This window comes from Bos grunniens, chromosome 7, assembly GCF_055505025.1.
Source record: "Bos grunniens cultivar Pamir isolate PY7600 chromosome 7, Bosgru_T2T1.0, whole genome shotgun sequence".
In the NCBI taxonomy this organism is placed as follows: Eukaryota; Metazoa; Chordata; class Mammalia; order Artiodactyla; family Bovidae; genus Bos; species Bos grunniens.
The window spans coordinates 13,639,293-13,711,381 of record NC_141171.1 but is presented as its reverse complement, the minus strand read 5'-3'; the positions used below and the strand labels follow the sequence as shown (position 1 = coordinate 13,711,381).

General features: G+C 42.2%; 4 protein-coding genes and 1 pseudogene across 8 annotated transcripts in view; 3 read left to right on the top strand and 2 right to left on the bottom strand.

Moving 5' to 3' along the window:
* Window positions 1–10,716: 10,716 nt before the first annotated feature.
* LOC147368501 (olfactory receptor 7D2) lies at window positions 10,717–11,730 on the top strand. Its single transcript, XM_086409194.1, has one exon. The coding sequence runs from the start codon at window positions 10,792–10,794 to the stop codon at window positions 11,728–11,730; it is 939 nt and encodes a 312-aa protein (XP_086265320.1). The 5' UTR covers window positions 10,717–10,791.
* Window positions 11,731–23,704: 11,974 nt separating this feature from the next.
* Window positions 23,705–26,892, top strand: LOC147368500 (olfactory receptor 7D4-like). The gene has a single exon (XM_086409165.1). The coding sequence runs from the start codon at window positions 24,110–24,112 to the stop codon at window positions 25,139–25,141; it is 1,032 nt and encodes a 343-aa protein (XP_086265291.1). The 5' UTR covers window positions 23,705–24,109; the 3' UTR covers window positions 25,142–26,892.
* A 9,566-nt stretch (window positions 26,893–36,458) lies between these two features.
* ZNF317 (zinc finger protein 317) lies at window positions 36,459–50,556 on the bottom strand. Of its 2 annotated transcripts, XM_086409099.1 has the most exons (7): window positions 50,387–50,556; window positions 42,646–42,765; window positions 41,884–42,026; window positions 41,328–41,454; window positions 40,779–40,874; window positions 40,211–40,293; window positions 36,459–39,705 (listed from the first exon to the last, which is right to left on the bottom strand). In XM_086409099.1, exons 2-7 carry the CDS (start codon window positions 42,743–42,745, stop codon window positions 38,386–38,388), a joined length of 1,869 nt encoding a protein of 622 aa, XP_086265225.1. In that variant the 5' UTR covers window positions 42,746–42,765; window positions 50,387–50,556; the 3' UTR covers window positions 36,459–38,385. The 2 variants fall into 2 exon arrangements, with proteins under 2 accessions (XP_086265225.1, XP_086265226.1); XM_086409100.1 differs by lacking the exon at window positions 42,646–42,765.
* Window positions 50,557–62,004: 11,448 nt separating this feature from the next.
* On the bottom strand, window positions 62,005–62,948 carry LOC147368498 (olfactory receptor 7A10-like; annotated as a pseudogene).
* An 8,409-nt stretch (window positions 62,949–71,357) lies between these two features.
* LOC147368497 (uncharacterized) overlaps window positions 71,358–72,089 on the top strand; it is a 22,080-nt gene continuing 21,348 nt past the window's right edge. The window contains exon 1 of one of the 4 annotated variants that reach the window (XM_086409108.1): window positions 71,358–71,478. The gene's annotated coding sequence lies outside the window, so the exon portion shown is untranslated. Of the gene's footprint in view, window positions 71,479–71,727 lie in introns of those variants that run through there. The other 3 variants (XM_086409106.1, XM_086409105.1, XM_086409110.1) reach the window with 3 other exon arrangements.

The window sequence follows — 72,089 nt, the reverse complement described above, 5'->3', positions numbered from 1 at the left end:
ATTCTGGCCTGGAGAATTCCATGGACTTATAGTCCATTGGGTCTAATAAAGATATGAAGAAAGGAAATAAAGGTAGTTCAAAATACTCCATTCTCCATGGGCTAAGCCAAGCTTTTAACAGTCATTACTTTCTCATGTAAGAATTGATTCACATGTTTTATCATTTGCTTCATATCGCCAGAAGATGCATATCACCATAGTGAAGCCATTTACAGATTTATAACTGCTTCATGCTTTTCCCTCTTTTAGAAAATGGTCCAAGCTTAGAACATTTCTATTCAGCCAAACCCTCCTCTGTTCAAAAAATGTGTTTCAACAAACTTTCAAATTTTTACGTGCTCTAGGTGATAAACTGTTCAAATCCAAAGTGATTTCAAGTAGTGAAATGCTTTTATTGTTTTCTCTTCACCTCTTTTTATTAGTTTGCTGTCACTGACCAATATAATATTAAATATTATATGCTATATGGTAAAATCTTTTTTTTTTTTTCAAATAATACAGAAACTTTAAAGTAAAAGTCAAGGGAATTCCCTGGCAATCCCGTGACTAGGACTCGGTGCTTTAACTGTTACGCAAGCTTGTGCACTAAGTCACTTCAGTCATGTCCAACTCTTTGCAGCCCAGAGGACCCAGCAGGCTCCTCTGTTCATTCATGGGATTCATGGGATTCTCCAGGCAAGAATACTGGAGTGGGTTTCCATTTCCTTCTCCAGGGGATCTTCCAGACCCAGGGATTGACCACGCATCTCTTATGTCTTCTGCACTGGGAGGTGGGTTCTTTACCACTAGTGCCACCTGGGAAGCCCGTTAACTGCCAGGGATCATGTACAGTCCCTGCTTGGGAAACTAAGATCCTGCAAGTCACATTTTTAAAAAAGTCAAGTGTCCACCTCATCTTTTCCTCTCATTTCTATTTGGTAAATAGTGTTAACATTTTGGTGAGTTTATTTCTAGATTATTCTTTCTAACTAGGCATTTCGTGCCATAAGGGATTAGAAACAAACAAACCTGAGTGACATTCATCTGGTGTGGAAAAGCGCAGCGTCCCTGTGCACCATAACACTTCCGTATCTTTGGCAGATAGCAGCTGCCTGATGTACCCCATGTATTCCCAATGATCCAGAAACTAGAGGATTATTACCTGCAGCCTTCAGATCTTGGGTAAGCCTATGTCCATGCCGCATTGTTAACTAGTTGAATATCATACCTTCTCTTAGTTTGGCACTTTGCTTTCTTGCACTCCTCAGTGTAAATCCCAAATCACCACCAGCATGTTGAATGCCTCAAAGTCCTGCTTCTCAGGTTCTGCCTTAATAGAGAGTATTTGGCAGGTCTAAGCAGAGTGGTGGCCATAGATCCCAAAAGGAGAAGCACTTTCTCACTGAGTGCTTCTGCCTCCCTCACCACCCTGTGGTGAGTGGAGAGATGGAAGGAAAAGGGAAGCTTGGAGGCTACACTTCCAGGGCCACCTCTATGTGGCCAGGAAACAGCTCCTGAGGCTTCCTCTTGGCTGTATCCCCTCAGGGATGCTCTAAGATGCTTTTTTCCCCTGTTCCAACCCCCTACCACAGTACCCTTGGCATTTCAGCACTTCTGGTCTCTAAATAATGGACAACTTGCTTCTTGACTGACAACAACGATGGCTATTGAATATATAATAGTATCAGGCACTCTTATTCACTTTCCTGATAGTACCTCATTTAATCCTTACCACAGCTCTAGGCAGCAGGTACCACTTTATCCTCTACTTTAATTGAGGTACAAGAAGGTCAGATGAATTCTCTAAGGTCACACACCTGGTATGATACAGACTGGGGATCTGATGCCCAGCACCCTGGCTTGCACCTCCCATCAGTGGACATTCCAAAGTTCCACAAGTATTAAAACTTGAGCAGTTTTACTAAAAATAATGGTGAATACATGGGCTTCCCAGATGATTCAATGATAAAGAATCCACCTGCCAAGCAGGAGATGTGGGTTCTATCACTGTTTTGGGAAGATCCCCTGAGAAGGCAATGGCAACCCACTCCAGTACTCTCGCCTGGAAAATCCCATGGACGGAGGAGCCTGGAAGGCTGCAGTCCATGGGGTCTCTGAGAGTCGGACACGACTGAGTGACTTCACTTTCACTTTTCACTTTCATGCATTGGAGAAGGAAATGGCAACCCACTCCAGTGTTCTTGCCTGGAGAATCCCAGGGACGGGGGAGCCTGGTGGGCTGCCATCTATGGGGTCGCACAGAGTCGGACATGACTAAAGTGACTTAGCAGCAGCAAGAAATAAGCTGAAGAAATAAGCCAGGAGAAAATTTCCAGCCATAGGTTAAAATACATTCCATTGTTCATAATGTTTCATTTGAAGTGATTTTGTCCTTAGGGATACAACATTAGCTAGAAGAAAGGAAGTCCTGGCCTTTGGAAACAATAACCCTTTTAGGTTATTCAAAACTACCAATGCATTTGATTAAAAGCATTACTTGTCACACTTCTTGGGAGCACCTACCACCACCTGACAGGTGTTTTCTGGCTGGTTATTTCACTCACTAGTAGTGAAGGGCTACACACTCCATGAATGATCTTTTAATGCAATAATGTAACATTATAATGTTTTTACATGAATATAAAGTACAAGTTACAGTGATACCATGTACACTGCAGTTGGTAATTACACTGAAATTATTATTTTAATTATAGTACAATTATTTTTCTAGTTTAGAAAATAAGTATGGGACTTCCCTGGTGGTCCAGTGGTTAAGAATTTGCCTGCTTAAAAAAATAAAAAATAAAATAAAATAATTTTTTAAAGTAAAAAAAAATTTGCCTGCTAATGTGGGGGGTACTAGTTCAATCTCCAATCCAGGAAGGTCCCACATGCCTTGGGGCAACAAAGCCTGTATGCCACAACCACTGAAGCCCACGTGCCCTAGAGTCCATGTTCTGCAACAAGAGAAGCCACCTCACTGAGAAGCCTGAGCACGACTGAAACTAGAGAGTGGCCTGCTCACCAAAGCAACAAAGACCCAGCAGAACCAAAAACAAAATAAATAAATTTTAAAACAAAACAAAAAAATACAGAGTGATGGCAAGGATATTTTTGAATCTTGCCATAATGGAATTGCTGCTGTCTAAGACTATTTACTGAAAGGAATGAAGAGATTCCCTACACAATATTGACATCTTGTATTTCTAGTTCCAGTGGCTCTTGGGTTATACCATTGAGTTTACATATCTTTGTCAAGTGATATATATTGGGTTGGCCAATACGTTCATTCATGTTCTTCCATTAAAATCTTACAAAATAAAGATCCTAAAACCCAATACATAGTAGAAAACTGATAATTTTATGATGTTATTCTTGGTGATGGGAGGTTACTTTAACCCATGAAACTTGTGATAACACCACATCCTTGATTTCACTGTTCTAGTTCTGTGATCAACTAATTAAAGATGACCGATTACTTAAAACTAAGAATAATTTATAAAATAAATGATTCATTCATTTAGAAATATATCAGATATCATTTTCATTAAATGACACAGTACCAATTTAATTTGCTACAGCCTAGTGAAGCATTCCTTTTGCCATCTAAATATTTTCTCATGTCTGAAATGGAAAAAAAAGAAAAAAAAACACCATAGAAATAATTGTCTCTTTCTTTCCCTTCACCAACAAAATTCTTGGCAGAATGTTTTAAACTCACAGGGTCAAATTCCTCATTGCCACATCACTCCCAAGCTCTGCAAATAGACCCCTCCCCAGCACTCTACCAAAATTGCTCTTGCCACTGTTTCCATGTCACTAAATCATTCAGCCTTTGTTCCTCGACCTCATAGCATCATTTAACACAGTTGATGACCCTCTCTTGAAACAAGACTCTTGTCTACATAACAAATATCCAGTGTCATGAGGAATTCACTGAGACAGATGTGTCTCTTTTCTTCTGTATTACTTTGTGACCCTAAGTGGTGTGTCTACAGGGAGATGAGTCTTTACATCAGAGACACATTCCTGAGGGGTAACTTCTTTACCTCGAAACCAAATCAAAAATGATGAAAGCTTTTCCAGGAAGGAAGAGGGTGGTAATGGGAGAGAGATCCATCTAGCCCCAAAGCTGCCTTCCTAAAGCACACACCATTCTGTTCTGCCATTTCCTCTCCACCCAAAGGGAGCTGAATAACTTGAAGAGCAGAGCACCAAAGGAACAATGTATTTAATGATGAGTGGTGAGAATTCTTCCCCCAGGAGCTGGAGAAACTGTAAATACCTCCCTACCAGCCTCACCCTAGTTCAGTGATGCCTGACCAGGAGACCACATGGGTAACTCCCACAGTCATGGCTTTGTGACAGGTTCCATCTCCCTGGGAGAATCTGTCTTCAGCATCCAAGAGACAGAGGTGAAGAGGCTGCACAAGCATTTTGTTGAGCAATCCCAGCCAAGAAGATCTTGCTGTATGAGTGAGTGCTGTGTATAAAAAGGAGAATCAAAACAGTGATGGTTCCCAGAAGGAGGTAACATAATAGATAATAACCCAAGATGGTTTCCTGTTAAATTTCTAGAATTTATTTTCCTAGCTATTTATGTCTTATTTTATTCCATTACAATTGTTTTCTGTCTGCCTCAGCCCCTCTAAAAACTAGTGACTTTCTCAGTATCAAGAATTGCCACTCTCTCAGATGTAATAAATGTTTTCAATCCACCTGCTAATACCTTTCTTATTCTTCTCTAGTACAGTACCTCTCAGGCTTCCCTAATAGCTCAGTTGGTAAAGAATCTGCCTGCAATGCAGAAGACCCCGGTTTGACCCCTGGGTCGGGAAGATCTGCTGGAGAAGGGATAGGCTACCTATTCCAGTATTCTTGGGCTTCCCTTGTGGCTTAAAGTGAAGTTGCTCAGTCGTGTCTGACTCTTTGCAACCCCATGGACTGTAGCCCACGGCTCCTCCATCCATGGAATTTTCCAGGCAAGAGTACTGGAGTGGGTTGTCATTTCCTTCTCCAGGGCATCTTCCTGACCCCGGGATCAAACCCAGGTCTCCTGCATTGCAGGCAGACACTTTACCGTCTGAGCCACCAGGGAAGCCCTTGTGGCTTAGCTGGTAAAAAATCCACCTACAATGCAGGAGACCTAGGTTCAATCCCTGGGTTCTATCCCTGGGTTACAAAGATCCCCTGGAGAAGGGAAAGGCTACCCACTCCAGAATTCTGGCCTGGAGAATTCCATGACCGTATAGTCCATGGGGTTGTGACTTTCACTCACAGTAGTTCTGAAAGTGGGGCTCCTAGAGGAGCAGAATATCCCCAGGAATATGACAGAAATGCACTCTCAGATCCTGCTCAATCATAACGACAGGAACTCATGGGAAGGGACCCAACAGTCCATTTTAACAAGGCCTCCAGGTGATTCTGATGTAGGCTCTCATTGAAGAATCTCTGCTTCAGCAAATATCTGCTTCTCTACCTCACCCCCATGGTCACTTGCTTTCTACTAGGTTGTGTACACTCTTTAGGGCTTCCCAGGTAGCTCAGTGGTAAAGAATCCCAATGCAGGAGACACAGGAGACCTACATTCATTCTCTGGGTTGGGAAGATCCCCTGGAGAAGGGAATGGTAACCCACTCCAGTATTCTTGCCTGGGAAATTCCATGGGCAGAGGAGCCTGGTGGGTTACTGTCCAAGGGGTCACAAAGAGTCGGACACGACTGAGCGACTAAACAGCAGCAGCAGCATACACTCTTTGGTTCAACAAATATGCATCAAACCCCCTTTCTGTGCCAGGTGTGCCTATATGTCACTGCAATTATGAACAGTCCCTCTTTTTCTCTTATCTTTTGTAATGATTATTTGAAAATCCGAGAAAGCTGATGACACTGATTAGTTCAAATTCTATTTAAATTAACCTTCTTTGGTGTCTCATATCATATCAGCAACTGATAGTGACCAATTTTGTTTTCATTTCCTAATATTAAACCTTGTTTACTTTTTTATGGTGTTTCTTTTGAATTAATAGAAACAATGTTAAATAGTTATAACAGCTGGCACAGTTTCCCCTTTCTGCATTTTATTGGTTGGTTTTGGTTTTTTTAAGTTTTAATGATGACTCTCAGACTTCCATGGTGGCCCAAACAGTAAAGAATCTGCCTGCAATACAAGAGACCCAGTTTCGATCCCTGGGTCAGGAAGATCCTCTGGAGAAGGGATGGCAACTCACTCCAGTATTCCTGCCTGGAGAATTCCAAGGACAGAGGAGCTTGGCTGGCTATGATCCATGGGGTCGCAAAGAGTCAGACGTGACTGAGCGACTAACACTTTCACTTTCTTTCACACTCGGTTAACATAGCTGTACTTTATCATCTGTGGGCAGTACTCTTCTGTTCTTAGGTGACTGAAGTTTTGCTCTGTTCCCTTCCCATCAATGACTTAAATTTTGTTAAATGAAACTTGGTTTGAAACTTATCATTATTTTGTGCATTGATCTATTGACATAAATATGTTGTTATCTGACTTACTAATATTAAATATTTTTTGCACTTGTCAGATTGATATTAATTCATAATGGGCTATGTTGGATTTTTTCAGATTAATTTTTAATGTATTTATTTTAATTGGAGGATAATTACAATATTGTTGTGGTTTTATCAGATAACTTCATACTACTCCTTTTTTTAATTTAAATTTATTTACTTTAACTGGAGACCAATCACTTTACAATATTGTATTTGTTTTGCCATACATCAACATGAATCTGCCACAGGTGTACACGTGCTCCCCATCCTGAACCCCCCTCGGACCTCCCTCCCCATACCATCCCTCTGGGTCGTCCCAGTGCACCAGCCCCAAGCAACCAGTATCCTGCATCGAACCCGGACTGGCGATTCATTTCTTATATGATATTATACATGTTTCAATGCCATTCTCCCAAATCATCCCACCCTCTCCCTCTCTCACAGAGTCCAAAAGACTGTTCTATACATCTGTGTCTCTTTTGCTGTCTCCCATACAGGGTTATTGTTACCATCTTTCTAAATTCCATATATATGTGTTAGCATACTGTATTGGTGTTTTTCCTTCTGGCTTACTTCACTCTGTATAATAGGCTCCAGTTTCATCCACCTCATTAGAACTGATTCAAATGTATTCTTTTTAATGGCTGAGTAATACTCCATTGTGTATATGTACCACAGCTTTCTTATCCATTCGTCTGCTGATGGACATCTAGATTGCTTCCATGTCCTGGCTATTATAAACAGTGCTGCGATGAACATTGGGGTACACGTGTCTCTTTCAATTCTGATTTCTTCAGTGTATGCCCAGAAGTGGGATTGCTGGGTCATATGGCAGTTCTCGGAGAAGGCAATGGCACCCCACTCCAGTACTCTTGCCTGGAAAATCCATGGACACAGGAGCCTGGTAGACTGCAGTCCATGGGGTCGCTAAGAGTCGGACACGACTGAGCGACTTCACTTTCACTTTTCTCTTTCATATATTGGAGAAGGAAATGGCAACCCATTCCAGTATTCTTGCCTGGAGAATCCCAGGGACAGCAGAGCCTGGTGGGCTGCCGTCTATGGGGTCACACAGAGTCAGGCACGACTGAAGTGACTTAGCATTAGCATGGAAGTTCTATTTCCAGTTTTTTAAGGAATCTCCACACTGTTCTCCATAGTGGCTGTACTAGTTTGCATTCCCACCAACAGTGTAAGAGGGTTCCCTTTTCTCCACACCCTCTCCAGCATTTATTGCTTGTAGGCTTTTGGATCACAGCCATTCTGACTGGCATGAAATGGTACCTCATTGTGGTTTTGATTTGCATTTCTCTGATAATGAGTGATGTTGAGCATCTTTTCATGTGTTTGTTAGCCATCTGTATGTCTTTTTTGGAGAAATGTCTAGTTCTTTGGCCCATTTTTTGATTGGGTCATTTATTTTTCTGGAATTGAGCTGTAGGAGTTGCTTATATATTTTTGAGATTAGTTGTTTGTCAGTTGCTTCATTTGCTATTATTTTCTCCCATTCTGAAGGCTGTCTTTTCACCTTGCTTATAGTTTCCTTTGTTGTGCAGAAGCTTTTAAGTTTAATTAGGTCCCATTTGTTTATTTTTGCTTTTATTTCCAATATTCTGGGAGGTGGGTCATAGAGGATCTTGCTGTGATGTATGTCAGAGAGTGTTTTGCCTATGTTCTCCTCTAGGAGTTTTATAGTTTCTGGTCTTACGTTGAGATCTTTAATCCATTTTGAGTTTATTTTTGTGTATGGTGTTAGAAAGTGTTCTAGTTTCATTCTTTTATAAGTGGTTGACCAGTTTTCCCAGCACCACTTGTTAAAGAGACTGTCTTTTCTCCATTGCATATTCTTGCCTCCTTTGTCAAAGGTAAGGTGTCCACTACTCCTTTCTTACCTTGGTGCAGCTACAGTCAGTGTGAGGTTAACTTGTAGATTTCCCATTTCTGTTACATTTAATGATATCTGTTTTCAACCTTCATTCAGCTTTCCATATTCTTTGATAACACAGCCCTGGGGATACAAAGGTGAGTAATGTGTTATCTGAACTTGCGTGATTTATGATTCAGTAAGAGGGACAGCTCAATTAATTCCATAAGTAAATGCAAAAACATAACTATGATTTGTTTAGTGGAGAAAAGTAGAAAGGGTTCTAAAGGCATGGATTAGTGAACTGCAGTTGGTGGGCAGGGAGGGTTCATCTTAGAGATGAGGACAGGAGTCACCACAAGATGACCAAAGCAGGGAGGAGGATTTCATCAGAGAGGGCAGCACTTCCACAGGCATGGTTGGGGGAAGAATCCTAGCGTTTTTAGGACTCCTAAAGGCAAACATGTTGGGGGCTTTGAGAGTGAAAGGCTGGTATGATGCTAAATAAGACTGGGAGGTTGGGAGGAGCAACGTGTACAGGAAAACCTGGAAAGAGTGTTAAAAGAAAGAAAAACTGCAGACCTTCTCCCTTCTGGATACTGCAAAACTGTCTCCCTTCTGGACATTGAGGAGAAGATCCTGGGATGAAAGCACCTTCCAGAGATGTGTTTGCTTCTGCTTGGGACCTAGGGTACTGTTCATCGGGGACCATTTTAGACTAAGTTCCTCAGGCTGAGGTTTCTAGGACAGTGTGACTGTGGGCTCCAAAATCTGTGAGTGGTGACCCCAGCTGCAGTGTTCTTTGAAAAGTGAAAGTGTTAGTTGCTCAGTTGTGTCTGACTGTTTTCAACCCCTTGGACTATAGCCTGACAGGCTCCTCTGTCCATGAAATTCTCCAGGCAAGAATACTGGAGTGGGTTGCCATTCCATTCCCTTCTCTAGGGGATCTTCCCCACCCAGAGATTGAAGCCTAGTCTCCTGCATTGCAGGCAGATTCTTTACCATCTGAGCTACCAGGGAGTCTAACTCTTTTCTGACAGCATCTCACAAAGGGTTTTCTTCTTGTTTTTCTGCCCTGTACTACTGGGCATAATGTGAAGGGGATACTTTTTAACTTTTGATTTTAACCTCATTTCAGATTTACAGAAAGGTTAAAAGAACAAATAGTTCTTATGTATATCTTCTATTAGATCTCCCCAATTTTAACACTTTAACATCTTTACTTTTTTTAATCCACTTTTCCTTCTTCCTTTTGTAAGTGTGTGTGTGTGCCTGTGTCTCTTGGTGAAAATTTTCAGAACCACTTAAGAGAAAATAGAACTGTACATATGGGATCTCTTTATCTCTAAGTCTTCAAAATTCACTAGAAACAAGGGCATTGCCTCACACAGCCATAGTCCAATTATCAAAATAATAAAATTAAAATTTATATACTATTATTAAATTTACAGAACTCATGTCTATGTTGACAGTTATCCTGATAATTCCATCTGCAGCAAAAGAACATCTATGATTACATTCAGCTGACATGTCTTTTTAATCTCCTTTAATCCAGAACAATTGCTAGAATTTATTTGAATTTGTTGGCATTTACATTTTTGAAAGGGGCAGGTCAGGCATGGTGTAAAATGTCCTTCGACTTGAGTTTGTCTGATGTTCCCTAGTCTTTATATTTTTATTTCTGGTTGTGCTGGGTCTTTGCTGCTATGTGCAGGCTTTTCTGTTATGGTGAGCTGGGGCTACTCTCTAGTTGCAGTGCATGGGCTTCTCCTTGCAGTGGCTTCTCTTGTTGCAGAGCATGGGCTCTAGGATACCCAGGTCTCAGTAGTTGCAGCTCCTGGGCTCTAGAGCACAGGCTCAGTAGTTGCGGTGCTGGAGCTTAGTTGCTCTGTGGCATGTGGGATCTTCCCAGACCAGGAATCAAACCCATGTCTCCTGTGTTGGCAGGTGGATTCTTTACCACTGAGCCACAGGGAAGCCCTGATGCTCCCTAGTCTTTAGACTGAAGTCCTGCACTTTTGGCAGGATCCCAAATGTGCAGGATTTCAATCCCACAGAAGCAACATTATTTCTATCGTGTTGATTTGTCCCCATTGTGAAATCCATAACCGTCTGACAGGGTTGTTATAAAACAGATCCGTCAGAGAAGTGGTCAGGAATGCCAGATTCCATTTTATAGGATTCTATTTTCATTTTGTTGTCATAAAATGGATACTTAATACAAGAAATTAGGATAAGCTATAAGATAAAAACAGGTTTTCACTTTTGAGTGAACAAAGCTCCAATGCTTAGACAAAATGGCAAACTTCATAAACATTAAAACTTGAGTGAAAGTCATGATCAATATTTCTAATATGTGGAGGATGCCAGTTTGCTGCTAATTCCTGCTGCTCTTGTCTCTTCCTTCATAGATATATCAGCTACATGGAAGCAGGAAACAGAACAGGAGTTTCAGAGTTTATTCTCCTTGGGTTCTCTGAGGACCCAGAACTGCAGCCCCTCATATTTGGGCTGTTCCTGTCCATGTACTTGGTCACTGTGCTTGGCAACCTGCTCATCATCTTGGCCATCATTTTTGACTCCCACCTCCACACCCCCATGTACTTCTTCCTCTCAAACCTGTCCTTGGTTGACATCTGTTTCAGCACCAGCATAGTCCCCAAGATGCTACTGAGCATCCACACAGAGAACAAAGCCATCTCCTACATGGACTGCCTCACTCAGGTGTATTTTTCCATGCTTTTTCCTATCCTGGACACTCTGCTCCTGACTTCCATGGCCTATGACCGATTTGTGGCCATCTGTCACCCTCTGCATTACACGGTCATCATGAACCCACACCTCTGTGGTTGGCTGGTTTTTATTACCTGGCTCATTGGTGTCCTGACATCCCTCCTTCACATTTGTCTGATGAAGCACCTGACCTTCTGTAGAGATCCTGAAATTCCACATTTCTTCTGTGAACTGACACATATTCTTGAATTGGCCTGCTCTGATACCTTCCTGAACTGGACTTTGATATATTTTATGACTGGTGTTCTGGGTGTTTTCCCCCTCATTGGGATTCTTTTCTCCTACTCACAAATTGCTGCATCCATAAGGAAGATGTCCTCATCTGGGGGAAAGCAAAAAGCATTTTCCACCTGTGGGTCTCACCTCTCAGTCGTTTCTTTATTTTATGGGACAGGTGTGGGGGTCCATTTCACTTCTGCAGTGACTCACTCCCCCCAGAAAGTCTCAGTGGCCTCCGTGATGTACAGCGTGGTGACCCCCATGTTGAACCCCTTCATCTACAGCCTGAGGAACAAGGATGTGAAGGGAGCCTTCAGAAGGCTCCTCAACAGAACAACCTCTTGTTTGTGATAATTCCAATGGCTTCAGGACTAAGAGGTTCTGTGGGTTGTTGTTGTTCAGTCATCAAGTCCTATCTGACTCTTTGCGACCTCATGAACTGCAGCACACCAGGCTTCCCTGTCCTCCACTATCTCCCAGAGTTTGCTCAAACTCATGTCCATTGAGTCGGTGATGACATTCTTACTCTTGGAACTTCCCTGGTGGACCAGTGGTTAAGAATCCACCTTGCAATGCAGGGGACATGGGTTTAATTTCTGGCCCAGGAACTAAGATCCCACAAGCCATGGGGCAACTCAGCCCATGCATCATTACTACTTTCAAGCCCAGATGCCCTAGAGCCTGTGCTCCAAAACAAAAGAAGCCTGAGCACTGCAACTAGAGAGTAGCCTCCGCTTGCTGCAACTAGAGAAAAGCTCACGTGCAGCAAAAAAGACCAAGCCCAGCCAACAAAAAAGGAAAGAATTACTCTTGCATATCTCAAATCATCTTGTTTTTTTCACCCAATCTTGTAAGATCTGTGATTTTTTTTTCCTCTCTTAGTTTTTTTTGTTTGTTTGCTTGCTTGTTTGTTTTTTTGGCTGTGTCTCATGGCTTGCAGGATCTTAGTTCCCTGACCAGGGATTGAACCTGAGCCATGGCAGTGAAAGTGATGAGTCCCAACCACTGGACCACCAGGGAATTCCCTCTTCCAGGTTTTAATCCACATTCAAACAATCTCCCAGTAATTTCTGCCCCATCTGCTATCCAAAAAATTATGTCTTTGGTCTTCTTACTTCCACACTGGTGAGTTCAAAACTTCAATTTGAAATTTACTATAGCTTTGTTATCTCCAATGTTGGCATAGCATGTTTAAACTCCTGATTGTTCACTTTATTTCTATGTGTTTCACTGTGGATTTGTGTTGTGTATATGTTTGTACCACCATCAGTGTTTTTTAAATTGGATAAAGTATGATTGAATACATATGAAAATATAATTGATGTTTGAGTGCTTATTTTATGGTAAGCCTATGCTAACTGCTCTTTGTTATCTCATATAATCTTTCCAATAGGAATGAATCTATTCCCATTTTAAAGGTGAGACAGTTGAGATTCTAACAGCCAACAAAACACACACACACACACGTAAAACGGGATATACACAAACACCAAACAGTTGCACCAACTAGATGACATGCAAGACACAGACACTACAATACAACCGTTACAATACTATGAAAGTGAAATGGAATCTCAACAAAAAAATAGTTGTGTGTGTGGGTGTGTGTGTGTGTCTTGTTGTTGTTCAGTTACCCAGTCATGTCTGACTTCTTGTGACCCCATGGATTGCAGCATGCCAGGCTTCCCTGTCCTTCACTGTCTCCCAGAATTTGCTCATTGACTCCATTGAGTCAATGATACCATCCAACTATCTCATTCTCTGTCAACCCTTTCTCTTCCTGCCTTCAATCTTTCCCAGAATCAGGGTCTTTTCCAATGAATTGGCTCTTTGCATCTGGTGGCCAAAGTATTGAAGCTTCAGTCCTTCCAATGAATATCCATGGTATGTACATTACACATTTTCTTTGTCCATTCATATGTTTATGGACAGTTGGGTTCTTTCCATCTTTTGGCTACTCTGAATAATGCTGCTATGAACATGGGTTTACCACCTACAGAAGTTTTAAACCTTTTTTAAAACAGATCTACATTTATAACTTTAGTCAGCTATAAAATGACCAGGATTCTTGCACACAAAATAAACAAAAACTTCTTCCCATCCATAATAAACTCAATTTTTGTCAACTGAACAACTCTTCCCATGCTCTCTGCCTGTGATCACAGCAATTCCTCTTTAGTTGATGCATCAGGTGCCATCCACTGCTCCCCACTGTAGTCTCCCCGGAACCCCCAAAGGGAAAGCAGAGTGAGCAGGCAATCTCTTCCTGGAGTGTCCAGGAAGTGAAATGTCTAGTTGACAGAGGGAGAATACCATTCAGTTGCCCTGTGTTTGGAGTCAGATGGCCTGATTTAAACTTGGCTTCACACCTTTCTACTTCATGACTTGTACAAATTACATAAAAATTCATAGCTCCTTCTCTTTTCTATAAAATAATAATAAAGCAGAAAAATAGGATCATAATATCACTTATACATGGAATCTTTTAAAAATGAAGTTATTTTCAGAGCAGAGATAAAGTCACAGAACAAACTTATGGATATCAAGGGGAGAAAGGATAAGATGAATTGGGAGACTGGTATTGCTACATATACACTACTGATACTCTGTTTAAAATAGAGAACCTACTGCAAAACACAGGGAACTCTACTCAGTGCTCTGTGGACCCAAATGAGAAAAAAATCTAAAAGAGTGGATATATGTATATGTATAGTTGAATCACTTTGCTGCACAGCAGAAATCAACACAACATTGTAAATAACTATACTCCAAGAAAAAGTTTAACAATAACAATAACAGAGCATGCACCTAGATTTTGAGGGTGATTATGCAGATGAAATGAAACAAGCTATATAAGCTCTGACTTGGGACATAGGATGCCCTCCACAAAGGTTCATAACACAGTTGCTGTCCTCCTTGTCTTCATTCTAATTATCACATTCACCATCTTTTTGGAACACTTAGAGGACACTTGAGAGGCACCCACTTGCTGCTCATAGCTGAGACACCTATGGGAGCTCAAATAGGTGTGGGAGAAAAGCAGAACTCTGAGGGAGACTCCTTGGACCCCTGTCAAAACAAAGAACACAACTGCAGTTCTCAGAGCAGAAATCTTGCATATTGTTACCATAGCATCTGTCTGTCCCAGCTGTCCTGTTTGTCTTGATGAGGAGGAAATACTGCTCCCAGCAGTTCTTCCCATTCACCCCATGGACCTCCAGACTCACACAACGCCAATGGACCTCTTTAAAGATGCATTGTGGACTTCCCTCATGGTCCAATGGTTAAGAATCCATCTGCCAATGCAGGGGACACGAGTTCAATACTTGATCTGGGAAGATTCCACATGCCAAGGAGCAACTAAGGCCATGCACCACACTACTGAGCTCACGTGCTGCAGCTACTGAAGCCTGTGTGTCATAGAGCCTGTGATCTACAATAAGAGGAGCCCCTGAAATGAGAAGCCCGCACACTGTGACTAGACAGTAGCCTCTGCTCACTGCAACTAGAGAAATCCGCACACAGCAACAAAGACCCAGTACAGCCAAAAACAAAATAGTAATTAAAAAGGTGCATTGTTTCCCACCATGAAAACCTGATATCAGAGCTAGAAGGAAGAGAAAGGTTACTATGGGGTGACAGGTTGGTCAGTTGGCACTTCCATCTTTTTCTGTAGGTGGTTGGCATTTTCCTGTGACCTAGGCATTTCATACTGTTCAAGGGGTTCTCTAGGCAAGAACACTGGAGTGGGTTGCCATCTCCTCCTCTGTTACTGAAGGTGAAGCTCCAATACTTTGGCCAGATGATGTGAGGAGTCGACTCATGGGAACAGACCCTGATGCAAAAAATTAAAGGCAAAAGGAGAAGAAGGCAGCAGAGCATGAGATGGTTGGACAGTGTCACTGACTCAATGGACATGAATTTGAGCAAATTCTGATAGTGGAGGACAGTGGAGCCTGGCGTGCTACGGTCCCTGGAGTCACAAAAGAATTGGGCCTGACTGAGCAATTAAACAACAACAAGGCATTTCATAATCTTGGAAAATTTTTTGTGCTCCCTTTGGGATGATCAGGTGAGAATTAAACTAACTGAAAATATATGACAGATAGACTGATCAGAATAAAAACCTCCTAAAGAGTAATGGTAATTGTTGCCATCGCTCCCCTAGATGGTCTCCATGTCTCTTCATTGGTCTCCCTAATTCGAGTCTGGCCCACCTACAGCCCAATCTCTACACAGCAGCCAGAGAAAATTTAGAAATCAAAAAAGAACATCACATCACATCATTTTTGCTACAAAGCATTGCAGTGTCTTCCTATCTCTCTAAGATTAAAACCCTAACTTCTGAAATGGGTCTATAAAGCTCTGAATGACCACAGCCCTAACATTTGGCCACACGCATCTCACATATTTTCCATGTTGGCTTCTGAAACACTGGCCTGTGACAAAAATATCAAGCCAGTTGCTGTCTCAGGGCTTTTGCACATGTGCTTTCCTCTCCCGAGAGTGCCAAGTATGCTTTTTCCTCCTTGCCTTTTGCCTGGCTCCAGGTCTTTTATGAATATTTCCATCTTAGCTCCAAATGTCACCTCCTCTGAGAAGCCTCAGGCTCACTCTAGCCCATAGCCCTACTTCATTAATATTTTAAATCATATACATCATTATCTATTTACGTAATTACATCATTATCTATATATATTATTTTCTATTTACCTGTTTATTTATCATTTGTCTCCTTGGATAACCTCAATGGATTGTACAAGCACAAGGAAATCCCATGAGGCTTACTCTGACTTGTTTATCACATTATCAAAAATGGAAGGTGCTCCAGGGAACCCCTCTCAGTGCCATGTGGCAGCCTGCATAGGAGGGCAGTTTGGAGGAGGATGGATACGTGTTTATCTATGGCTGAATCCCTTCACTGTCCACTTGAAAGTATCACCACATTGTTAATCGGGTATACTCCAATATCAAATAAAAAGTTTTTTAAAAAGGAAGGGGCTTTAAAAGGGTTTATAAGTTGAATGAACAGGGGACATCTGCTAGGCCGACTACAAAGCAGACCACAGGGCTCTGTGAAGGTCCTGACATCCCATCACTCAGTGACCCCTGACTTCTGACTTCACTCTCCAGACACACAGTATCAAGTTGCCTCATGCCTGTTTGGGCCTGGGAATGGTCAAGGTCATTGTCCTGTTACTGCAGTGACCCTTGAAAGCTTGTCCTCCTGTCCACTGCTTTTTTTTTTTTACTTTTTGGCTGCACCCAAATAGTTGTGAAAAGAAGAGAAGCGAAAAGCAAAGGAGAAAAGGAAAGATATTCCCATTTGAATGCAGAGTTCCAAAGAATAACAAGGAGAGATAAGAAAGCCTTCCTCGAGGAAAACAACAGAATGGGAAAAACTAGAGATCTCTTCAAGAAAATTAGAGATACCAAGGGAATATTTCACGCAAAGATGGGCTCGATAAAGGACAGAAATGGTATGGACCTAACAGAAGCAGAAGATATTAAGAAGAGGTGGCAAGAATACACAGAACTGTATAAAAAAGATCTTTATGACCCAGATAATCACGAAGGTGTGATCACTGACCTAGAGCCAGACATCCTGGAATGTGAAGTCAAGTGGGCCTTAGAAAGCATCACTATGAACAAAGCTAGTGGAGGTGATGGAATTCCAGTTGAGCGATTCCAAATCCTGAAAGATGATGCTGTGAAAGTGCTGCACTCACTATGCCAGCAAATTTGGAAAACTCAGCAGTGGCCACAGGACTGGAAAAGGTCAGTTTTCATTCCAATCCCAAAGAAAGGCAGTGCCAAAGAATGCTCAAACTACTGCACAATTGCACTCATCTCACATGCTAGTAAGGTAATGCTCAAAATTCTCCAAGCCAGGCTTCAGCAATATGTGAACCATGAACTTCCAGATATTGAAGCTGGATTTAGAAAAGGCAGAGGAACCGGAGATCAAATTGCCAACATCTGCTGGATCATCGAAAAAGCAAGAGAGTTCCAGAAAAGCATCTCTTTCTGCTTTATTGACTATGCCAAAGCCTTTGACTGTGTGGATCACAATAAACTGTGGAAAATTCTGAAAGAGATGGGAATACGAGACCATCTGACCTGCCTCTTGAGAAACCTATATGTAGGTCAGGAAGCAACAGTTAGAAGTGGACATGGAACAACAGACTGGTTCCAAATAGGAAAAGGAGTACATCAAGGCTGTATATTGTCACCCTGCTTATTTAACTTCTATGCAGAGTACATCATGAGAAACGCTGGGTGGGATAAACATCAATAACCTCAGATATGCAGATTACACCACCCTTATGGCAGAAACTGAAGAACTAAAAAGCCTCTTGATGAAAGTGAAAGAGGAGAGTGAAAAAGTTGGCTTAAAGCTCAACTTTCAGAAAAGTAAGATCATGGCATCTGGTCCCATCACTTCATGGGAAATAGATGGGGAAACTGTTGAAACAATGTCAGACTTTATTTTTCTGGGCTCCAAAATCACTGCAGATGGTGATTGCAGCAATGAAATTAAAAGACGCTTACTCCTTGGAAGGGAAATTATGACCAATCTAGACAGCATATTAGAAAGCAGAGATGTGACTTTGCCAACAAATGTCTGAAAGGTCTGTGGTTGAATCACGCGAAGACACCGGGATTCTCGGCCCCCGGAGGAGAAGAATTCAATCCGGGGCCAGAGACGAGGCTTGATTGCTCAGAGCTTTTGTGTAATAGAGTTTTATTTAAGTATAAAGGAGATAGAGAAAGCTTCTGACATAGGCATAAGAAGGGGGTAGAAAGAGTACCCGCTTGCTAGTGTTAACAATGAAGTTATATAATCCAAAGAATATCTGGAGGTTGTAAAGACCTCATCAGACCTACTCCCATAATTTACATTTTAAGATAACACTGTCTTCAGGCAAGATACATCCTTGTAAAGACCAGGTCTACTCCCATAATTAACATTTTAAGATAACGGAAGGTTGAATCCAAAGACTGTCCTTAGGCAGGATACATTATTGTTATATAATCCTAAGGAATGTGGAGAAAGAAAAAAAGTTTGTCCTTTCTTCCTCCTTGAGAATTCCAGACCCCTCTCTCCTTGGGGACCCCTAGACTCCGTATCAACCTGCCTAGGAAATGACTCTCTCAGGTCCATCTAGTCAAGGCTATGGTTTTTCCAGTGGTCATGTATGGATGTGAAAGTTGGACTGTGAAGAAAGCTGAGCACTGAAGAATTGATGCTTTTGAACTGTGGTGTTAGAGAAGACTCTTGAGAGTCCCCTGGACTGCAAGGAGATCCAACTAGCCCATTCTAAAGGAGATCAGTCCTGGGTGTTCTTTGGAAGGACTGATGCTAAAGCTGAAACTCCAGTACTTTAGCCACCTCATAGGAAGAGTTGTATCATTGGAAAAGACTCTGATGCTGGGAGGGATTGGGGGCAGGAGGAGAAGGGGATGACAGAGGATGAAATGGCTGGATGGCATCACGGACTCAATGGACATGAGTTTGGGTGAACTCCGGGAGCTGGTGATCAACAGGGAAGCCTGGCATGCTGCAATTCATGGGGTCATAAAGAGTAGGACATGACTGAGCGACTGAACTGAAATGAACTGAACTAAATCTTAGTTGCAGCACATGGGATCTTTGATTTTTGTTGAAGCATGCGGAATCTGTAGCTGCAACATGCAAACTCTCAGTTGCAGCTCATGAGATCTTTTAGTTGGTCATGTGAACTCAGTTTGCAGCATGTGGGCTCTAGCTCCCTGACCAGAGATTGAATTCAGGCACCCCGCATTGGGAGCATGGAGTCTTAGCCATTGGACCACCAGGGAAATCCCTCTACTGGTTTCATATCTGTTCCAAAGCGTGGTCCTCAGGTGTCCCCAGGATCTTGAAGAAGGCTTCACCCAAGATGTTTCTTAATCTTTAGACTTGCAATTGAACTGGAGGTGGAGTAAGATGCTCCCTAAGGGAAGCTGGGTACCCTAGAGGCCACACCCGAAGAGAAAAACTGCTTCAGGAAGAAAAGGGGCTAATGAGGGCTGAGGTATGGGGTTGTAGGACTTGGGGATGAGGGGATAGCAGACCCCACATGTGGCTCCAGCTCTGCTCCCAGTGGGTGGATGTGGCAGAGCAGGTCACTGCCCGAACCCTCAAGGGGGGAACTCTCCAGAAACAGACCACAAAAGCAGCCAATCATTCAGTAGGAAGTGAGGAGATTCAGCCCCACATAATTCTCCTGTGCTCTTCTCCTCTGGCTCACCTATCCCACAGCAGGAGGAAAAGCCCTGTGCCACGCCAGGTATCAGTCTAGCCCTGAGTCCCAGACTCAGCTCTTTGTCTCTGATCTCTGTCCTTGTTTGTCCTCCACTGAGAGAAGCAAAGATCATAGAGCCCAGACCTTTAGAAATTGCACTGTGATGCCTTATGTTGCTCAAAGACAGCTGTGGTAAAGAGGTAAGAAGGAGCCAAATATTTTCCTTGCACATTTTCCTGGCACACAGGTAGGTATGTACGGGGAAGAGGTGTTAGTCGCTCAGCTGTATCTCTTTGCGACCCCATGGACTGTAGCCCACCAGCCTCATCTGTCTATGCGATTCTCCAGGCAAGAATACTGGAGTGGGTTGCCATTCCCTTCTCCAGGGGATCTTCCCCACCCAGGGATCAAACCCAGGTCTCCTGCATTGCAGGCAGATTTTTTTTTTTTTTCCCCGACTGAGACACCAGGGGAAGAAAAGCCCACCAAAATCAAGGAAAAGTCCCTGGTGCTGGACAGAGCTCTCCAAGCCCCACTACAATCTGTGTTCTCTTACCTCTATTTCTAGGTCAACTCTAAGTGTCCTTCAGTTTTGGCCCACCCCCTCATAACCCACTCTATGTGTGTATGTGTTAGTCCTTTGGTTGTGTTCAACTCTTTTCAACCCCATGAGTCAACCATAGACTGCCAGGCTCCTCTTTCCATGGAATTCCCCAGGCAAGAATACTGGAGTGGGCAGCCATTCCCTTCTCCAGGGGATCTTCCCAAACCAGGATTGTACCCGGGTCTCTTGCACAGCAGGTTGATTCTTTGCCATCTGAACCACCAGGGAAGCCTACTCTGTACCCACCTGAATAATTTTCCACCATTTTTTCCTTCAAAAGGACATTTTTACATCTACAGAGCTTCTCCTCTATGCCTAACACTGAGCTGGGTACTGCATATAAAGAGGTAACTATAATGTGTTGCTCTCCAGGTAGGATGTAAAAACCCAGAAATGAACACATGGATGCAGTGTGATAGCTTGCTTCAGGTGTGGTCCAGTTTCAACAAGGTACAGAGAAGGTCCAAAGAGAGTATGCCCGTTGCTGCCTGGCAATGCCAATGAAGATTTCAGGACAGAGTATGGAAGGGGGGATACGACTTTTCCAGGTGAGAGGGGACTCCCAGTGAGAGGGGTAAAGGTCCAAAGCTATGAAATTGTACAGGATGTTCCTAGAATTATAAAATGTTGAGTAATTGAGTATCTAATATCAAAGCATTATTTTCCAATAAATAAATGTGTGACTCTCATATATAGTGTTGCTCATGCTCACTTGCTCAGTCACGTCAAACTCTTTGTGACCCCATGGACTGCAGCCCACCAGGGTCCTCTGTCCCTGGAATTCTGGGGGCAAGAATACTGGAGTCGATAGCCAGGCTCTTCTCCAGAGGATCTTCCAGGTCCAGGGATCGAACCCAGATCTCCTGCATTGGCAGGCAGATTCTTTAATCACTACCAGGGAAGCCCAATATTATCTATATTACAAACTAAATTCTCACGTTGGCTAATAACTGTTTCATGACTGTCTAGTCTGTCCCACTGATATTTCTGTATTCATGTCATCTCACTATTTTAAAAGTTGCCTGTCCTCATTCATCTTCTTTCACAAACTTTCTTGGATTTCAACTAAGTTCCTTACATTTGACCAGTTAATACTCCTACTAATCACTTTCTTTGCATGGCTGGATCATCAGAGTCTTAATCAGAATAATGACCTCAGAGGAGTCAAGTTCAGTTCAGTCACTCAGTCGTGTCCGACTCTTTGCGACCCCATGAATCACAGCATGCCAGGCCTCCCTGTCCATCACCAACTCCCGGAGTTCACCCAGACTCACGTCCATCGAGTCAGTGATGCCATCCAGCCATCTCATCCTCTGTCGTCCCCTTCTCCTCTTGCCCCCAATCCCTCCCAGCATCAGAGTCTTTTCCAATGAGTCAACTCTTCGCATGAGGTGGCCAAAGTACTGGAGTTTCAGCTTTAGCATCATTCCTTCCAAAGAAATCCCAGGGCTGATCTCCTTTAGAATGGACTGGTTGGATCTCCTTGCAGTCCAAGGGACTCTCAAGAGTCTTCTCCAACACCACAGTTCAAAAGCATCAATTCTTCAGTGCTCAGCTTTCTTCACAGTCCAACTCTCACATCCATACATGACCACTGGAAAAACCATAGCCTTGACTAGACAGACCTTTGTTGGCAAAGTAATGTCTCTGCTTTTCAATATGCTATCTAGGTTGGTCATAACTTTTCTTCCAAGGCAGTAACATTTCTGTAACACTCAATGCTACAGAATAGCAGAGCCCATGTCTCTTACCTTTCATACTTGGCTCTAATCCAGTGCCTGGCATACAGTAGGCACTCAAATAACTGAAATCAGTGAAAGATGAGGAGACTTAGAGAATCATTTAAATGTCTGCAAACATCTAAAGTTATCATGGCAAAGAGAAATTATTTTCAGAGAGGGGAATTAAAACCATGTAATTTATAAAGACACATTTCAGCTCAAAGGAAGGAAAGTGAAAGTGAAAGTGAATTCACTCAGTCGTGTCCGACTCTTTGCAGCCCCGTGGACTGTAGCCTACCAGGCTCCTTCATCCATGGGATTTTCCAGGCAAGAATACTGGAGTGGGGTGCCATTTCCTTCTCCAGGGGATCTTCCCAACCCAGGGATCGAACCCGGGTCTCCCACATTATAAGCAGACGCTTTACCATCTGAGCCACCAGGGAAGTCTCCTTGGTTCAGGAAGGAACGTTTGCTTAAATGCATATAAAATTGAGGACAATTGTTCTCAGTTTAGAAATTCCCTCCTGTGGCAGAGGTGCAACATTCAAAGAGAAACCAAGGCTTTTTTTTTTTTTTTTTTTAAGGAACACAATAAAAGACAGAAGGCTCTCATCCTCTTTATTTTCAGTTGAAAAAAGTTCATGATAAATAGTCTCTTTGTTCTTAGTCAAAAGATTTTATGAAAGGGAATTGCCTCTACTCCACCCTGACAATTTCTGTTATTCATTCAACAAATATTTATAGAGCATCTATTATATCCCAGATGGCCCAGTGGGGAAAGAATCCACCTGCAATGCAGGAGACGCAGACAGAGTTTGACCCTTGGGCTGAAAAGATCCCCTGGAGGAGGGCATGGCAATCCACTCCAATATTCTTGCCTGGAGAATCCCATGGAAGAGGAGCCTGGTGGGCTTCAATCCATAAGGTCAAAAAGAGTCAGACATGACTGAAGCTACTAAGCACACACACACATTATATACCAAGTACTATACTAAGTGCTTAGGTTGTGAAATGGCAATGGAACAGAAAAGGCATAGTCCTCTCAACCTGAAAAAATGTAAAGAACTAGAACACAAACCTGCTGGGAACAATTATGGTGGGGCTCTGATTTTGCCTTTGGAATTAGGGTGCATTATGCTACATTGATCATTATGACAATAATAGAGGGATCAATTGGGATAGTAATAGAGAAGCTACTATATGATAATGGAGGAATTATCTATAAAGCTTTTTCATGGTATCCTTTTCCAAGTCAAACTTGAGACAGAGAATGGTCTGCTTAAAGATCCTGTTTCAAGCAAACGGCATGAGGATAAGAAAATATCATTTAATTTTGTAACTCCCAATGATCTCCTCTCCACCTTTCCCTGGGACTTGAAGAGACCACAACTGCAAGGCAGGAAAGAGATGGTCATGAGGCTGGTACTTTCACAGGAATTAGGGAGCAAAGGAACAGTCATGAGTCAGGGAAGATGAAAGAAAGCCCTGCATGGTGTACAACATTCATGTTTTTAAATATATATTTATTTATTGGCTGTATTTGGTCTTAGTTGTGGCACACTGGATCTTTTGTTGCAACACCTGGGCTCTTGTGGCACATGGGCTCTATAGTCCATGCTCCATGCCATATGGGACCTTAGTTCCCCGACCTGGGATCAAACCTGCATCCCCCATATTGGAAGGCAGACTCTTAACCACTGGACCACCAGTTAATTCATATAACATTCTTTTTTTTTTAATTTATTAATTTATTCTTGGCTACACTGGGTCTTTACTGCCACATGCAGGCTTTCTGTAGTTGCAGCAGGCTGAGGTTCCTCTCTAGTTGCTGTGTGTAGGTTTCTTATTGCAGTGACTTCTCTTGTTGCAGAGCAGGGCCTCTAGTGTACATGGGCTTCAGTAGTTGTGGCTCAAGGACCTAGTTGCTCCATGGCATGTGGAACCCTCCTGGACCAGGGGTCAAACCCATGTCCCCCTGGATTGGCAGGCAGATTCTAAAACACTGGACTCCCAGGGAAGTCCTGGAATGTTCAATTTTTAAAGAGATGTTCCAAGGAGTAGAGATCAAAAAAAAAAGGAAGGTATTATTGAGATCTTGGTTAACTAAAGAAAACTCATAGATAAGACATAAGACTTGAATGAATGAGTTTCAAGTATATGCCACATTCCTGTTTTGTCATTGTTTGAACACTATTCTTGCCTCTTTCCATAAGGCAATTTCCGTAACTTATATGGAAACAGAGAATCAGACAGTTATTTCAAAATTCATCCTTCTGGGGCTCTCGGATGATGCGGACCTTCAACCCCTCCTCATTGGACTGTTCCTGTCCATGTACCTGGTCTGTGTTACAGGGAACCTGCTCATCATCCTGGCCATCATCTCTGAGTCCAACCTCCACACCCCCATGTACTTCTTCCTCTCCAACCTGTCCTTCACTGACATCTGTTTCACCTCCACCATAGTCCCCAAGATGTTAGTAAATATCCAGAAGCAGAACAAAGGCATCACGTATGAAGGATGCCTTACCCAGATGTATTTTTTCATGACCTTTGCTGGGCTAGATAATTTGCTACTGACAGTGATGGCCTATGACCGGTTCGTGGCCATCTGTCACCCGCTGCACTACACAGTCATCATGAACCCTCGCCTTTGTGGTCTCCTGCTTCTGCTTTCTTGGCTGATCTGCCTGACATATTCTTTGTTGCAAAGTTTGATGGTTTTGAGGGTATCTTTCTGCAAAGAGACAGAAATCCCCCACTTCTTCTGTGAACTTGCTCAAATTCTCAAGCTTGCCTGCTCTGACACCCTTGTCAATGACATTGTGCTGTATTTTGTAACTGGCTTGCTGGGTATTATTCCCCTGACTGGGATCCTTTTCTCTTATTCTAGAATTATCTTCTCCATAATGGGCATGTCATCTTCTGGGGGGAAGTACAAAGCCTTTTCCACCTGTGGGTCTCACCTCTCAGTTGTCTCCTTGTTCTATGGCACAGGCCTTGGGGTCTACCTCACTTCAGGAACAGCCCACCCCTCCAGAAAGGGTTCAATAGCCTCGGTGATGTACACAATAGTCACCCCCATGCTGAACCCCTTCATCTACAGTCTGAGGAACAGGGACATGAAGGGGGCTCTAAGGAGACTTTTCACTAGAGGAACATACTCTCAGTGAGATAATGGAAGTTAAGGGCAGGCAACGGAGATCCCAAGTGCTGATAACTGGTGTCCATGAAGGTGTAATCTGAAGACATAGAAAATGAACACTACTGATGATATACTAGAAGAAAATATTTCTGAGCCAAAGACAAAGTTGAAGCAGCACACTAAAATGCTCACCATCTGCCAAGGAAAAAGAATGACCAATCAATAACTAAACTTCTCATGGAAACAAATCATTCCAAGGATTGATTCCTATAAGCATCAAGGGAGGAAAAAGCAAGTCAAGAAATGCAGATGGGGAGAGGACAAGAATGACCACAAAAATTGACACATTGGCTCACCTTTAAACCCTCTCAGTTATGTTCAAACTTCTAGCACTGTGCCTACTGGACTATGCTTTTCCCTAGTCTAGGTCTGAAAACCATTGTTTGGACTGTCTCATACCAACCTCCCTCACCCTGTAAGATTTTACCCTTATTGAGTCATGCTTTGGTGTTGGCCATTGACCTATACTCGGGACTTTAATGAGAAACTTCTTTAGGAAACTCAGTGCAGTTTCTACTTTCAGAAAAAGGAAACTCTGGTCTCTGTTGACCCATTTGATCTAAAATAAAGGTCCAAAGCATTCTACTCACTGTCTTCCTTTGCTGGTCCACACTTCCCTGAATTGTCACATGCTAGGCTTCAAATAGAAACTGTCAGCTCTTCAGAGAGCCCAAACCTGACCACCATCCTACTGTTCATTCATTTCCATAGCACTTACCGTATTTTGAGGTGGGGCAGATCACAGAGGTCAAGAGGGCTCTGGATTAATCTCTCTTCATCATTCACTAAGGGCACAATCTCATGCATGTTACTTAACCTCTTTGTGTCTCTGTGCACCATATTTCCTTCAGAGTTCCAATGGAGATTAAACATTATACATAAGATAATTCAGAACAGTGTCTGGCATTAAGTATCAAAAGATCCATGAGGGCCATCTAGGTCCATGCTCACCATGGTGAAGGTACAAAGGGATCCATTATCACCAGACCAGGTGGAAAAGCTGTAGAGGGTTGATCAGGCTATGGGTTTAGAAGAAGCTGAGTGAATTCTCAGAGCTGACTCACAGCACTGAGGACATCATGTAGGAGCAGCAGCCTGTCCAAGGCTCAGTCATGCTGAAGATCAGATCTGCAGAGTCCAGGAGAGAACATCCCTGGATCTAAAGACTAAGAATTGGACCAGGACTCCCTGTAACAGTTAACTGGGAAGGCAGAGCATCCTTTATACAGTTCAGCCCCAAGGGGAGATTCTCTTGAAATGAGGGTAAAACATTAAAACCTGCCTTGGGTTGACCTGAGGAATGTTGAACCCTCTTGGTGAATACCTGATTTGGATCCTGGCAGACTCCAATGGTTGAATTATAACTTTCTCACTTACTCTTGGACAGAGGAGCCTGGCAGGCTATACGGTCCATTGGGGCACAAAAGTTGGACATAACTAAAGCAATTTAGTACTGTTTATAAGTAGTCTCAGATTCTTCATTGGTATTAAATAATTGCTAGGGTGATTATAGAAAATTAACATCAAATGCACACATTTGCAAAAAGCAGTGGCTACCATATTTATGAACATGTTTATTTATGCCCCCATCTTGTACCAAAAGAGGTACACCTATTGGCAGGATCCTGGACTCCAGAAAGGTCTGCACAGCTGCATTCTTCTCCAGCAGGGGTCTGAGGCTGAGATACAAACTGATTGCTACTGGTGGGGGAAAAAAAAAAAAAATCACTTTATTCAATAGAACGTTTTAGCTTCCAATCATTCTATGGAACCCCTGGCCCTGGTGACCTGGAGAATTAGAATAAGATGAAGCCAAGATAGGACCATCCTAATAAGCCTGAACAGTATGATTGCCCTCCATCTTTCAATTAGTTACAAGTGTAGAGACATTTACTATATCACAGGGATTTTCAACCTGGCTACTGTTAAAATTTGGGGCCAGATAATTCTTGGGACAGAGGGTGAGGGAGGAGCAGAGGCACTGCCCTATACATTGTAGGGTGCTTAGCAGCATTCGTGGCCTTATACACTAGACACCAGTAGCTTCCCCAACTCTCACATCCCATTCAAAAAAGATTTTAAAAAAATTATCTCCAGACATTGCCAAATATCCCTTAAGAACAAAATCACTCCTGAATGAAAATCAGTGATTTACCATGACTCAGACAACTGATGAAAGGAAAATGAAGAGAAAAAAATAAAGTGACCTAAGATATCTAGATGACACCACCCTTATGGCACAAAGTGAAGAGGAACTCAAAAGCCTCTTGATGAAAGTGAGAGTGAAAAAGTTGGCTTAAAGCTCAACATTCAGAAAACTAAGATCATGACATCTGGTCCCATCACTTCATGGGAAATAGATGGGGAAACAGTGGAAACAGTGTCAGACTTTATTTTGGGGGGCTCCAAAATCACTACAGATGGTGACTGCATCCATGAAATTAAAAGATGCTTACTCCTTGGAAGAAAAGTTATGACCAACCTAGATAGCATACTCAAAAGCAGAGACATTACTTTGCCAACAAAGGTCTGTCTAGTCAAGGCTATGGTTTTTCCAGTGGTCACGTATGGATGTGAGAGTTGGACTGTGAAGAAAGCTGAGCACCAAAGAATCGATGCTTTTGGACTGTGGTGTTGGAAAAGACTCTTGAGAGTCCCTTGGACTGCAAGGAGATCCAACCAGTCCATTCTAAAAGAGATCAGCCCTGGGATTTCTTTGGAAGGAATGATGCTAAAGCTGAAACTCCAGTACTTTGGCCACCTCATGCGAAGAGTTGACTCATTGGAAAAGACTCTGATACTGGGAGGGATTGGGGGCAGGAGGAGAAGGGGACGACAGAGGATGAGATGGCTGGATGGCATCACTGACTCGATGGACGTGAGTCTGAGTGAACTCCAGGAGTTGGTGATGGACAGGGAGGCCTGGCGTGCTGCGATTCACGGGGTCGCAGAATCGGACACGACTGAGCAACTGAACTGAACTCAACTGAACTGAGACCCTGGTTTTCCAAAGGCCCCAAGTAGAACAGACCTAAGATACAAGCCTCTTCTTACAGGAAGAATGGGGCCTTAGGTCTGGTACAGAAGTATTAATGCACATTTGTTGAACTGATGAACAAATTTTAGTTCCAGAGGACATGAACCTTTTCTGTTCATTGGTTGCCTGGGAAATGATGGGGAAGCATTAAAAGGGACATGAGGAAATATTTGGGGGCATCACCATCTTGACTCTGTGATGGTTTCACAAGTGTATATATAGGTCAAAACTTATCTCAGTATATATTTTAAGAATGTGCAGCTTTATACATGTGAATTTTTTAAAGACTTATTTTGGCTGCGCTGGGTCTTCATTGCTCCATGAGGGCTTTCTCTAGTTGCGGAAAGCAGGAGCTGCTCTTCATTGTGATGCATGGGCTTCTCATGCAGTGGCTTCTCTTTTTGCACAGCACAGGCTCCAGAATGCATGCTCAGTAGTTGTGGTGCATGGGCTTAGTTGCCCAGCAGCATGTGGGATCTTCCCAAACCAGGGATCGAACCCATGTCCCCTGCATTGCAAGGTGGATTCTTAGCCACTCAACCACCAGGAAAGCCCCTTCCTTATATGTCAATTACATCTATATAAAGTTATCCTCTCTCATCTGAAATCCTTGCACTATAACACTGGGCTTGTGGTGACTGCAAAAAAAGGTACCATTTCTTCCCTTTCCTGTACCCACTTCCCTTCTTTGTAGCTCTGAAGATTCTTCCACCCTGGGCTCACCCACGTGACCAGCACTGGGCAATGGGGTGCAGGCAAACATGACACATACAGGCACTTGAAAAGCACCTGCACAGTGGAGCTTGTGCTCTTCTAGAACCCTCCAGCATCATATGTACAAAGCCCCACCTCACAAGGGCCATCTAGACTGTTGGAGGATGAGACCAGAATGAGGAGCAAGGAACCCCCAAGCCAAACAAGCAGTCGACTGCAAGCACCTTAGTAAGCCCAGCTAAGCACAGTCCCAACTGTCAACCAACAGACCTGTAAACAAGTGGTGGTTGTTTTACACCACTGTGTTTCAGGTAGTTTATTATGCAGCAACTATGAACAGGCTCCCTTCAATTCCATTCTACCAAAAAGCATGCACAGGCTACTTTTCTAAACTGAATCTCACCAAATGTCAACATATTTCTATCAACCTCAATTAACATTGAAACTGAGATTCATAAAGTCCTGATGTATGTGTGTGTGTGTTATATAATGTCCCATGTTACCCCTCTAGTTTTATCTTCTACTTCCAAGACTGTCCTTTTTTACATGTCAGAGAATGTGATGCATGATTTTCTTTGCTTTTGCACTCATGATTGACATGCTTACTCAAATCTGATCCTGAAAACTATAAATAAGCCTTCTAAGCTTAGCTTGTGTCATCTCTTCAATACAGCTCTCTTTGAACTCCAAAAGTTCAACATACCTCCTCGGGTCCTTGTTAATGGATTAACAGGCCATATTAGCCATCTTATTTATTGTTTACACAGTTCCAAACAGGAAAAGGAGTTCGTCAAGGCTGGATATTGTCACCCTGTTTATTTAACTTATATGCAGAGTACATCATGAGAAATGCTGGACTGGAAGAAATACAAGCTGGAATCAAGATTGCCGGGAGAAATATCAATAACCTCAGATATGCAGATGACACCACCCTTATGGCACAAAGTGAAGAGGAACTCAAAAGCCTCTTGATGAAAGTGAAAGAGGAGAGTGAAAAAGTTGGCTTAAAGCTCAACATTCAGAAAACGAAGATCATGGCATCCGGTCCCATCACTTCATGGCAAATAGATGGGGAAACAGTGGAAACAGTGTCAGACTTTATTTTTCTGGGCTCCAAAATCACTACAGATGGTGACTGCAGCCAGGAAATTAAAAGACACTTACTCCTTGGAAGGAAAGTTATGATCAACCTAGACAGCATATTCAAAAGCAGAGACATTACTTTGCCAACAAATGTCCGTCTAGTCAAGGCTATGGTTTTTCCAGTGGTCATGTATGGATGTGAGAGTTGGACTGTGAAGAAGGCTGAGCGCCGAAGAATTGATGCTTTTGAACTGTGGTGTTGGAAAAGACTCTTGAGAGTCCCTTGGACTGCAAGGAGATCCAACCAGTCCATTCTAAAGGAGATCAGCCCTGGGATTTCTTTGGAAGGAATGATGCTAAAGCTGAAACTCCAGTACTTTAGCCACCTCATGCAAAGAGCTGACTCATTGGAAAAGACTCTGATGCTGGGAAGGATTGGGGGCAAGGAGAAAGGGACGACAGAGGATGAGATGGCTGGATGGCATCACTGACTCGATGGACGTGAGTCTGAGTGAACTCTGGGAGTTGGTGATGGACAGGGAGGCCTGGCATGCCACGATTCATGGGGTCGCAAAGAGTGGGACACGACTGAGAGACTGATCTGATCTGATCTCTCCTCTTAGATCTTTACTCCTTTAGGGACAGCATCATGTCTTTCTTCCCAAAGCCTAATCCAGTATAAGGCCCTTAATCAATATTCACTGGTTCTTTAGAGAGGAAAAAATTCAGAGTGGGTTGGAGTTACCCAGACATTACACAAGATAGAGCTGGTTTTTGTAGGAGAAGTCCCAAGAACTCAGGCCATAATGAGACATGAAGACTGAGTAAGAATATAATTAGAAGTCCCCTCCAGAGAGACTGTGTAAGGTAGCAGGTCTGTCCCAAGAACTGGCAGAAAAGTGCAATGAGATGCAAGAGCTCTGGGGCACTTAGTTGCAGGTGGGAATTCAGTTTCCTTCTGTCCTGTTAACTGACATGATGTTGGAACTGGGCTGATGGAGTAGCTGTGTTGGATTCCCAGGGCTCCTAATTAAAGAAACAGTCTTACATTAGTCAATGCTGAGAAAAAGTACTCTTCTCCCCTTGGGCCTGGCCTCTAGGGTACATTTATTTTTTCCTCCAAATCTAGGCAAGAGCTTGTCAGTAATTGCTATTCCTTCACTAGTGAGCTGAGGAAAACTTTTGATCTGCAAAACACTCAGCACCTTCACTCATCGATGCACAATTACTGACACCAAGCACCCAAAGACCTGCATGGAGCACTGCAAGTAGAAAGGATGCAGGAAAGGAGAAATGACCATCGAATGTGATGGTCATTTGTGATGACCACTGAATCAAAAAATATTTTTAAATCATATGACCACTTTACTGACCTCTATGCTAGATGAAATGAGCTATTCCCCAAAAATACAGATTACCAATGCTGACTCCATTCAGGTTAGAAAATTTAACACAGACTAACTTCCATAAAAGAAATAAACTTCCTAAGAAAATATACCACTAAAAAACAATTCACCCAGATGGTTCATAGGGAATTCTACCAAATTTTCCAAAAACCACATAGTCCTAATGCTGTACAAACTATTCCAGAGTACTGAAAAAGAGGAAAAAATTTCTAAGTCCTCTCATGAAGCAGCCATAATACTAAAACCCAAACCAGAAAGACAGTTCTAAGAAACCATGTATCAATTACTCATGAATACCAATGCAAAATTCTCAACAAAATACTAGCAAACAATCCAACAACACATTAAGAAAATAATATACCATGGCCAATGAAATTCATTCTCGGGACACAAAATTTATTGAGTGTTGAAAATTTATTAATATATTAATAAATCAGAGGAAGAGAATCACAATCCTCCTCACAGATGTTCAGAAAAACTGACAAAATACAGTACACATCTATGATAAAATATTTAAGAACATAGAATACCTTCTCAATATAATAAAATATTGATCCTTGAAAAACATGAGTTTGAATTGCAGGAGTCCACTTACATATGGATTTTTTTTCAAAAAAATACGTATTACAGTACCACACAATCTGCAACTGAATCCTTGGATGTGGAATCATGGATATGGAGAACCAAAAAAGTTATACACAGATTTTTTACTATGTGGAGTGTCAGTGTTCCTAACCCCCATGTTGTTCAAGGGTCAATTGTATACTTCATTCTAAAAGACATTTATCTTAATCAATGGAAAAACAGGGTATTACCCCTAGAACAATACAAAAATGCCCTCTATTATCATACTAGAGGTATTAGCCAATGCAACCACACAGGCAAAAAAAAACGAGAGGCTTAAGAACTGACAAACAGGGACTTCCCTGATGGTCCAGTGGGCAAGCCTCCATGTTTCCAATGCAGGGGGCCTGGGTTTGATCCTTGGCTGGGGAACTAGATCTCATATGCATGCTGTAACTAAGAGTCTGCATGCTGAAACTAAGAGTTCAAAACCACAACTAAGAGCGCACAGCAAAAATAAATAAGTATTTTTTAAAAGACTGATAAACAAGCAAAGCTCACTCAATCTGTAGATGATACAGTAGTATGCCTGGAATATCCCAGAAAATAAATAATAAAATGAACTCAAAAAAATGAAAGAATTCAGTGAAGCAGCAAATTATAAAATCAAGATACAGTATTAGTAGCTCTCACATACAAAAGCTGTGAAGACATAATGGTTGAGAAATTTTAATTAACAATCTAAGATTAAATACTTAAGGAAAACCTAATGAGACTAGAATACTTGTAAAAGAAAATTTTTAAACATTCCTGAAAAACACTAAAGTAGACTTGAACAAATGGGAAAACATCCCTTGTTCTTGGATAAGACAACTTAACATTATAGAGATATTAATTCCCGACCAAGTTAACTTAAAAATTCAAGGCAATGCCAATAAAAATACCAACAAGCTAGTAGTATGGAGATGGACAAGTTAACAGATAAGTACACATAACCTCCCCCAAACACACACACACAATACCTAGGAAAAGACTGAAAAAGACAAACCATGAGGAGAAACTAGTCCATCCAGATACCAAGACTTATTATAAAGCTTCTTTTTTATAATTTAAACACTGTGGCATGGTGTGTGAACAAACAGAACAGTAGAATAGAATTAAGCCTAAATTTAGACCCAACGCCTATGGAATTCAGTATACGACAAAGGTGGAAAATTCCTGGGGTGAAGATGTACTTTTAAAATCAATGATGTTGGGTTAATAAGGAAAAAATAAAACAATCCTACTTTATACTCTAACACAAAAAATCAGTTCCAAGATACAGATCTAAATGTATACACAAAAACAATAAAACTTACAGAAAAAAATGTGGAATATCTTCTTGCCCTCAGGGTAGGTAAACGTTTCTTACACAAGAGGAGGATGCCATAAAGATTAGATGACATTAAAATTAAGAACTTCTTTCATCAAAAGATAACAATTAAAACACTGAAGAGACAAGTTAGAATGGGGAAAATTACTTGCAAAACATCCAGCCATAAGGCCCACATCTGGAATATATAAATCAGTACCAAAAAGGCAGGCAAATTTGGTATCATCTGATCCAATTCCATAAAAGAGCCTGTTGGAAAACTGTCTACAAACACTTTGGAAAACTGGCATCATTTGTGAAATATGCATCGCATATGACCCAGTGATATTAGTCCAGGATATAAACCCAACAGAAACTCACGCATTTATGCACTATCAGAAATATTAAAATATGCTCATAGCAGCATTATTTACAATAGCCTCAAACTGAGAAGTCAAATGTCCACCAACACAAACTGCTTAAATAAACTGGAATATTCAAACAATGGAACACAATAAAATGTACTACTATCTAGAGGAACTCAAAACAATATGGATCAGTTTCACAAAAATTTTGAGTAAATTAAGATAGATACTAAAGAACGTATACTGTTTGGCTCCATTTGTATAGGGTCCAAAAATAAAAATCCAAGCCATGTTGTCAGAGCCAGAATACCGGTCACTCGTGGGGAGTTAGGCAAGGTTTGTTATTTGGCGAGAAGGAGTTATCAGGAATGCTAAAACATGTAAAACATTTTTCTTGCCTGTTTACACAGATGAGTTCATGTGAAAATTTATGGTACATGAGTTAAGGCTTCCCTGGTGGCTCAATGGCAAAAAAGCCTGTCTACCAATGTAGGAGACATGGGCTTGATCACTGGTTTAGAAAGATGCCCCGGAGAAAAAATGGCAACCCACTCCAGTATTCTTGCCTGGGAAATTGAAATCCCATGGGCAGAAGAGCCAGGCGGTTTACGGTCCCTTGGGGTGCAAAGAAGTCGGATATGACTTAGCAAGTAAACAACAAAGTACGAGTTAAACACTTTTCTGAAGTTCACCAATGCCTGTTTTAAATGATACCACACACAAAGCATTAAACAGACACTTAGAAACACCTTTGGCATTAAGATAAACTGAACATGCACAGACCTTCAACCTAACAACTTCATACTCCTGGAATAACTCACCAACACTCCAGAAAGCGTGTTATACATTTTCTTACAACAGCATTGTTCATAATCGGGGAAAGTGGAAACAGTCCAGGAACTGTACATCAGCTGTTGTTAAACAAATTGTGGGATGATAAGGAACCACTTATCCGAAGTGAAAATGAAACTACAGCCATATGCAATGTGACTCTCAAAATACCCTTGCTAGTTAGCCAAAAAGTTCATTTGGCTTTTTCCTGAGATCTTACAGAAAGACCCAAGTGAACTTTTCGGCCAACCCAATACTAATACTGTAATTTTATTTTCAAACTCTATAAACTTTTTATTTTGTATTGGGCTATAGGTGATTAACAACGTTGTGATAATTTTACATAAACAGTGAAGGGATTCAGCCATACATATACATGGATGCATTCTCCCCTGAACTCTCCTCCCATCCAAGCTGCCACATAACATTGAGCAGAGTTCCATGTGCTATACAGTAAGCCCTTGTTAGTTATCCATTTTAAATACAGCAACTGGACATCATTATACTTAACTTGAACTCAGCAATGAACTTCTAACAGATTTCTGTTTTGTATCCTATCCCTCTACTCAGCCAACCAACCCAGAAGCCAATATGATTCTTTAAAACAGAGATGGAATAGTTGTTACTTCTCTATACAGAACCCTCCATTGACCTTCTACAGAGAATAAAAGGCAAAGTCTTTCCAGTCGACCTACAAGATGCCTCCGTGAAAAGGATCCCAATCCAGCTCTGACCTTACCACCTTCTGTGACTCCTAAGCTTGCCAGATTTCAGCCACACTGGCCCTAGCAAGCAAAATTCTTTTTTCATGACCTCTGAACTGCCTCGGGTGCTCTTGAGCACATTAGAACGTGGCACACACTTGCAGGGAATTTACATCTCTGCTCTATAATGTCCCCTTAAGCAACAGGTTTTCCCTATCCATAAAATAGATTCAATGAACCCCCACATCCCTGTCATCATCACCGTGCTTAAATTTGGGGGCACTGAACTGACTGCCGATATACCACATATTTATTCATTTGTTTATCACGTGCCTTCATCCCATGTAGAATGTGATTACCATAAAGGCAAAAATCCTGATTCATCACTACAGACTCAGGGCACAGAACAGGGCCTGACATAAGAATGAACTTGAAACACGGGCACAGGGACCTCCCTGGTGGTCCAGTGGGTAAGACTTGTGTTCCCAAAGCAGGGGGCCCAGGTTCCATCCCTGGAACTAGAGTCCACATGATGCAACTAAAGATCCTGTATGCCCAACTAAGACCTGGCACAGCCAGATAAATAAATATTTAAAACAAATAAACAACAAAAAAGGCATTACAACTTGTTAATGAGCTGACTTAAAACAAGTAACATTAAACTTCCTTGCCTCAGATTGCCCATATGCAAAAGCGTGTTATTGGCAGTACCTATTTCTCAGGGCTTTTGCGAAAACCAATACACTTACTTCAACACAAGTCAAGAAATAATACTTAAGCACATCAGAGACATGAAATACAATTTTATAAAAACAGGGGTACAGGATTTTTGTTATTTAGTCACTAAGTCATGTCTGACTCTTTTGCGATCCCATGGACTGTAGTCTGCCAGGCTCCTCTGTCCGTAAGATTTCCCAGGCAAGAATAACGAAGTGGGTTGCCACTTAATTCTTCACGGGATCTTCCCAACCCAGGGATGGAACCCAGGTCTCCTGCATTGCAGGTGGATTCTTTACCACTAAGCCACCGGGGATGCCCTTAAGGATTTTTAAAAACCCAAATCCAACAATTATAAGCAGATTATACCAACATGTATAGCAGCAGCTACCCAACCCCACTAATGACTTGATGCATGGGTTACAGACAACATCCAATCTGGTACAGAAGAACATTCCCACCACCAATAAAACAATTATTAAATAGATTAAACAATGAAATATCCAAAGCAGCTTAAACCAATAACCAGTTTTATTTTTTCTCATGTAATAGTAAGTATGGAAATAACAAATCCAGGGCTAGTGCAGACACTCAAAGAGGCCACCAAGGAAGCCAAGATTATTGTGATTTTTCTGCAGTAAACTGCCCCACCCCTCTTGCTTAGCCTGTGGCTTGCATCCTCATGGTCATAAGATGGATCTTTAACACTAGGTACTGGATCTCTTCTCAAGGTGAGAAGTAAGGGAAATAAAGGGGGGTGGGGGGAGCGCACACAAAAAATGTAGAGAGGAATCCAGGTAAGACAGACCCTTTTTCAAGCGCTTTCTCCAGTCTGTATCATGGCATCTGCTTTTTTTGTCAATGGCCAGGCTGTGGACATGGACTCTACTAGTTGCAGGAAAACTTGGAAGAGATTTTCTAAAATAGCATACCTTACTAATCAGAACTTGGATCTTTCTGATATGAAAGAAAAAGATACTGAAGATGCAACTACAAGTTTAGGTTACCTGTGGCTGGACAGGAGGCCAAAAACATTTCAAAGGACCAATTTGATGATGACATCCTGCTCTGATCACAACTTATTTGAATTAGATATTTGTAACAAACAGGTACTAAAAATACCCACAAGTTACACAGCACATGACACTATTCTAAACAAACAAACAAAAAACCCACTGTTTAAAATAAGTTGTCCAAAAGGAAATAAACACATATCACAAATGAAATTATAGTAGAATTACTATGTACAAACCTTCTGTGATGAGGCATGAGGGTTATTTGCAAGAGCATAACATTAAAATTAAAGACTGAAAAATTAATGAGCTGGGGTCCATTTTCGTGATAGAAGACTGACTGATAAGTGCAATTCCACATGTACTGAGAAATCCTAATGGGGAAAGAATTCTGATACACACACTTGAGAAGGCTGTGGATGAAACTCCACAGAGGGATTGTCTGCAGTGTGGGTTCTCATGTGATTCCTAAAACAATTACACTGAGTATAGTTTTGAAGCTGTAAATAGGAATTTCTCATAATGTGAGTACCCACGTGTTTCACAAAAATATGAGGAATTGTTGGTTAAAATTTCTCAACCTTAGCAGTACTGACATTCTGGGGCACATACTTTCTCCCTCTTGAGGAAAGCCCCTGTGCATTGTAGGATATTTAGCAGCATCCTTGGTGTCTTCCAAAACATGCCAATGGCAACCCCCCCTCCACTTTTAAAGACCAACTACGTCTCTAGATTTGCCAAATGTCCCCCAGGGAGCAAAATTATCCCCACTGCTGTAGATAAAGAATTGGCTTTTTTTTTTTTTTTCTGTAAAGGGCCAGAGAGATGAGTATTTTAGGCTTTGTGGGCCAAAAGTGGTCTCCATCACATATTTTTCTTCTTTAAAAACACCACCACTATTCTAAACTTGCCAGCTGCATTAAAACAGACAGCTGGCTATAGCTTGCCAACCTGTTACTGGCTTCCCCGTGGTCCTTATTTCATAGATTTTCCTCTTTAGTGTGATTTCTCTCATAAAGGATACAATCAGACCAGGAAAGGTTTGTCCAGTCATGGAATTTACAGAGATCCTCCAGGATGAGCTTGTTCTTGTGCCCAGAGGTACAAGATGGTACTAAAGTCATTCTGACATTAAATACCAGGTTAGGGGTTCCCTCTCAAAGTTCTCCTGTTTGTTGAGAGCTACATGTACACTGACGGCTTCCTCACACCTCAGATATATGTTTTCTCAACCACCTTGAGTTCTCATAGTTCCAATGTGACATGGAAAAATCCAAGTCTTTCCATAGTTCTTATACAAACTGGATTTCTCCCAAGTTAACAATTTATACCCAGTGAGATGAGTTCCTCAAAGCTTCCTGCCTTTCTGACACCTGTCAGGTTCCCTGCCAATCTGAGTTCTCATGTTTTTCTTTAAAAAAGATGTGTCATTGGAGTCTTTTCCACACCGATGACACAAAGAGCTTCTCACCCCGGTGAGTTTTCACGTGGCTCCTGAGGGACGAATGGTCACTGAAGGCTTTCCCGCAGGCCAGGCACTCATAGGGCTTCTCCCCAGTGTGTATCCTTCTGTGCACATTGAGGTTCGAACCGATGCTGAAGGCCTTCCCACAGTGGTCGCACTCGTAGGGCTTCTCTCCTGTGTGACTTCTCATGTGTGTCTTGAGGGTCGACTGGTTTCTGAAGGCTTTCCCACACTGTCTGCATTCAACACGCTTCTTCACGAGATGAATGCTCATGTGCCTCCTCCGGGATAAATAGTCTCCAAAGACCTTCCCGCAGGCAGCACACTCATAGCGTCTCTCTTGGGTGTGGATCTTCCTATGCGCAGTTAGGTTGGAGCTCGCACTGAAGGCTTTCCCGCAGAGGTCACACCCATATGGCTTCTCTCCAGTATGGGAATTCATGTGAGTCTTGAGGATGGACTGGTTCCTGAATGCCTTCCCACACTGTCTGCACTCAACAGGCTTCTTTACAATATGAATTCTCATGTGTTTCCTCCGGGACAGGAGGTCCCCAAAAGATTTCCCACACTCTTTACACTCGTAGGTTTTCTCCACTGTGTGGTTCTTCTTGTGCAAGTTAAAGTTTGACTTCCACCGGAAGGCTTTTCCACATTGCGTGCACTCATAGGGCTTCTCCCCAGTATGATTCCTGACATGCTCTTTGAGGTGGGAGGGGTGCTGGAAAGCCTTGCCACAATCATGACACTCGTAGGGTCTCTCCCCAGTGTGTGTTCTCCTGTGGGCAATGAGGTGGCAGCTCCGGCCATAAGCCTTCCCACACTCATCACACTTGTACGGCCGCTCCCCAGTGTGGACTCTCATGTGTATCTTCAGGGAGGAGAGGGTGCGGAAGGCATTCCCACATTGAGTGCAGTCGAAGGGCTTCTCTGTGAGATGAGTTCTTGAGTGACTCCTGAGGGCTGAGGGGTCATTAAAAGCCTTCCCACAGGCATTGCACTCATAGGGCTTCTCCCCAGTATGTATTCTCCTGTGCCGTGTGAGGGAAGCACTTGTGGTGAAGGCTTTCTGGCACTGATGACATTCATGCATCTTCCTCCCATTGTAAATGCTCACATGTTGGGTTACATGGGACCTGTTCCTGAAAGTCACCCCGCAGTCCCGGTGGTGGTACGGTCTCTTGCCAGTGTGCCTTCCCATCTGCTGAGTGAGATGAGCGCCTATGCTGAAGACGTCAAACAGGTTAGTGTACTCCGCAGACTCCTCTCCAAGCTGACTGTTTTCCTGTTGATGGAAAGGGAGCACTAAGGCATTCAGGAAATGACTAAGGCATTTCCCATGTTTGTTACATTCCTAAGACTATCCCCACATAAACTGATATAAGTAGAAGCATACTGTAATTACTAATGATGTCACAATCTGCAAAGCCGAAGTTTTGCTCCTGCCCTGTATGGACTCCATCAAAAAAGGAAATAAATGAATGCCATGAATGTAACTTTCACAAAGCTTCTTGCATATATACTTTGTTAACTGTTTAAAACTAAATTAAGCCAACACTCAACATCTGAGATGTAGTTATAGAAATAATTACTCAATAGGACTTTAAGAAAAGTCTGGGGCCAAATTCAGGGTTTTCCCCAAACTGTAATACTATCTCTATCACTGTTTGCTCTTCAGGGTGGCTGAGGGGTGTAGGGGACCTGCCTGGTTTTGAGAAGCTTTTCTAACTCAGGCTGACCCTGTCCTCTCCCAATATGGAAGAGTCAGAATTATTCCAAGGAAATCTTACCACTGTCACACCATTAGATGTTTCCTTCCCAAAAATATCTTCCATAAGAATTGACCATTTGGTTTTAGATGGCGTTGCCCAATCTGAAACAAATTGGGAAAATATCAACCTGCTGGTGAAGGAAAATGGTGGGATGACGGTGACAAAAACAGAGGTGGCTTTCTTTGCAGATACAAACCATAAAGAAGAGAAGGGAATGTGAGAGGGGAGAACACACATAAGTAAAAAGGACTGAGAAATCTGGACGTGTGAGACATTTGGCAATGAAGGGGGTAGAAATGTAAGTTGACTCACTAAGAATTAACTCTTCAAATACTGACATTGATAATGATATTAAGAGTATGACCAGGAATGTTGAATAGGAAAGAATGGGACAAAGAGCCCACATGGCCACCTCAAATTTAAAGATGAAGGGACACGGAAACCAAAAAACTTTTAAGAGGATGGAGGTGTAGTGAAAGAGAAAGCGCATTTTCAACCTGGGTGAGGTTTCCCAATGAAACTCCATTCATCCCCATTGCTGGCAAGGGCAGATTCTCGGCAGCACTTCTGTCTGCCTGGTGCTTACCGGGACAAGGGCCTCGGTGAAGTTCCCGATCCTCTGTCCTCAGCTCCTCTTCTTGCTCCAAGTGGGAGATGAGGCTGGGTTTGCCCACCTGGCACCCTACTCACAGGGAAAGACATATGTTGAGGGAAGATCGTGCAGAGGACCACCCCTTCCAATAGTCTGGGGTCAGTGTTTTGGTCTTCAGTGTTCTGAGGATGGACAAGTCTGACTTAGGAGCAGCAAAACGGCGGTGCCACATTTCTAAGGAACACAGTGAAAGGCTTTCATAAAACACAAAATCCCAAATATTCCCACACATTTTGCCCTTCAAAAGAATGAGGATTTCTTAACTCAGAAAACTATGCCCAAGCTCAGACACACATAACCTCCAAGGTCAATGCAGTGGACAGATCTCAATATCCAAAGGGAGATACCACTAGGGCAGGGACCAGGTCAACTTGTTCATAACTGTATTCTAAATCCCCACACAGTTCCTGAGCCACAGCAAGCTCTTGTAACAAGGACATTTGATTCATGAATGAACAAATGAAGAAATGACACCAGCCTTACCCACTGAAGCAAGGTTGCTGTAGTTCTCCAGCATCACATCTTTGTATAGTTTTCTCTGAGTAGAGTCCAGCAAGGGCCACTCCTTCTCAGTGAAGTCCACAGCAACATCCTGGAAAGTCACTGATTCCTGAAACACCACACACATTTGGGGTCAGTGAGAACCCAGCCAGTGAGAACTCATCCAGATGGCTGAGGACAAAGACTACGTGTGAGAGACTCTAAACACAGGATTTTCAATACAGGGCTCTGAGGTCTAAACATTTATTTTAGAAGACAGTCCTTAGATGTCTTCTCTTCCTTATAAGATAATTTCATCCTATCTCATTGCTTCAAATCCAACTCTGACATGGGATCAAACCTCCTTTCACTTCCAGCCTGGCCTGAGAGCTTTGAGCTGTATGATGAAAAAACAACCTGTTACATGTCATTTTCCCTAACATCCCTGATACCAACCTCACAACCTTCTCTGGCTCTGCCTCTTGCACTCTAATCAGGCATCCATCAGCCTAGATGAGACCCTCCCCCACCTTCAGGGGTCTTAAAGAGCTTGGTATACCTGGGATGGTTCAACACTGGTTGATGTATGAGGCTCCAGGCCATTGCATGCAAACAGGTCCACATCCTGGGGACAGGAATGGTCTTTTGAAGAAAGAGGAACTTCTGACTCATGGATATAGGCAGGCTCCTGACTGGGCATAGCTAGAGAAGAGAGAACCCATGAGGATTAAAGCCCACCTGACACTCGCAAATCAGGAAATGATCCCATACTAATTATGTGTGTAGGCAGTGCACATGCCCCAATCACAATCACACACACACACATACACAAGTTGTGTGACAAGCCAGAGCAACCCTGCTCCACTCAAGGATAGGAAAAAGAGTGGTGGGCCTACATAGCCATAAAGAAAATGACACACATCCTCAAAAAATAAAAAAGAAACTAATATACGTTCTCAAAAAAAAAAGAAAATTATATACATTCTCAATTTATGAGTGAAGAAATGAAAGCTCTAAGAGATGGAGCTATTACTTTGCTCAGATTTGTCAAAATAATAAATGGGTTATCAATTACCTGTAGCCTTCTTAACTCACCAACTACAAACACTCCCTGCCTCACCCAAACTCACAAAGACCCTGAATCAGACATAGTTGCCAGGGGAGCTCTCAGGACTTTGCCCCACCCACTTCAGTTCACACATCCTCTACCATTTTTGACCTGGCAGCCCTCCCACCAGCTATGCACATCCTTGCCCTCAGTGAGGTGGCAGGAGCCACAGAAGCTTGATTTCTGAGGGCATTCGACACCCAAAGAATTTACCACATGTGGGAGCCAGGCCGAGAGCTGCCATCTTGCGAGAATGACAGTAAATCTGCCTGAAGAACAGGGCCTTGGACCAGGAAGCTACTTTCTCTCTCATGGGTCTCCTGGAGTGGACATCTGTAGGAAATGAGAGAAAGACTACTAGGTGTAGCCAAAGGTTTTCTGTCTCTCCCACTCACACGACAATTCTGACTTTTGTTTTTCAGCATTTCCTCTTTTGGGCAGCAAGTTCTGTCACATCCTGGGCCTTAACCTTGCTTAGGTAAAACCTCCAGGCAACATGGTGGAGGTCCTGGACCCACCTCAACTAAGACTCAGAGTCAGTCTCTCAAGTAATGTGTCACCAATTGTTATTCAGTCGCTAAGCCATGTCCAACTCTTTGCGACTCCATGGACCATAGCCCACCAGGCTCCTCTGTCTATGAAATTTCCCAGGCAAGAATACTGGAGTGGTTGCTATTTCCTACTCCAGGGGACTGTCCCAACCCAGGGATCAAACCTGCATCTCCTGCTTGGCAAGCAGATTCTTTACCACTGAGCCACATGAGAAGTCCATGTTACCAATTACAATTATACTAAACTCTGTCACTCACTAAACACTTAAGCTCCAGATTTATTCAAGGCTCATCCTGGCTTATGATGGTTCAAGTAACCATGAGGAGGATCCGTCTAGGACCATGTGTTCTGATCTCCAATGCCTTTTGGCCCCATACTCTATGTCAACATACACAACTGTGAGCTACAGCTCAGGGCTTTTCATCACTAGAATCAGGTTCACCTCACTAACAATGATTCAAAAATTTGCTCTCTGGACAACATCTCCTATGCAATGTACACCGTTAGACAAGAAGTGCCAGGAAGACAAAGATTTTTCACGTCTTTGTTTTGTTCACTGCTGCAGTGTCTTTTCCATGTGGCTCAGTGGGTAAAAGAACCCACCTGCCAATGCAGGAGACATAAGAGATGCAGATTCAATCCCTGAGTCAGGAAGATCCCCTGGAGAAGAAAATGGCAACCCGCTCTCCAGTATTTTGTCTGGAAAATCCAATGGACAGAGGAGCCTGGCGGGCTACAGTCTATGGGGTCACAAAGAGTTGGACGTGACTAAGCAACTGAGTACACAGTGTCTGGAATAGCACCTCAAATAATAAACAGGTTTAAAGTGAGTGAAAGAATGAATGGTGACAAATAAGCTGATCCACGTTTCTCTCCATATTGAGATGACATCCCTGGGCCTTGGGGTCTTGGGAAGATCACAAGGGATGGAACTTGGAGGGGAGGGGGATCCTGTTCAGATCCTATGAGATATATGTTGACACAGCCATGTGGCTTAGGCACGCCTTGGCCCTCACTGTTCACATCTGCAATATGGGGCAAGGTACACAAGTGGTTAAAGCCTGGATGGAGAATGCACTCACATCAATTTCAAATCTGTGGGATATTTTCAAAGTCTCATGGTAATGTAAACTATAGACCAGAGCAAGGTTCTGGAGTATTTCTCATCTGAGCAATTATACCACTTGTTGAGCTAGAATTGGTGACCCTGGATACAGATCTCAGCATCACACGAGCACAGAGTTAAAGCCATCATGTATTCTGCATGCTCACATGCATTTCTACCTCACCCTAATCTTACCACTGCTCCTCACAATTACAAAAGACCTACCTTCATCGTTTTTGAGTCCAAAACACATTCTATCCTTCACAATTGTTCTATTATGATTTCTCCTTTTGTGGCCATAATTCCTCCAATATTTGATTTAAAATCTCCATATTCAATTTTGTAATACAACCCAGAGATATTCAGAATTTGCAGGTGGAACTACTACAGAGAGAATAATCTTTCCGTTACTTTTATTGAGTGGTATTTCTGCCCCTGATAGAATTGCTTCTACCAGTCATTCCTGTAGGCCCAAAGAAACAATAGTTTTGAGAATACTGCAAGCCATTTTTTTTACTCCAGAAATGTGTTACACTCATAAATTAACATCTCTATACTTCACTATCTGTAAGCTTTCAACTAATCAGATGAAATGTCCCAGGGGATAAAAGGACAGATTAATACTTCTGTTTCCAACAGGCAATCTACATATACTGGTTAAATCTTCCATTCAAAACTATTTTAAGTGCAATTCAAAATAAACACAGGTATTTTTTAAAATCATTCACACACTGGTAATAAATATGCAGAAATTTTAAAATGTGTAATTTCTAAAAGGACAATTACAATTGTTAAAATAAAGGCAAAATATTGAAATAAAGAGTTTCATCAGATTACACAGTCCCCCTCTTAAAAAAAAAAACAAAAAAAAAACCATTTTCCAGAGTCTTACACAAAGTGTGGTCCTCAAGCCAGCTGCATAAACATCACCTAGAGAACTTTAATAATTCTACTTCCCAGTTCATATCCAAGCCCAATTAAATGAGAGTTTTGAAGCAGACTGATGAATCTATTTTATTAATAACAAGCATTATAGGTGACTTTTACACAGGCTTAAATTTAAAAACCACTTCTAGAGAATAAACATGAGGGCACACAGATAAAGAGATGATAAGCATAAAGAGCCATGGGAGACAGAGGAAAATGGCTGAACTGATTCTAAACAGAATTCTAAAAGGAGAAGGAAGGAGTCCAGGCAATTATTGCAAAACACAGTAGCTGTGAATTTCTCATTTCAAAAGACAAATATAAAGACACTGAAGATAAAAACAGATCACAGTTATATACAATTAAACTGAATCAGAGAACAAAAATGGCAAAAGAATATCTGAACAGCAGCCCGGGAGGAAAATCCTTTAAGGCAATGGTTCTTAAACTTCAAGTTGCATCTCAATCACCTGGAGAGCTTGTTAAAACTGGAAATGTATTTTAAAAAACTCACATTGCTAGGTCCTGCTGCTGCTGCTGCTAAGTCGCTTCAGTCGTGTCCGACTCTGTGCGACCCCACAGACGGCAGCCCGCCAGCCTGGGATTCTCCAGGCAAGAACACTGGAGTGGGTTGCCATGTCCTTCTCCAAAGCATGAAAGTGAAAAGTGAAAGTGAAGTCGCTCAGTCATGTCTGATTCTTTGCGACCCCATGGACTGCAGCATACCAGGTTCCTCCGTCCATGGGATTTTCCAGGCAAGAGTACTGAAGTGGGGTGCCATCGCCTTCTCCGTCGCTAGGCCCTAGCCCCAGTTTTTGACTCCGAAGATATGGGGTGTGAAATGCAAGAATATGCATTTATAACAAATTCCTGGTGATGATGATGCTGTTGGTCTGAAGAACACACTTTAAGAATCACTGCTTTAAAAAAGTAAAACAATAGGCTGACACATGACTTCTGGCCAGCAATAATGGGAGCCAGAAGATAGTGGAACATCTTCATGGCTCTGGAATATACTTTAAAAATCAAAATGTCCATTAAGATGGCAAAATAACATCATATTTGAACTTGCCACTCACAGAAAAGAGAAATTCTAAAACAAATATTTTAGGGAGAAAGGAAAATTCAAGGAAGCAAAGACTGTTAAGAACTTACACCAAAGGGTCCAAGAACCAAAAAAAGAACACAACAAGGAAAATGTGTGGGTATAATGAAACTAAACATGACTATACACGATAATCTCTTTTGAGTTTAAAAAAAAGACAGAATTAGAATGCATGATCAGTGGCATGATCTGATGGTCCAGTGGCTAAAATTCTGCTCACAATGCAGGGGTACCAGGTTCAATCCCTGGTCAGGGAACTTGACCCTGCATGCCACAAAATAAAGATGAAGATTGAAGATCTTGTTTGCCACAACTAAGACCAGGTACAACCAAATAATTAAATAAATATTTTTTAAAAATAATAAAATAAAACGGATGATCACAAAACCGTGTAAACGAGGAGAGTGATAAGGTATCAAAAATCTAAATTTCATGAACAAACAAGGATAAGAATTCTCCCAGACAACTACTAAGATAATACACATAAATTCTATATATATATACACATATATATACACACATGATAAATTCAAAACATGCAGAGAAAAATGTGGAGTGAACAAAATTCTCAAATCAAAAGCTAGAGGGCAGGGAAAGAAAAATCTATAAAAAACCTGACCAAATGCTTCAACTACAGTAGAGAGATTCTCAAAATGGAGTAAAAACAATCCAGTTATATGGTGTTTGCAAGAACGTCTTAAAAATAAGGATATAGCAAGAATGGAAAGGTAAATTGGCTTTCCTTGTGGCTCAGCTGGTAAAGAATCTGCATACAATGCAGGTAGACCTGGGTTCAATCCCTGGGTTGGGAAGATCCCCTAGAGAAGAGAAAGGCTACCCACTCCAGTATTCTGGCCTGGAAAATTCCATGGACTGTATAGTCCATGGGGTCACAAAGAGTCGGACATGACTGAATGACTTTCGCTTCACATACAAGGCAAATACTTTTTTAAAAATCTGGTTTAAATATTTTAATACCAGAATGAATTAAAGCAAAAAGGCTAAGAGTAAAAACTGAGGAACTGCATAATGAAAAAAGGTATAACCCCTGAAAAAGATATATACTGTTTTAGCTATATACTATATATGTTTTAGCCTCAAAAATACAGGCGGAGGGTGGTAGGTCTCTAAGGAGAATGGACAAAGCCACTACCAGAGCTCTCAATAATACATTCGCTCAGACAACTCAATAACTACATGCAGACTGCACAAGATGAAATAGTATTTCCTAACTATAAAATCCAACCACACACGGGGTACAATGTGTGTCTCAGAAAATGGCATCAAGCTGACTACAGTGTAAGTTAGCAAACAATAACCAAAAGATAACCGGAAAAAAAGTCACAGAAATTGAAACTAAAAGTCCTAAATAACTTTCATGTCAAAGAAGTTATAGAATTTGATAATACTTAGAACTGAAATACAATAGAATACTCACTTCAGTCCTTTACGATGTGCAGGTATCCAATGTAAGAAATTGTAAAGAAACATGCCAAGAAAGTAAAAGAAGAAAATTATAAAGAACACAAAGTTATGAAATAGAAAACATACATATTATAAAGTGGTTCAATCAAGCCAAAAGTTTTAAGAGAAAAACAGAATTGACACAATTCTGACAGGACTTATTTAAAATAAAGGAAAGAACATATAAATATGAGAATGAAAAACTGGTAACATTACATATGTATCAAGCATTAAAAACATAGTAAGAGATGACTTCATGGCAAACAGATGGGGAAACAATGGAAAGTGACAGACTTTATTTTTGGGGGGCTCCCAAATCACTGCAGATGATGGCTGCAGCCATGAAATTAAAAGACACTTGCTCCTTGGAAGAAGAGCTACGACCAACCTAGACTGCATATTAAAAAGCAGAGACAAAGGTCTGTCTAGTCAAAGCTATGGTTTTTCCAGTAGTCATGTATGGATGTGAGAGTTGGACTATAAAGAAAGCTGAGCGCCAAAGAATTGATGCTTTTGAACTGTGGTGTTGGAGAAAACTCTTGAGAGTCCCTTGGACTGCAAGGAGATCCAAACAGGCCATCCTAAAGGAAATCAGTCCTGAATATTCATTGGAAGGACTGATGCTAAAGCTGAAACTCCAATCCTTTGGCCACCTGATGTGAAGAACCACTCACTGGAAAAGACCTTAATGCTGTGAAAGATTGAAGACAGGAGGAGAAGGGAACAACAGAGGATGAGATGGTGGGATGGCATCACTGACATGATGGACATGAATTTGAGTAGGCTCCGGGAGTTGGTGATGGACAGGGAAGCCTGGCATGCTGCAGTCCCTGGGGACACAAAGAGTCAGACATGACTGAGCGACTGAACTGAACTCAATTCAAGACCATACTTTAACAACTTTGATTATACAATTTAGCTTTAGATGAATGAATAAGTTCCTAAAGAAATTTTATTTACCACAATTAAATAGAGAACTTGGATGCCCTTTGACTTTTAGAGAACTGAAACAACAGCTTTAGAAAAAAAAAATCTCCAGACCCCAGTGGTTTTTCCTGGTACGATTCCCTTGTAAAGAAAAAGTGATTCTACTCTTAGGTAAAATATTCCAGAGTTTAGAAATAAAGAGAGAACACTCCCACCCCATTTTATGAGGCTGGCATAAACCTGAAACAGAAAAGGAAAATTACAAACCAATTTCACTCAAATGTACATTGGTTTAATTCTGTAATTGGTTTAATACTATTACCAGGTAAATAAGATAATCATATTTTTCACTTATTCATTTAAAGCACAAACAGAACTAGAACCTACAGATCAGGAATAGTTTGAGATGACTGAAGTACATCAACACATCAAAGTAGATGCTGGAAAAAAAAAATCATTTGGTAAGAGTGATTTTCATGACAAAAAACTCTTAGATTAGGAAAAAGGAGCTTCTTTTACCCAACACTATTTTTAAAAAAAAAAAGCTTTCAGCTAACACTCAAGTTAATTCCCCTTAAGGTCAGAAAGAAAACAGGACTGCCTCAAGTTGGCTTTTCGACCTCCATTCAATGCTACTGGAAGTCCAGCAAAGAAAGTAAATAATAAAAATAAATGTGTGATACGAAAGAAAAACATAAATATACATCAGTACTTTCCAAGGAATAAAACTAACAATAACAAAAACCATTATATCTTTCTTGCTGATACTCATAAAACTTGACTGAAAAGCATTATAGAAGATGTAACCAGTTAACTGTAAAACTCAATGGCATAATAATGTCAATATTCTCAAAATTTATACACACGCACAGGTGTGTGTGTGTGTCTGTGTGTGTATGTATATGTGTGTGTGTGTGTGTGTATAACACAGTTTGCAAATAAAACCACAGTATATGGAGCTTTGTAGACTAAAATTTAAGTCACTATGTATCTAAAAAAGAATGGTAGGCGCATATCTCTGAAAATACTTGGGTGCATGTAATTCATAGTAAGTAATTACCAAAATTAGGAAATACATTTTTAAGAAAACATATAAGCAGTAAAATCCAGGGAAAAAATCATGGAGAAGGAGGTGGATACAGTTCAGAAGAATACAGGTTTCTGAGTTTTCATAATCTTATTTTTCTTGTCCTAGTTTGAGGAATCACTTTCTTCTTCTTTTAATTTTGTGTGTTTTCATACTTTGGGTGGGGGGGACATATATGTCTTATATTCTAATTTTAAAAATTATTCGAAGGGAAAATAGAAAGCACCGAATAAAATGGCAAAACTCAATGCAAATATTAGTAATCACATTAAATATTAATGGACTAATTCTCAAGTTAAACAACAATGTCGAAGTGCATTTTTAAATCTAGTCATAGACTATTTTCACGACAGTCAACTAAAGTAAATAACAGAGAAATTTAAGTGTAAAAAAGCATTCAAGACAAATGTTAACTGAAAGAAAACCAGTGTGCTGCTATTAATATTAGACAAAAATGACCACAAAGCAAAAGGTAGGTAGTTTATCCTTGGGTCTCCAATTCCTGACTCACAAATCCACCTCAATAACGTCCTGACCTCATCTGGAATGGACTTCTCTGTCCCCACCCCAAGATGTCAATTATTTTGGACTACATCACTGGTGCCTCACCCGGGTCCTAAACTTCGTCACCAGCACTTCATACCGCTTATCACAGTGTCTAAAACACACTCCTGCCTGGCTTCTCGGTCCCAGGTCCCGTCCCCTGTTAACTCCGCCGGCCTTCTGGGCCTCCCGGGTTCTCATGAAGGCCAAGAGTAAAGGGTTAAGTGAGGAAAGCAGGACTTACATCACCGACAGTAGAATCATGGGAAGCAAAGGTCACGGAAGCTGCGGCCGAAGGGATGACAAGTTCATACGGAAAGTCCGATCGGCCGCGGGGACCAAGAGCTTGTAAGAAGCTACGGTGGACCACTCCTCTTCCCATGTGTATAGCAGCACTCTCCTCCCAAGAGTAATGGCTTCCGCTTCACTTCCGCCTTCTAAGTGTCGCGGGACTTCAAAACTGGACGCGAACAAGGAAGCACAGAGCGGAAAGGATTCTGGGAAATGTAGTTTTGGAATTAAAGCAGGCCTGAGCGGGTTGCCTAGATGTGATCTCCGAACCAGGCACATTTTCTCCAACTTATAATTGTTCAAGTCCCTCGGTAATCAGTTTTCAGGCCTCTTTTCGTCCTATGTCTATGTTAGCACTGAATCTTACCATTTTAAGTAAACAGTGCTTTTAATGGATACATTAAAATGCTGCAAATCAAACTCCTGACTCCATCTTACCGACATCAAATAATAGCAACCCCATCTTTCCGCATTATAAACTTGACAACAGGCTGGACTCTTCTCCTTCCAACAGGGAATGCTCAGTTCTACCTTGACCATCAGCCATGAATCTTACTGCTTTGCAAGAAATATTTTTCCTCTTTCTGAGTCAAGAAAGGTCACAGCAGCTCTTGAAACCGAGCAGGATCCATCTTATCCTCTGTTGCCCTCTTCTCCTGCCTTCAGTCTTTCCCAGAATCAGGGTCTTTTCCAATGATGGTTCTTCCAATCAGGTGGCCAGAGTTATTGGAGCTTCAGCTTCAGCGTCAGTCCTTCCATTAGTGTTCACGGTTGATTTCCTTTAGGATTGATAGATTTTATCTTCTTGCTGTCCAAGGGACTCCAAAGAGTCTTCTCCAGCACCACAGTTTGAGAGCATCAATTCTTTGGCCCTCAGCACTCACATCTGTGCAGCTTCCATGATGGTTCAGAGGGCAAAGAATCTGCCTGCAATGCAGGAGACCCAGGTTCAATACCCCAGTCAGAAAGACACTCTGGGGAAGGAAATGGGAACCCACTCTGGAACTTGGCTGGAGAAGCACATGGACAGAGGAGTCTGGTGGGCTACAGTCCATGGGGTCACAGAGAGTCAGACAGGACTGAGGAACTAACACTTTCACTTCCATTTTCTCATATCCTTACGTGACTAGTGGAAAAACAAATTTGACTATACAGACCTTTGTTGACAAAGTGATGGCTCTACTTTTTAATATGCCCTCTAGGTTGTAGGCAAGAATCCCTTAGAAGAAATTGAGGAGAAACAAGAGTCCAAAATGCAGTACTTGGATGCAATCTCAAAAATGACTGAATGATATCTGTTCGTTTCCAAGGCAAACCATTTAATATCACAGTAATCCAAGTCTATGCCCCCAACCAGTAATACTGAAGAAGCTGAAGTTGAATGATTCTATGAAGACCTACAAGATCTCCTAGAACTAACACCCAAAAGAGATGTCCTTTTCATTATATGGGACTGGGATGCAAAAGTAAGAAGTCAAGAAACACCTGGAGTAACAGGTAAATTTGGCCTTGGAGTACAGAATGAAACAGGGCAAAGGCTAATAGAGTTTTGCCAAGAGAATGCACTGGTTATAGCAAATACCCTTTCCAACAACACAAGAGAAGACTCTACACATGGACATCACCAGATGGTCAATACTGAAATCAGATTGAGTATATTCTTTGCAGTCAAAGATGGAGAAGCTCTATACAGACAGCAAAAACAAGACCAGGAACTGACTGTGGTTCAGATCATGAACTCCTTATTACCAAATTCAGACTGACATTGAAGAGAGTGGGGAAAACCACTAGACCATGCAGGTACGACCTAAATCAAATCCTTTACAATTATACAGTGGAAATAAGAAACAGATTCAAGGGACTAGATCTGATAGACAGTTCAGTTCAGTCACTCAGTCGTGTCCAACTCTTTGTGACCCCATGGAATGCAGCACAGCAGGCCTTCCTGTCCATCACCAACACCCAGAGTTCACCCAAACTCATGTCCATTGAGTCGATGATGCCATCTAACCATCTCATCCTCTATCCACCCCTTTTCTTCCTGCCTTCAATCTTTCCCAACATCAGGGTCTTTTCAAATGAGTCAGCTCTTCACATCAGGTGGCCAAAATGTTGGAGACAGAGTACCTGATAAACTATGGATGGAGGTTCATAACATTGTACAGGAAACAGGGATCAAGACCATCCCCAAGAAAAAGAAATGCAAAAAAGCAAAATGGCTGTCTGAGGAGGCCTTACAAATAGCTGAAAAAAGAAGAGAAGTGAAAAACAAAGGATAAAAGGAAAGATATACCCATTTGAATGCAGAATTCCAAAGAATAGCAAGGAGAGATAAGAAAGCCTACCTCAGTGATCAATGCAAAGAAATAGAGGAAAACAATAGAATGGGAAAGACTAGAGATCTCTTCAAGAAAATTAGAGATACCAAGGGAACATTTCATGCAAAGATGGGCTCAATAAAGGACAGAAATGGTATGGACCTACCAGAAGCAGAAGATATTAAGAAGAGGTGGCAAGAATACACAGAAGAAATATATAAAAAAGATATTCACAACCCAGATAGTCATGATGGTATGATCACTCACCTAGAACCAGACATTCTGGAGCATGAAGTCAAGTGGGCCTTAGGAAGCATTACTAGGAACAAGGCGATGGAATTCCAATTGAACTATTTCAAATCTTGAAAGATGATGCTGTGAAAGTGCTTCACTCAATATGCCAGCAAATTTGGAAAACTCAGCAGTGGCCACAGGACTGGAAAAAGTCAGTTTTCATTCCAATCTCAAAGAAAAGCAATGCCAAAGAATGCTCAAACTACTGAACAATTGCACTCATCTCACACACTAGCAAAGTAATGCTCAAAATTCTCCAAGTTAGGCTTCACAGCACATGAACCATGAAATTCCAGATCTTCAAGCTGGATTTAGAAAAGGCAGAGGAACTAGAGATCAAATTGCCAACATCTGCTGGATCATCAAAAAAGCAAGAGAATTAAAAAAAAAGTCTATTTCACTGACTGCACCAAAGCCTTTGACTGTGTGAATCACAACAACAGACTATGGAAAATTCTTCAAGAGATGGGAACACCAGACCACCTTACCTGCCTCCTGAGAAACCTGTATGCAGGTCAAGAAGCAACAGTTAGAACCAGACATGGAACAACAGACTGGTTACAAATTTGTAAAGGCTATGTATTGTCACCCTGTTTATTTAACTTATATGCAGAGTACATCATGCAAAATGCCAGACTGGATAAAGCACAAGCTGGAATCAAGATATCAGGGAGAAATATCAATAAGTTAAGATATGCAGATGACACCACCCTTATGGCAGAAAGCAAAGAGGAACTAAAGAGCCACTTGATGAAAGTCAAAGAGGAGAGTGAAAAAAGTGGTTTAAAACTCAACATTCAAAAAATGAAGGTCATGGCACCTGGTACCATCACTTCATGGCATATAGATGGGGAAACAATGGAAACAGTGACAGACTTATTTTGGGAGGCTCCAAAATGAAGATTGTGACTGCAGCCATGAAATTAAAAGACACTTGTTCCTTTAAAGAACAGCTATGACAAGCCTTAGTTCAGTCATTCAGTCATGTCCGACTCTGTGACCCCATGGACTGCAGCACGCCAGGCCTCCTATCCATCACCAACTCCCGGAGCTTACAGAAACTCATGTCTATTGAGTTCGTGATGCCATCCAACCATCTCATCCTCTGTCGTCCCCTTCTCCTCCTGCCCTCAATCTTTCCCAGCATCAGGGTCTTTTCAAATAAGTCAGCTCTTCACATCAGGTGGCCAAAGTATTGGAGTTTCAGCTTTAGCATCAGTCCTTCCAATGAATATTCAGGATTGATTTCCTTTAGGATTGACTGATTGGATCTCCTTGCAATCCAAGGGACTCTCAAGAGTCTTCTCCAACACCACAGTTCAAAAGCATCAATTCTTTGGCGCTCAGTTTTCTTTATAGTCCAACTCTCACATCCTTCCACACATAACTACTGGAAAAACCATAGCCTTGACTAGATGGACCTTTGTTGGCAAAGTAATGTCTCTGCTTTTGAATATGCTGTCTAGGTTGATCATAACTTTCCTTCCAAGGAGTAAGCGTCTTTTAATTTCATGGCTGCAGTCACCATCTGCAGTGATTTTGGAGCCCAAAAATAAAATCAGCCACTGTTTCCACTGTTTCCCCATCTATTTCCCATGAAGTGATGGGACCAGATGCCATGATCTTACTTTCCTGAATGTTGAGCTTTAAGCCCACTTTTTCACTCTCCTCTTTCACTTTCATCAAGAAGCTCTTTAGTTCTTCTTCACTTTCTGCCATAAAGGCAGTGTCATCTGCATATCTGAGGTTATTGATATTTCTCCCGGCAATCTTGATTCCAGCTTGTGCTTCATCCAGCGTTTCTCTAAATGTACTCTGCACATAAGTTAAATAAGCAGGGTGACAATATACAGCCTTGACCGTACTCCTTTTCCTATTTGGAACCAGTCTGTTGTTCCATGTCCAGTTCTAACTGTTGCTTCCTGACTATCCTAGACAGCATATTAAAAAGCAGTGACATTACTTTGCCAAAAAAGGTCCATCTAGTCAAAGCTATGGTTTTTCCAGTAGTCATTTATGGATGTGAGATTTGGACCTTAAAGGCTGAGCACCAAAGAATTGACCCCCTTTTTTTTTTTTTTTTTAACTTTACAATATTGTATTGGTTTTGCCAAATATCTAAATGAATCCGCCACAGGTATACCTGTGGTTTTGGAGAAGATTCTTGAGAGTCCCTTGGATTGCAAGGAATCCAACCAGTCAATCCTAAAAGAAATCAATCCTGAATATTCATTGGAAGGACTGATGCTGAAACTCCAATACTTTGGCCACCTGATGCGAAGAGCTGACTCATTGGAAAAGATCCTGATGCTGGGAAAGATTGAAGGCGGGAAGAGAAGGGGTCGACAGAGGATGACATGTTTGGATGGCATCATCGACTCAATGGACATGAGTTTGAGTAAGGTCCAGGAGTTGATGATAGACAGGGAAGCCTGGCGTGTTGCAGTCAGTGGAGTCACAAAAAGTCGGACACGACTGAGCGACTGAACTGAACTGGAGACTTTTGTTAAATGGCACAACTGGGTTTGGGTGGAGTGCTACTGGCATCTAGTGGTGTCCTCTGGGGGTGCAGCTAAACTTCTCAAAATGCACAGGATAATCTCCCAGAAAAGACTTTATCTGGTGCCAAACGTGAATAGAATGACGATTGGAGGCAGAGTCAGGGTGTGGCAATAGGGTAATGGTAAAATAGCAGCACACCTTTTGAGAATAAGTCTGACTAATTGGTTATACATTGCAAGTTCCCGCAAAGCCATCCTTGATTTGCTCAATTTGCTAGAGTAGCTCGCAGAACTCAAGAAAATAAGTTATTAGATCACTGCTTTATTATAAAGGATACTAAAGAATACGAATGTACTATCAGATAGATATATACACAGGTCAGGGTCCAGAGGGTCTTTAGCACAGGAAATTCTGTTCTCTGAGAGTTCAGGGAGCTCCACTGTCCGAGCACATAGATGAGTTCTTTCGTTCCAACCTGGAAGCTCCCTGAACCCCAACCTATTAGGTTTGAGGCAAGAAATAAATGGACTCCAGTTGGACATTTAAAATCAGCCAGCCTCCTCTTTAACCTCAGATATGCAGATGAAACCACCCTTATGTAAGAAAGCAAAGAGGAACTAAAGAGCCTCTTGATGAAGGTCAAAGAAGAGAGTGAAAAAGCTGGCTTAAAACTCAACGTTCAAAAAATGAAGGTCATGGCATCCAGTCTCAACACTTCATGGCAAATAGATAGGGAAACAATGGAAACAATGACAGACTATTTTGGGGGGCTCCAAAATCACTGCAGATGGTAACTGCAGCCATGAAATTAAAAGACACTTGCTCCTTGGAAAAAAAGCTATGACAAACCCAGACAGCATATTAGAAAGCAGAGACATTACTTTGCCAACAAAGCGCTGTATAGTCACAGCTATGCTTTTTCTAGTAGTCATGTACGGATGTGAGAGTTGGACCATAAAGAAGGCTGAACACTAAAAAATTAATGCTTTTGAACTGTGGTGTTGGAGAAGACTCTTGAGAGTCCCTTGGATTGCAAGGAGATCCAATCAGTCAATCCTAAAAGAAATCAATCCTGAATATTCATTGGAAGGACTGATGCTGAGTAAGTTCCAATACTCTGGCCACCTGATGCAAAGAACTGACTCATTAGAAAAGACCCTAATGCTGAGAAGGATTGGAGGCAGGAGGAGAAGGGAATAACAGAGGACAAGATGGTTGGATGGCTTCACCAACTCAATGGATATGAGTTTGAGCAAGCTCCGGGAGATAGTGAAGGACAGGGAAGCCTGGTGTGCTGCAGTCCATGGGGTTGCAAAGTCAGACAGGACTGAGCAACTGAACAACAAGCCTCCACTTTGCATTTCCTGAGGCAAGAGATAGGTGGGCTCCAGTTGAGGAATTTACAAACAGCCCCCTGATTGATCTAAAAAATGCAAGTAACAATGGAAACAGGGTAAATAGCCAATTTTTTTCTCTCGTAAACACCTCAAGGGAATAACCATGACAAGGACAAAGAGAAGCAAAAACCCTGTCTGAGTAAAGGATAAGGGAGACACTGCTGCTACTGCTGCGTCGCTTCAGTCGTGTCCGACTCTGTGCGACCCCATAGACAGCAGCCCACCAGGCTCCCCCGTCCCTGGGATTCTCCAGCCAAGAACACTGGAGTGGGTTGCCATTTCCTTCTCCAGTATGTGAAAGTGAAAAGTGAAAGTGAAGTCACTCAGTCGTGTCCGACTCCTAGTAACCCCACGGACTGCAGCCTACCAGGCTCCTCTGTCCATGGGATTTTCCAGGCAAGAGTACTGGAGTGGGGTGTCATTGCCTTCTCCCAAGGGAGACACTACACATGGCAAAAAGTCTCCTTGGACTCAAAAGTCAAAGGGTAATTCCAGGCAATAATGAGTCTTGCTCCTCCCAGAAGGCTTCACTTGTGGAATTTCCCTGTTAGTCCCATGGTTACGACTCTGTGCTTCCAATGCAGAGGGACAAAAGGGTTCCACCCTGGTCAGGGAACTAAGATTCCACATGGTACAGCATGACAGCATCTTCTCAGCATTTTCCAGCAGCACAGGTAAAATTTGCTATTATCACTCACTTTTATATGTTAATATTTGAGCCATGCATATAAATGCCTAGTTTACTATAAGATACCATTGTGTGTGTGCTCAGTTGCTCAGTCACGTCCAACCCTTTGTGATCCCGTGGACTGTAACCTGCCAGGCTCCTCTGTCCATGGGATTCTCCAGGCAAGAATATTGGAGTGAGTTGCCATTTCTTCCTCCAGGGGATCTTCCCAATCCAGGGATCAAACCTGTGTCTCTATGTCTCCTGCATTGGCAGGCGGTTCTTTACCTCTAAGGCAACCTGGCAAACCCACACGCTACAGGGTGTGGCCAAAACAACAAAAAACAACAAAAGCAAAATTTTATCAACCCCTTCTTAGAGTAATTTATATTTATATGCATTTAATAGTTTAGTATTTTTACACATTTAATAAAATACATAGAATTACAGAGGAAACAAATTATATTAAAATATTAAGGAAAGCAAAAAAAAATGTATTTTATACTTGAAAGTTGCTAAGAAAGTAAATCATAAATGTTCTTACTACAAAAAAATGTGGTAATTATGTGGTATGGTAGAGATGATGGCTAATACTATGAATGTAGTTTTGCAAGATATGAGCATTTTGCAAATTAGTACCTTGTACACATTAAACTTACACAAAAAAAGAAAATGCTGCATGTATACTAGAAGAAAGGGCTCCAGAGTGTGGTGAGTCAGACACTGGTGCTGGTTTCACCCTTGAGGTGGTCTACAAGGGAAGCTGAGGGACCAGTGTGAGCTTTAAGTGCTGCAGGATCAGGGGTGAACAGTGAGGGTAAGGATCTCCTTTTAGGCTAGCAGCCCAAAGGAATGTCTCTGGGGAATAGGGAGGAACTGAAAGCAAACCAGTGTGGGCTACAGCCAGGTTGCTCACCACCTGGGAGATGCCAGAAAAACCTTGGGTAACTATGGTGCATTACTATCTCAGATAGTGAAGACTCTGCCTGCAATATAGTAGACCCAGGTTCAAACCCCACATCAGGAAGATCCCTTGGAGAAGTGAAGTGAAAGTCACTCTGTCGTGTCCGACTCTTTGCAACCCCATGGACTGTAGTCCATGGAATTCTCCAAGCCAGAATACTGGAGTGGGTAACCTTTTCCTTCTCCAAGAGATCTTCCCAACCCAGGGATTGAATCCAGGTCTCTCGCATTGCAGGCGGATTCTTTACCAGCTGAGCCGCTAGGGAAGCCCAGGAAATGCCAAAGGGAGGAATAATAACATCAACCAGATAAGGAAAAGCAATTGGAGAATCTTGGGGTGGCTGGGGATACGAGGCCTCAAGGAAGCCCATGCCTTCCATGGAAACTGTCCCTAGACCAGCCATGACTTTGATCCATTGTGCATCCATCTATTTTGACCATGTGTGAGTAGGAGTCTTGTTCTCTCCAACCACTGCTAAAGGCATTCATTCTGTTGATTTCACATTTTGACCCTGCCACTGCTTCAACTGCTGGGATTTCAAGTATCAAGCCTGTTCAAAGCAAGAATGTATGAGTCACTTGGAACAAGATGCACTAGAAGAGGAGAGAACTGGTACCTGTTCAAGCACACTACACAGAATACAGGGGCGATAGGCAATACCTGGACTATGACATACATGTGTGTGTGCTAAGTCACTTCAGTTGTCTGACTCTTTGTGACCCCATGGACTGTAGCCCATCAGGCTCTTCTGTTCTTATGATTTCCCAGGCAAGAAAACAGGAGTGGGTTGTCATTTCCTTCTCCATATTGTGGAATATTTTGAACACAAAGAGGGCAGGACCCTAATATAATAAACATCCATGTCCCACCTTTCTGGGCTTCCCAGGTGGCGCTAATGGTAAACAGACCAGCTGCTCATGCAGGAGACATAAGAGACCTGGGTTTGATCCTTGGGTTGGGAAGATCCCCTGGAGGAGGGCATAGCAACCCACCCCAGTATTCTGGCCTGGAGAATTCACCTTTCTGAGTTAACTTCTGGACTGGCAATTAATACTAATACTAATTAATACCAATACTAATTTGTGTAAACTTTTAAATTTATCATTCTTGCTAGAGATTGCTTTATTAGTATTTTTTCAAGAAACCAAATTTCAGTTTTTTTCTCTCTACTACTCCACTTCTTCAAAATTAATTTAATTTGTTCTTTTGTGATCATTGTTTCCTGCTTTATTCTTTGAGTTTGCTACATTTATTCTTACTATGTTTATTAAATAAAATTTCAAGCTTTAACACACTTTTTAAGGCTACAATTTTTTCTCTAAAATTTTTTCTCTTGGAGAAGGGAATGGCAACCCACTCCAGGATTCTTGCCTGGAGAATTCCATGGACAAAAGAGCCTGGTGGTCTATAGTCCATGGGGCTGCAAAGAGTCAGACACTACTGAGCAACTAACAGTTTCACTTTCACTTTTCACTATCAGACAAAGTAGATTTTAATGCAATAATACACCCAGGGATAACAAAGGCAGCTTCATAAAGATAAAAGACTGAATGCACAGGAAAGATATAACAATTCTGAATTTGTACTCAGTATCTAATGATTGAACTATGAGCAAAAATAGTCAAATTCAATGTGTCAGGTGGGTGGGGTGATTTGGTTCAAGAAGGAGGGGATACATGTATACTTATATCTGCCTCTGGGAGATAGTAAAGGACAGGGAATCCTGGGGCACTGCAGTCTATGGGGTTGCAAAGCATCAGACACCACTTAGCAACTGAATAACAACAAATAGCTGATTGACCTAATGGGTGGGCATATACAGAAAATGTACTTGATCACTGCCAAAATGATCTTTAAGCACAAACAGATCATCTACTGCAGATGGTGACTGCAGCCATGAAATTAAATGACACTTACTCCTTGGAAGGAAAGTTATGACCAACCTAAATAGCATATTCAAAAGCAGAGACATTACTTTGCCAACAAAGGTTCGTCTAATCAAGGCTATGGTTTTTCCTGTGGTCATGTATGGATGTGAGAGTTGGACTGTGAAGAAAGCTGAGCACCAAAGAATTGATGCTTTTGAACTGTGGTGTTGGAGAAGACTCTTGAGTGTCCCTTGGACTGCAAGGAGATACAACCAGTCCATTCTGAAGGAGATCAGCCCTGGGATTTCTTTGGAAGGAATGATGCTAAAGCTGAAACTCCAGTACTCTGGCCACCTCATGGGAAGAGTTGACTCATTGGAAAAGACTCTGATGCTGGGAGGGATTGGGGGTAGGAGGAGAAGGGGAAGACAGAGGATGAGATGGCTGGATGGCATCATCGACTCAATGGACGTGAGTCTGAGTGAACTCCGGGAGTTGGTGATGGACAGGGAGGCCTGGCGTGCTGCGATTCATGGGGTCACAAAGAATTGGACACGACTGAGTGACTGAACTGAACTGAACTGAACTGACTTGATGATTGATACAACAAGGAGACAAAAAAGTCAGATTTCAACATGATTGACCTAATGGGTGGGCATATACAGAAAATGCACTTGATCACTGCTGAAATAATCTTTAAGCACAAACAGATCATCTACTAAGTTTGAGCACAAGTGCTGCATTCCACACTTAAATTTCAAAGAATTTAAATTGTGCAGAGTATGTTCTCTAGCCACAATGCAATGATACTAAAAGCCACTAACAAAGGGATAAAAATAGATCCTCCACATATTTGGAAACGAAGAAACGCATTTCTATATAACTTATGGATGAAAAAAAAACTCTCAATTCACTTTATTCTAATCAATGTATCTGTATAAATGAGGAAAATGAAGATGACTCAAAAGGAAGAGGATGAAATGAGAATTGGCTTATCAATGTATAATGCTAAAGCAAATGCGTGTTCACAAGTATACAAACACATGAACTGCACACCTGATAATAATGATTTTTTTCCTCCGGCTTTATGGAGATTAATTGACTTCTGTTGGCACCTGATAATTACACATTTGATTTTACTAGTGCTTAATCTAGATAAATTTCTGTACACATATATTTCCTGTTTCACTATTAAGTATGTAATATTTTGCCTATTTTATAGATATCAAACTGAACTCAGTTAAGTTGCTTGATAAATGACAGGTAGTAAAACACAAGATAGAAGGATTTTTGGGGGAGTGTGCATTTCAGCAAACTGGGAGATCTTAGTTCCCTGATCAGGGATCAAACCCATTCCCCTTGAAGTGGAAGCATGGAGTCCTAACCACTGGACTGCTAGGGAATTCCCAGGATAGCAGGATTTAAAATACGTGACTTGAAAACTTTACTAGAATTAAATTTTGAAAGAAACAGAAATTCTGGCATACCCAATATTTCATTCCCTTTGACTCATTCTAGAAGCCCACATTCTAGAAGCCCACACCAAAAGTTGATGACAGAATCATGAAAAAGAAAACGTTCTGGAGATGAATTTCCTCAAGGCTACCTTTATGTCTCTGTTCCTTAGGTTGTAGATGAAGGGGTTCATCATTGGAATAATCACAGTGTACATCATACTTCCCTCTTCCTGGGGGAGAGAGAGTAGCTGCAGAACTACGGTAGATCCCAACACAGGTCTCATAATTTAAGAAAATGACAGAGAGGTGAGATCCACAGGTGGAAAAAGCTTTATACCTCCCACCAATGGATGGGATTCCCTGGATGAAGGAGACAATCTGCATGTAAGAGGAAATTACGCCTGAGAGAGGACCAACATGTAACAGCTTAGTCACCAGATACACCAGGATGTCCTTGATAAGACTATCAGAACAGGCAAGTTTGAGGATCTGAGCAAGTTCATAGAAGTGGGAGATTTTCAAGTCTGTGCAGAAGGACAGCTGCAACACCATCAGACTGTGGATCAGGGCATTCAGAATGCTAACGAACAAAGAGAGAAGCAGCCGCAGACCACAGAGACAGGGGTTCATGATGATCACATAATACAGTGGGTGGCAGATGGCCATGATGGTCAGGAGTAAATTGTCCGTACAAATGAAAACCATGAAAAAATACATCTGAGTGAGGCAGCCTGCATAGGTGATGGCTTTGTTCTCTGTCTGGATGCTCGACAGCATCTTGGGGACTATAGTGGAGATGAAAGAGATGTCAGCAAAGGACGTGGGAGAGGAAGAAGTACATGGGAGTGTGGAAGTGGAGGTCAGAGCTGACGGCCAGGATGATGAGCAGATTCCCGAGCATGGTGATCAAGTACATGGACAGGAAGAGCCCACACAGGAGGGGCTGCAGGTCTGCATTATCAGAGAGGCCCAGGAGGAGGAATTCTGAGACGTCTGTCTGGTTTTCTGATTCTATGTTGTTGATAAGTGTACTGGAAAATATAGACATGAGTTACTATGAAGTGGATACACAGACATCATTTGTTTGAGAGAAATTTTCTTCTATGCCCTAAATTCTAAAAATATTTAGGGACTTCCCTGGTGGTCCAGGAATTAAGACTCCATGCTTCCACTGCAAGGGGCACAGGTTCGACCCCTGGTCGGGGAACTAGGAACCTGCATGCCGGGTGAGGCAGCCAAAAAAAATTTTTTTAATGTAAATAATTCTTCACTTCAAGTTCCTCTACTCATTTCCTCCTTCTCCAAGTAATTTTTGAATAACTTCTAAATACTGTACATTTTTTTCCAATACTACAATTAAAAAATGAAAACAAGTGCTATTGTTTTTTTCTAGGAACCATCATGGGCTTCTCAGGTGGTGCTAGTGGTAAAGAACCCGATTGCCAATGCAGGAAATGTCAGAGATGTGGGTTTGATCCCTGGGTCGGGAAGATCCCCTGGAGGAGGGCATGGCAACCTACTCCAGTATTCTTGCCTAGTGAATCTCATAGACTAAGGAGCCTGGCAAGCTACAGTCCATAGGGACACAAAGAGTTGGACACGACTGAAGCAACTTAGCACACATGCATGCATCATGCCTCCAGCACTTTATTTTCTTAGTATTAATTTATTTATTTTATTTATTTGGCTGCACCTGGTCTTAGTTACAGCACTTGGGATCTTTAGCTGTGACATGCAAACTCTTAGTTGAAGTATGTGGGATCTAGTTGCCAGACTAGGAATCGAACCTGGGCCCCCTGCATTGGGAGCACAGAGTTTTAGTCACTGCACCACCAGGGAAATCCCAAGGCATTTTAAAATCTATGATTAAATTCTAGTCAGTTCTTTATACACATCAAGCCTGGTTAAGAAGTGAAAATGAAAGTGGCTCAGTCATGTCTGACTCTTTGAGACCCCATGGACTATACAGTCCATGGAATTCTCCAGGCCAGAATACTGGAGTGGGTAGCCTATCCCTTCTCCAGAGGATCTTCTTGACCCAGAATTGAACCAGGGTCTCCCCCAGTTCTGCATAGCAGGCAGATTCTTTACCAGCTGAGCTAACAGGGAAGCTCTCAAGCTTAGTTGGATGACTTTATTTTCTCAGAGGATTTTTAACTCTGTGGTTAACCTTATACTGAGCCTGCTCAGATTTGCAAATCTCAGGTATTGCTGGAAATTATAAGCTCAGATTCTCTTCTATCTCAAGGTAAAAAATAATATCATTAATCCATTCCTTTAAATATTCTAACACTATTGCACTGTGGGGAACAATTTGCAAGCTATTTTGCTAGGTTAAAAAAACAGTATGATTACTAGTGTGCAGACAAGAGTTGAGGAAGTAACATAGATGTCTATCTGTGCATAAAATTTCTCTTCAAGAATCCATACAAAATTAGTGCAATGTTAGCCTCAAAAAGAGGACTTTACTGCTAAGAAATAGGAATAAAAGGGACATTTTTCACTGTTTTTGGTACCTTTTGAATTTTGAGCCACATAAACGAATCTCTTCAAAAAATTAACTTTCTTTTTGCTTGATTTTCCTTGACCAAGATTTCTCAAAGGCCTAATGATATTTTCTAACTCTTGGTATCATAAATCTGAAACCATTGTGGTTATTCTCTAATATTTGGTAATTTTCCTTTCTTTTAGAGGAAGGTACTATGATTTATCTTTTTCATTATAAAAATGATTTGTACCTCCCCAACAAATGTGATTCCTGGTGGCTCAGCAGTAAAGAATCTGCCTACCAACACAGGAGATCTAAGTTCGATCCCTTGGGTCAGGGAGATCCCTGGGAAAAGGAATGGCAACCCACCCCAGTATTCTTGCCTGGGAAATCCCATGGAGCCTTGTGGGCTACAGTCCATGGGGTCGCAGAGTCAGACGTGACTCAGCAACCAAAGAACAACAACCTAACAAAATGAAAGGTTTCGATTCATAAATTTAAAAAAGAAGAAGGGTAGTTGTCAGGGGATGGGAGGATGGCAGTATGGGGGGGAGGTGTTTAGTGTTTCAAGGGGACCAAGAATCACTTTTTTTTTTTTAATTTATTTTATTTTAACTTTACAATATTGTATTGGTTTTGCCATATATCAAAATGAATCCGCCACAGGTATACATGTGTTTCCCACTTTTGAAAGATGAAAACTGTTCTGGAGATGAACGGTGGTAATGGTTACACAAAAATGGAATTGAAAAAAAAAAATTTTTTAAAAAATGGAATTGAACTCAATGCCACTGAACTGCATACTTAAAATAGTTAAAAGGGTACATTTTATTTTCTATATTTTGTCACTATTAGAAAATAAATGAATTTATAAGAAGTACTGAAGAAACTCTTTCTGTTTTGCTTACTCATGCGCTTGTCCTCTATGCTTTGAGAAATCAGCCAGCTGCCCCCTCATTTCTTGAACTTCATGGATGTTCTTAGGAACACAGCCCCACCCCCACTTCTGTTTCAGGCTTCTCCCTCAGTCAGGGAATTCTGCAGATCAGGGAATATTTAACACCATTCATGGAGACTCAGATCTTACCTCCTCCTGTTCTTGGTAGAATCACATCAGAGTCAATAGCACAGGTCTCCTCCTTCCCTTCCTGAAATAAAGGGATGCATTGGAGCAATCTGAAATTCTCAGAAAATATTAGGAAGTATTGATTTCCTTCAAATAGCAAATTGGTCCATAAAATTTCAGGGCGAGAGAATGGGCTCAGCAGAGCCAGGAGCAATGGCAAACCTGGTGCCAAGGGACTTGGGAATAGGCCAGAAAAATCGAGAGGCCCATTAGACAGTGACTCTCAGTCTTGACCATGTGTCAGAGTCACCTGGAGGGTTTCTTAAAACAGAGATTGCTGGGTGCCACCCCAGTTTCAGCATCTCTAGGTGAAGTCCAAGAAACTGCATTTCAAAGAATTCCCCAGGTAATGCTGATACAACTGGTAGAACCTGCTACATAATTTTCAGGTCCCAGCGCAAAATGAAAATTTGGAACCCCAAGTTGTGAAAATGTCAAGACAGTGATAGCAGAGCATTCAACCAAGAGCAGGGTCCTCTGTGGCCCTTCTCATTGCACATCCACAAACCCAGCTCTGGCTGCTGGTCACATTATTTAAGGGATACATTATTTTTCTAATATTTATTTATTTCTATGTATTTCTTTGGGATTCCCTGGTGGCTCAGATGTAAAGAATCTGCCTGCAGTGTAAGAGACCTGGGCTCAAACCCTGGGTGGGGAAGATCCCCTGGAGAAGGAAATGGCAACCCACTCCAGTATTCTTGCCTGGAGAATCCCATGGACAGAGGAGCCTGGTGGGATACAGTCCATAGGTTTGCAAAAGAGTCAGACACAACTGAGCGACTAATACAAACATACACAATTATTTATTTATTTGGCTGCACCAGGTCTTAGTGTGAGATCTTTAATTGGAGCTTGTGGGACCTAGTTCCCTGACCAGGGATTGAACCTGGGCCCCCTGCATTGGGAGCATGAAGTCTTAGCCACTGGATCAGCAGGGAAGTCCCGACACGTTTCTTTTTCTTTTTTTATTATTTAATTTTTTGGCACAGCATGCAAGATCTTAGCTCCCTGACTAGGGATTGAACCTGAGGCCCCTGAAGTGGAGGCATAGAGTCTTAACTCCTGAACCACCAGGGCAGTCCTAGGGATACATTTTGAGAACCATTGGTTTAGATTTCCTGCTTAATTAACCCAAGACCACATCCAAATGAGAATAATACTGATAATGATAATAATAATAATGTTTTCCCTTTCCTCTAGAAATTACAAGGGTTTCCGTATCTCCAGGATGGCCCTATAGAAGACTACAGGGGGTGAGTTTCTCCCCAGGAGGTAGATGTTGAAGACAAATAGATGTTTGAAAATTTCAAGGAGACAGTCATGTGTGCAGTTTCCAGATAAGACACATTCTCTAAGAAGTAACAAGGTATCTTCCTATCCGGTCTTGTAAGTGTAAGATTGTACTGATATGGGACAGGGGGCAAATTTACAGTTTTGTGTTTTGTTTTGTTTTGTTTTTTCTGGCCCTTGGAGTGTTATCTCCAAAGTTCCTCATTAGCCAAATTGCTCTCTCATCACTTAAGTCCTGCAGCAGGAAGAAGAAAACTACTGGCTTGCTAAGTCTCTGAGTGGGGATAAGCATGTGATCTTTCTTCCTACCTCTTTTGGGTATCAAAGTTCACAGCCCAGGTTGGTCCAGATGCCCAACAGCAGAGATAGTCATCCTTTACCAAATATCACTCCCTTATCAAGGAAGCAGTCTCCCAAAATGAGCCATTCCCGTTCATCTTCATGGTTGTTGCTAATACTCCTATTGACTTGGAAGTGACTCTTACTTGGCTCTTTTGTTAAACTCAGCAAAGTTGTTTTTGTGTGTGTGTGTGCGATGTATTTTGTAAAGTGTGTGTGTGTTCAGTTGCTCAGTCGTGTCCGACTCTTTTTGACCCCACGGGTTGTAGCCTGCCAGGCTTCTCTGTCCATGGGATTTTCCAGGCAAGAACACTGGAGTGGGTTGCCATTTCCTTCTCCAGGGAATCTTCCTGACTCAGGGATCAAACCTGTATGTCCTAGATTTCCTGCATTGGCAGGTGAATTTTTTCACCACTGAGCCACCTGTGAAAGTGAAAGTCACTCAGTCGTGTCCAACTCTTTGTGACCCCATGGACTTTAGTCCATGGAATTCTCCAGGCCAGAATACTGGAGTGGGTAGCCTTTCCCTTCTCCAAGGGATCTTCCCAACTCAAGGATCGAACCCAGGTCTTCTGTATTGCAGGCAGATTCTTTACTAGCTGAGCCACCAGGGAAGCCCAAGAATACTGGAGTGAGTAACCTATCCCTTCTCTAGCAGATCTTCCTGACCCAAGAGTCAAACTGGGGTCTCCTGCATTGCAGGCGGATTCTTTACCAACTGAGCTATCAAGGAATATTTTATAATATATGTTAAAATATTTGGCTTGGCCAAAAAGTTCATTCAAGGGACTTCCCTGGTGGACTAGTGGCTAAGACTCAGAGCTCCCAATGCAAGGGGTCCAAGTTCCATCCACAGTCAGGAACTAGATCACACATGACATGACTAAGACTCAATGCAGTCAAATAAATTTAAAATGTATATATATATACACACACACACACACACACACACATATTTTAAAGTTCATTTGGGTTTTTCCATAACATCTTACAGAAAAACCCAAATGAACTTTTTGGCCAAGCAAAACATACAGTTTTTAACATACTGTCTGCATCCTGTTTTGGAAACACTAATAAGTACATCTCTACAGTTTCTAGATTTTTGCATCAGGAGTACCTGCTCAGGTGACTTCCTCCAACACCCCTGTCAGGGCCAGGGTTCTTGATTTGGGGTTCTACTCATTGGTGACACTCACCTATGACTGTACTGAGATCCAAGACTCTTTTGATTATTTTGATGATGAAAGGCCATTTTGCCCTGAAAAATGCAATACAAGAGAACAATTTTTGCTGAGCATAACTTAACACAGTGCCAGACTCTAATAGGAGCTGATAATGTATTACTGATGTGAGTCAAGAAACTGTTCCAACCCATAAATTAGGTGCCATAATGAGAAGGCAATGGCACCCCACTCCAGTACTCTTGCCTGGAAACTCCCATGGATGGAGGAGCCTGGTAGGCTGCAGTCCATGGGGTCACTAAGAGTCGGAGACGACTGAGCGACTTCACTTTCACTTTTCACTTTCATGCATTGGAGAAGGAAATGGCAACCCACTCCAGTGTTCTTGCCTGGAGAATCCCAGGGACAGAGGAGCCTGGTAGGATGCTGTCTATGGGGTCACACAGAGTCGGACACGACTGAAGCAACTTAGCAGCAGCAGCAGCAGCAGCAATGATTTATAACCACAAAAGAGGTGAGATGGTCTTCCCTGGTGGCTCAGACGGTAAAGAATCTGCAGTGTAGGAGACCTGGGTTCGATCTCTGGGTTGGGATGATCCCCTGGAGAAGGCAATGGCTACCCACACCAGTATTCTTGCCTCGGAAATCCCATGGACAGAGGAGCCTGGCAGGTTACAGTCCATGGGGTGGCAAAAAGTCGAACACAAGTGAGCGACTAACACTTTCACATACAGCCAGTGATTAGAGGCAATGGTTTGCTGGGAAGTCAGTAAAAGACCTGATTTGTACCACTGATGAATTTCCGGCGCGGACCGGGGGTGGGGGTGGGGGTGGGGGTGGGGGTGGGGGTGGGGGTGGGAGGGCGGGGGCCGGGGGCGGGGTAGGTGGAGGCCATGGTGGAGTATTGGAGCATGTAGTGATCTTAGTTCCCCCACCAGGGATGGAACTCATGCCCTCTGCATTGGGAGCACAGATACCTAACCACTGGACCAGCAGGGAAATCCCAACCTTGGTCAATTTCAAAGGTGTTAATTCTCACAGGATAAATTCGAGCTACCAGTCCCGGAAGGCAGAGTTGGAAAGAGCTATGTGATCCACTCTGAGGGGTGGACTTCACTACTGAGGATTCCTTCGTCTTCAAACTCCAAGCTTATTCATGCCTCAAGGCTTTTGTATCAGCATTTCTGGTATTTCTCTCTTTTGAAATGTCTTCTCCCAGATCTTCCCACAGGTGGCTTTTGTAATTCAGATTGTCAAATTTAAAAAAAAGCCACTACTTCAAATGTTAGTGATTACTAAATGCCTTTACTAAAGCAGACAACTGCAACAGGAAGAAATGCTTAGTTAACCTAAAATGTCTCAGGGAAGGAGTGGAGCAACAAAGCTTTAATTTGCAGACGCCTAGGCTTCCCTGCGGAGAGGGTGATGGCAACCCACTGCAGTACTCTTGCCTGGAAAATCCTATGGAGGAGCCTGGTAGGCTGCAGTCCATGGGGTCGCTAGGAGTCCAACACGACTGAGCGACTTCACTTTCACTTTTCACTTTCATGCATTGGAGAGGGAAATGGCACCCCACTCCAGTGTTCTTGCCTGGAGAATCCCAGGGACAGAGGAGCCTGGTGGGCTGCCGTCTATGGGGTCGCACAGAGTCGGACACGACTGAAGCGACTTAGCAGCAGCAGCAGCAGGCTTCCCTGGCGATGCGGAGAGCTGACTCATTTGAAAAGACCCTGATGCTGGGAAAGATTGAGGGCAGGAGGAGAAGGGGACGACAGAGGATGAGATGGTTGGATGGCATCACCGACTCAATGGACATGGGTTTGGGTGAATTCTGGGAGTTGGTGATGGACAGGGAGGCCTGGCCTGCTGCGGTTGATGGGGTCGCAAAGAGTCGGACATGACTGAGCCACTGAACTGAACTGAATTGAGGCTTCCCTGGTGGCTCAGATGGTGAAGAATCTGCCTGAAATGTAGGAGACCTGGGTTCAATCCCTGGGTCAGGAAGATCTCTTGGAGAAGGTAATGGCAGCCCACTCGAGCATTCTCGCCTGGAGAATCTCATTACAGAGGAGCCTGGCGGGCTACAATCCATGAGGTTGCAAAGAGTCGAAAATAACAGCAACTAACACACAGGACTGGAGAGGGAAGGAGAGAGGGAGGGGCTCGTTGAGAACTAGTTTGTGGGCGGGGCTGGGTGGGGCTGGGAATGAGGGTAGGGCGGGGAGTGTAAGTGCAAGATGAAGTAGGGGAGTGTCTGGAAACTTAACAAACTGCTTTAAACAATTGCAATATAAATTTAGAAAAAAAGATTGCAATAACAGGAAAAGATGAGGCAGGAAACGTTTGTCATCAGGAACATTGAGGAGGGGTGGGATTGACAGTAGAGCAAACAAGTTACAGTACTGGCCGTGGTGGACTGGTGGTGGTGGTAGTGGGATTTAGTAGCTAAGTCGCATCCGACTCTTGAGACGCCATAGACTGTAGCTCGCCAGGCTCCTCTGTCTATGGGATTTCCCAGGCAAGAATACTGGGATGGGTTGCCATTTCCTTCTCCAGAGTATCTTCCCCAACTCAGGGACTGAATCCAGGTCTCTCGCATAGTCTGAGTCACCAGCAAAGCCCTTTATCTGCATTATCACCCTCCAACAGAAAACAACCTGCTTTATTATTAGTTTACACTTGAGGACAGGAACACATGACTTTAACATAATTTTTATCAGGCCCAGGGCTAGAGAGAGTAAAGTCAGATTTGAATGCATTAAGTGAAACTCCATTCACAAGACACCTAAACCATATTCTTTTCTTCCAAACCAACCTGCATTCAGGGAGCTGAATTTAGGAGAAAGGCAAACTCTCTATATGGGGCTTCCCTTGTAGCTCAGCTGTTAACAAATCTGCCTGCAATGCAGGAGACCTGGGTTCCATCCCTAGGTTGGGAAGATCCCCTGGAGAAGGAACTGCTACCCACTCTAGTATCCTGGTCGACTGGGCGACTTTCACTTTAAACTCTCTGTATGGAAGAATTGAGTGGAATTTCTTATAAATAAAGGTTCTCACTGTCTTAAGTCAATCCAGCCTAGGTTGTGTCAAGGTCTCCCCAGGAACTTCATCTTCCCAGAGTGTCCCTGTTCAACTACTACGAGTCATTCAGGTATCCCATTACCATTTACTTTTCTTCTAGCATTCACTGTCTACAAAAGCCGTCTTACTTATTTGATTTTCCTGTGTGTATGTCGCGTTTTTTTTTTTTTTTTTTTTACATTCCTGGTATTCAGAATAGTGCATGGTATATAGTAATACTCAATAAACATTAATTCAATGAATGAAAATTATCCTGTAAAAATACACAATTTATATTTAAAATACGCAACAATTTAGACTTCCGTAGGCTGCGAACCATTCTATAGAATTTACTGAATGCAGTCGACCCTGGGATCTGCGGATCCGCAATCGGTCGAATCTGCAGTTGCGGAATCCTCAGAATCAGAGTGGTTGGCGTTTGGTCGAATCTGCAATTGCGGAACCCGCAGTTCCGGAACCGCAGATGCGGACCCCTGCAGATGCGGAACTCGCTGAATTCGAGGGCAGGATGTAAATTACACCGTGTTCCAGGAGGGCCTCGAATATCCCTGGCTTTTGGTATGGGTGGAGTGGTGGTCTTGGAATTAGTGCTCCGCAGATACCCAGGGAAGGCTGAACTTGCATCTTTACTTGACAATTAAAAGGAATATTTAGGGTAAACAGGCTTTCCTTACCTCAGTT

Excerpts from the sequence above, each read along its gene's own strand:
- LOC147368501 (XM_086409194.1), top strand. The coding sequence starts at position 10,792 with ATGGAAGCAGGAAACAGAACAGGAGTTTCAGAGTTTATTCTCCTTGGG.
- LOC147368500 (XM_086409165.1), top strand. The coding sequence starts at position 24,110 with ATGAATGAGTTTCAAGTATATGCCACATTCCTGTTTTGTCATTGTTTG.
- ZNF317 (XM_086409099.1), bottom strand. The coding sequence starts at position 42,745 with ATGAGAGAGAAAGTAGCTTCCTGGTCCAAGGCCCTGTTCTTCAGGCAG. Across the intron at positions 40,875-41,327 it reads CAGCAACCTTGCTTCAGTGG|GGTGCCAGGTGGGCAAACCC; the intron begins GTAAGGCTGGTG and ends CCCTGTGAGTAG. Across the intron at positions 40,294-40,778 it reads TCACCGAGGCCCTTGTCCCG|ATTGGGCAACGCCATCTAAA; the intron begins GTAAGCACCAGG and ends AATTTGTTTCAG.